This window comes from Heloderma suspectum, chromosome 1 (genome assembly GCF_057233095.1).
Source record: "Heloderma suspectum isolate Gila_16-S chromosome 1, 16-S_ref, whole genome shotgun sequence".
NCBI lineage: Eukaryota > Metazoa > Chordata > Lepidosauria > Squamata > Helodermatidae > Heloderma > Heloderma suspectum.
Window position 1 is genome coordinate 431,475,278 of NC_139458.1, and position 72,089 is coordinate 431,547,366.

Below are 72,089 nucleotides of genomic sequence, written 5' to 3' on the forward strand. Positions count from 1 at the left end.
GCTGCTCACCTACGTGGATTTGGAACACGGACTTGCTTATGATCTCTTACAGCAGCAGCCTTGATTAACAATGTTGAAAAAGAGCTGAATACACATGTAATTAGATAGGGAGCTGGGGGTGGTGGTGAGGAATCTCTCTAAAATTTATTTTTGATACAAGTTATGATTGTACCATGATGATTCAGTGGAAGAAAATATACTCTCAATCCCAAGGTAATAAAGACCGACAAAGGTACTGCAAATGGTTATAACTAAAATAGCTGCCTGCAGATACTTACCAAAGAAGTGGGAAGCTTCTATTGCTTTGGCTTACATTTCCTTCTTATGCTGTTCATCAGTCTTTTAATCACACTATCACTATGCATCCCTCTTTAACTGAACTACTTATACTGATTTGAGGAACCTTTCATCTTTGCCGCCGGTCTGGATGGCTACCTCACACCAGCAGCAAGGGACATGATGCACAGCTGCATTTCTTGAGCAATCATTATAGTTGTTTCTAGCAGATTAAAGTTAAGTACACCAAGATCAATGTCCCTGCTTTATTACCTTCCTGCCTACACCCGATAACGAAGGTAGATCAGTTCCAAACATTTGATCCCACTCTCCCAACTTTCCCTGATACGTCTTCGTTTTATGTCAGGGGTGAATTTCCATTTCTGAAAGATTGGTAGGGGTGGGGCTGGTGGGGCTGGTGTGTGTGCCTGGATTCTTGTAAATATTCTTCACTTAAGCCTCCTCTCACTTTCAGGGCTAGCCCAAGCATTAGGTAAACTGAGGCAATTGCCTCAGGTGGGATATGCTGGGTGGAGCAGCAGTGGCAGCCACCGAGGTGTTTCTCCCAGACTCCCCAGCTTTCCCCCCTCTGTTGGAGAACAAAGTTATGTATGCCTTGGAAGCTGACCTCCCCCCTAGGAGTGTACAAAAGTCACTTACCTGGTCTCGCAGCTTGCTTCGCGGTGGGGGGGAGGCGCTTCGCTGCTCTCCCCAAAGTTCAGGCCAGGGGGGGAGGCTTCCCGCCTCGCCCGGCCGAAATTCAGGCCAGGGGGGAGGCTTCCCGCCTTGCCTGGCCGAAATTCAGGCTGGGGAGAAGCGCCCTGTCTCCCCAGCCATGAACTTCAAAAGAAAAAAAAAACACCCCTGTGATAGGCTACGTAACGATTAACGTAGCCTATCACGGCTAGATCTGCAAAGTCAGCCGTGATAGGCTACGTTAATCGTCACGTAGCCTATCACGGGTGACTTTGAAAAAAAAAAAAAGTGCGTACGCAAATGGCGGCCCCCATAGGGAGCTGCCATTCACGTTCCTTATTTGGTCCCTGTAGTCTACGTAAAGATTTACGTAGACTACGGCGAAAATAAGGGCAACGCTATTTGAATTTCTCCCCGAACAACCTTCGGAGGACCGAATGCATTGGCACTCGGCCCCCCGAAGTTTCGGGGAGAAATTCTCCCCCATCCCTACTCCCCCCTCAAAAAAACCCCTAGCCAGCTGTATCAGTTGTGGTGGAGGACACTACCCTGTTACCAGCATTGAAGTAAGAGTCAATTGCCAGTCCAGCCAGTTTCTGTATATGGGATGGGGGCAGAATCCATCTTGTCCTTTGTTTCAGACAACAATATATCTACAGCTGGCCCTTCTCACCATGAACACATACTGATGTTTCTGAAATCTTTGTGTTATCAGCCTGCTTGGCCAGAGTGTAGGTCCTCTAACCCACCCCCTAATCTTTGGTAGCCATAGCCATGGGGCTTTTAAGAAAGTTATTGTGAAGTTACAGCAGAAAGGCTTCCCATAAGCAAAGGAGGCTACTCCATCAGTTCTTGGTCATGTGCACAAAGCAAGGCCTGATATTGTCTCATCAATTGGAGTAGTATAAAGTTCTGAAGCCTCAAGGTAGGCAGACTGGGAAATTAATTAGATATACAGTGAACCTGTTCTAGAAAGATGTCCCCTTCCTAATGGTCAGCGAACACTCTGGAATTAGGAGTGAGAAGTGAGGTGGACAAGTTTTCTGATGATGCCAAATTATTTAGGGTGGTTAAAACAAAAAGGGATTGTGAAGGGCTCCAAAAGGCTCTCTCCAAACTGGGAGAATGGGCATCAAAATGACAAATGAGGTTCAGTATAAGAGCATGTTAAGTGATGTGCCTTGGGGCAAAAAAAAATCCAACTTCATATACATGTTGATGGGATCTGATTTGTTGATACTGATATATTCCTTATCTAGCATCCATGAAATCAGAGCAATGCAAAGGATTCCGGGCTGTATGGCTGAAGCTTAATGGGAGGCATAAGACAATGGCAAAAGAAAGGAGATTGAGGTGAAGTGCTAGCAAAAATTGGTGTCATTTAATTTAAAAGGTTAAATTCCCAGCTATTTATAGGGCTCTGTGAGATATGTACACGTAAGTCCTTTGCCTTAATGTTCCTCATGCAAGGTGTGCAACAGCAGAAACTCTTTGAACATTAGTCTTCAAGAGACAATGTGTACCAAAGAGAGGAAGTACAGAGCAGTACATTAAACTAAGGATGCATTCAAAAATCAGTGGACTGGGCAATATGTATTGTTGTTACAGGCTGCCTTTACATACAGAAAAAACCCTCAGTCCTCCCGGTGTGGAGACTTTCCGCATTCACAGTGGGCTCCCAAACAGCGACTGCATGATTGCTGATAGGGGACGTTTTTAATTGTCAAGGTTCCATAGAACTCAATGAAACATCACCATCTAGTGGCTGTTTTAATAGCTCAACAATCCAACTTAATCTGATACTTCACTATTTCCAGATCTTTTAAGACTGAATAATCAGGAAATGCTTCTGGATGTGCCCTGGAGGTTGACAACGTCATGAATAGGAGCCACAAACTTCTGTGAGTGAGTGAGCAATCTCAGTAGTAGGATAAAAACCCCGTGTGAAGAAGCCTATAGTTTTTAAGGGATCTATTTGTATTTCTTATGGTCCATGGCTAAAACAAATAGCTTCATTCACATTCTCCTTCATTCACATTTTCTAAATCTTTCCATCTCAAATGTAAAGAAATTTGCACATTTTTGGTGTACTCTTAATGAAAATGAAAGACAAAATTCTCACCCATTCAATAGGTACAACTCTTCCTGGCCTCAAGGGGACCATGTTATTTCTGTCTGCCATGTAGCTGTTGAAGATGACCAGTCTGCCAGAAAAAAAGAGCTGGCAACCCTAATTCAGTGCCACAAACATGGTTGGATACACAGGGATTCAAACCCAAACTTTTAAGAGCTAAGTACTCAAAGTCCACTGTCAGTTTTGGTTTCTCACTCACTCATTAAAAAAAAAAAAAAAGCAAGTCATTTCTGTCCAAATAACATGAGATCCAAGCATCAGAAGGAATGATTCTCCCTGACTCTCAGGGAGTCAGGGTACCAACCTGACTATCTTCTTAGATCTGTAGACACAGATATTTAGGGCAGAATCCTATGCATGTTTAGAAGGAGAAAAGGCCTACAACTCCCAACATTCCCCAGCCAGCTTTGCAAATATACATTATTGTTACTCAGACTACCAAAAGACCTTTGACAAAGTCCCTCACCAAAGACTCCTGAGCAAACCTAATAGTCATGTAATAAGAGGAGAGATCCTCTTATAGATAGGGAACTGATTAAGAACAGAAAGCAGAAAGTAGGAATATATGGAAACTTCTCCCAATGTAGGGATGTAAGCAGTGGGGTTCCACAGAGATCTGTATTGAGACAACTGGTTTTCAACCTGTTTATTCATGATCTGGAATTAAGAGTGAGCAGTGAGGTTGCCAAGTTTTCTGATGACATCAGATTATTTAGGATGGTTAAACCAAAAAGATCTCTCCAAACTGGGAGGATGGGCATCAAAATGGTAGATGCAGTTTAATATAAGACAGTGTAAAGTGACGGACATTGGGGGCAAAACATCCCAGTTTCACTTACATGCTGATGATGATTTGAGCTACTGGTGACTGACTAAGAAATATATGTTTGAGTTGTGGTTGACAGCTTGATGAAAATGTCACCAGTGTATTGCTGCTGTGAAAAAGGCAAACTCCGTGTTAGGCATGATTAGGAAAAGAATCAAAATAAACCTGTCAATATCATATTTCCCTAATACAAATCTATGGTGTGACCACACTTGGAATACTGTGTATAGTTCTGGTCACTAAACATAAGAAAGATGTTTGTACTAGCTGGAAAAACTGCAGAAAAAGAGTAACTAAAATGGTCAAGGGACTGGAGCAACTCCTCTGTGAGGAATAGGGATGTCGGAGAATTTCTCCATGTATCTCCAGGAGGCTGAATGCCAACGCATTCGGTCCCCCGAAATTGGTGGAGAAACGGTCCGCCACCCCCCGCTACTCCCCGGGATGGGACTTACCTTGGTCGAATGTCCCTGGCAGTGGCGGCTCCCGGTGGCGGTTCGGCGGTGGTGCGGCGGCGGCAGCGGCCGGTCTTCCAACCGGCCGCCACTGCAGCCATTTCCAAGTGTAAAAAAACCCAACAACAACAAACATGATAGGCTACGTAAAGATTTACGTAGCCTATCATGGCTAGATTTTCAAAAAACACCGTGATAGGCTACATAAATGTTTGCGTAGCCTATCACGGCTGACTGGAAAAAAGAAAAGCGCGTACACAAATGGTGGCGCCCATGGGCGCCGCCATTTGCGTACGTGCTTCCCCCCCCCCAAAGTCAGCCGTGATAGGCTACGTAAACATTTACGTAGCCTATCACAGCTGACTGCAGGGACGCAAACGGTGGCGGCTACGGCCACCGCCATTTGCGACCCGGCAGGAGAAGAGGATTCGTGGCCGGAGGGATGGGGTGCCTCCCCCCTGGCCAGAATTTTGGCCGGAGGGATGGGGCGCCTCCCCCCCACCCAGAATTTTGGGGGGAGGAACAGAGCGCCTCCCCCCCACCGCGAAGCAAGCTGTGGGACCAGGTAAGGGACTTTCGTCCATCCCTAGAAAGGTTACATCATCTAGGACTATTTAGCTTTGAAAAGATGTGTACAAAATCATGCATAATGTGCAGAAAATGGATAGGGTGACCTTTTTTTCCTCCCTCTCTCATAATGCGAGAACTCAACGGGGTCGTCATCCCATGAGGCCTAGTGGTGGGAGATTCAGGACAGATAAAAGTAAGTACCTCTTCACACAGCTTAAATTTTGAAACTTGCTACCACAAGATGTAGTGATAGACACAGATTTTGATGGTTTCAAGAGGGGTTTTGACAAATCCATGGATGATAAGGCAGAGAATGGCTACTAGTCCTGATGGCTATATGCAATATGATGTATATGCACTATCAGAGGCAGTATGCCTATGTACACTAGTTGCTAGGGAACATGGGCGGGAGGGTGCTGTTGCACTCATGTCCTGCTTGTGGGTTTCCTGTGGACAGCTGGTTGGCCACTGTGTGAACAGAATGCTGGACTAGATGGATCTTTGGTCTGATCCAGCATAGCTCTTCTTACGTTTTTACATCTAACAATACTGATCTGATCAGAATCGCAAATATTCAATGGCCTTAATATAAGTAAAATGTAAATGTAATTATCCATGCATCTTCCAACCTTGGTGATATTTTCACAAATAACTGGGATGTACGAAAGTCACTTACCTTTTTGCAGGGGTGATGCATGGTGGGGGGGAGGCGCTCCGCACCTCCCCCTGAAATCCTAACCCGGCTGGCTCCGCTCCACGGCAGCTCTGCAGAGCCGCAGGCCAGGCGCATTCGCAGGCGTCTGGAGCCTGCGGACGCAAATGGCGGCGGCTATGGCAGCCGCCATTTGTGTTCATGTTTTTGGCCATGATAGACTATGTAAACCTATCACGGCGAAAGACAGGGGTGCAAATGGCAGCCGCTATGCCATTTGTGCCCCTGTTTTTTTACCGTGATAGGCTATGTAAATATTTACGTAGCCTATCACTGCAAAAAACAGGAACGCAAATGGCGGCGGCTACGGCGGCCGCCATTTGCGTTCTATTTTTTTTGCCGTGATAGGATATGTAAATACTTACGTAGCCTTTCACAGCCTCCGCAGGGATGCAAGTTCTGCATCCTATCACAGCCTAAATGGGGAAGAGAATGGCAGCCACAGACGTGGCTGCCATTCACAAAGCAGCGCAAACAGCACCAGGTAAGTGCTCCGTTTCGCGTGCCTTTCGCGGGATGGTGGGGCAAGGGGCTTCGTTCTGCCACGGATTTCGGGGTGCCGAATGCACTGGCATTCGGCTTCACTGAGATCTGTGGTGGAATTCTCTGACATCCCTGCAAATAACATAATGAATGCCCTGGTTTAAGACTTGGAATTGGTCCGCCCATCCCAGTTCATCCTTGGTATTGCTGTTGCCTCCACTGCTGGAAGGACGGCTGCTAGCTTGTTTGGAGTAGGACAAGCTCTGGAGTCCCATGGGTAAGCAACAAGAAACCAGAGCATGGGATGCTGCTGCTCTGTTGCTTCCCCACTGTTTTTCACCCAGTGTTATCTGAGTCTGGTCACTCGGGTTCCCACCTAGCCAAAGGCTGAGATCCACTGCAACCGTTTTTGAAAGTGACATTTCTTTTTCCTACAGCTGCTGAGACTCAGAAGTTCCAATGCACTGCAAATTTAAGCTACAGGGACAGGTCACAAGGACCCAGGGAGAAGTATCTTCGAATGTCTATCTTATTTTTAGAAGGTGCTTATACAAATAGTAGCCAGGTGCTGGGCTCTCCCACATTGGAGGCATTCAAGACGAGGCTGGACAGCCATCTGTCAGGGATGATCTGACTTGGATTCCTGCTTTGAGCTGGCGGTTGGACTCAATGGTCTTGTAGGCCCCTTCCAACCCTACTTTTCTATGATTCTATGATTCTAGCCTCCAACTCTGAACGCTTTTTTCTATGATGTGTGTGTGTGTGTGTGTGTGTGCATATACATAAGGACTAGCCTATTTGCACCACCCTTTGTTAGGAGAAACCTCCCTCAAATGCTCTCTTTCCTCCATGCTCTTACAAGCTCAGTCCAAGCTTTTCTATTTCCCAGAGTGCTAGGGACTCTGATTTATGTATTTATTTTATTTATTACTTTTCTATACAGCCCAATAGGTGAAGATCTGTGGGTGGATTACAACACAATCTTGACTTCTTCACACTCATAAGCCCACTTTGTCACTTGAGGCTCAGGGGGCTTCAGTGGCATGGGCTGATTTTACCTAATGTGGTTGGTGGCTCAGCTAGACCCCTACCTGGAGAGAGATCACCTGGCTTCAATCACCTATGCTCTGGCAACCTCCAAGTTAGATTACCGCAATGCACTCTCCATGGGGCAACCTTTGAATGTTGTTCAGAAGCTGCAGCTTGTGCAAAATAGAGCAGCCAGACGGATAACTGGGACAAGACATTCCGAACATATAAGATCAATTCTGGTCCACTTGCACTGGCTGCCTGTGTGTTTCAGAGCCCAATTTAAGGTGGTGGTTTTGACTTACAAAGGCTTCCATAGCTTGGGACACCAAAGGCCAACAGAGTGCCTCTCGAACGTGAACCTGGACCTTATGCTCATCATCTCAGGCTCTCCTCCATGTGCCTCCTCCAAGGGAGGCTTGGAAGGTGGCAATTGTCATGGCCCCGGGTGTTGCGCCACCACTGGAATCATCTGCAGAGGAGGATCCAGAGCGTTCAGAGCCAGCTGGCCCCTCAGAAAACCCTGAGGTCTTCTGAGGGGTCAAGACCGTCTGGGGTCCTCAGCATGGGGTCTGAGGTCCTTCCTTCAAATCTGCCTCCTGGAGAGGCAGAGATCTCACCTTCTGGGGCAGATGGGGTTGCTGGGCCACCACCTGGCCCCTGAGAACACGGGTGCCTTAAGCTCCATGATAGGATGGTGGCCAGCTGATGGTCGAAAGGTGGAGTACAAATCAAATAAATAAATGAATAGGATAAAAGTGGAAATAGGAACAATAAGGCAAGAGAACTGTCAAATGTCTTTGTGTGTCCTGCATTTATTTCACATTGGTGAATATCATTGGTGGTTGATTCTTCAGTGACAGAATTATGGATTTCATTGGTGCTGGTGCTGGTGCTGCTGCGATTGCTGCTTTCAAAGATGGATGTCAGGAGGTAGTTGCTAGCCAATTGACTAAGGACCTCTGAAATGGAAAACATGGGAACTGAAATAAGTGAGCCCGGCCGATGCGAGGGATGTGTGAACCCACCTGAGCTATGGTTCTCCAGGCACCTGCTGAAACACTGCTCCTGTTTCCCCCACGACCCATGCTCAAGCACCCAGGAGCTCAGTGAGCCACCTGCACTCACCCTGGGCCTGTCCGACAAGCACCTGACATTTTGTTGCTTTTTTCTAAATGGGAAAATGGGAGCTTAAAAAAATGTGCATATTTAAATATGCACAGTTTGGGTCTGGGAAATCTTAATATGTGCAATATTACAGGCATAATGCCTCTAATATTGTGCATATTAAGCTTTTCTGGCCCCAAATGGCACATATTGAAATATGCACATTTTTTAAGCTCCCTTTTTTTGTTAAAAACAAAAGGCAGAAAAAAGGTGGAGGTTTGCCAAATGGGTTGGGGTGAGTCTGGGAGGGGGTGAGCAGGGGCAAGCAAAGGCAGGGTCTTGGTGGGTGCAGTCCAGGGGTTGCAGGCATGGGAGAGGGGGTATGACAGACTTCCAGACCCACTTAGGCAGTGACATCCCTAGCTGATGCTGAGGAGGTGAAGAGAAAGCTCTCAAAATGAGAAGCCCCAGGGCATAGTCTAAAGGCACATGAGGCATAGAATCATAGAATAGTAGGGTTGGGAGGGACCTGCAAGGCCATTGAGTCCAATCCCCTGCTCAATGCAGGAATCCAAGTCAAAGCATCCCTGACAGCCACAGGCAGCCACATGAAGCTAAGGAGGTCTGGGTCTGCTCAGTGCTTGGAGGGGAGACTACCTGGGAACCACATGTAGCCATCTTGAGTTCCACAATGGAAGAAAGGTGGGATATAACTGTAATAAAGTAAGTAAGTAAGTACGTAAGTAAGTAAGTAAGTAAGTAAGTAAGTAAATACTCCTGGAGAAGCTTCTAGTCTAGGGACAGGTAAATATGTCAAGTTTGATTTCACTCAGGTCCTGATTTGTCCACTTTTAAGTTCATTCCATCTCATCTCCATTTTGGATTGAATTTTTTCATACTTCATACTTTTTTCTTCTGTACTTTTTTTCAAAATATACACATTTTTGTGTGCATTTTTATTTCTAACTCGTCTGTTTGTTTGTTTGTTTGTTTATTCTAGTTAAAGTATTTCATACCTGCCTTTCAGGGAAGAAGCCCTCCCACAACAGCTTACCTAGATCACAAACCTGGGGGAAGTATGGATTTTGACATCTAACTGCTTCCCTATTCATGTGTGGGTTTAAGAAGTGAATGGAACAACTTTCTCACTCATCCTTACTGTGAGGATGTCAGTTTCCAAGCTGTAGCAGCTTCCTTCTCCCATCCCTAGCATAGAGTGATCATAGCACATTGTGTGCCATCTTCTAATGCAGAGCTGCAGTAACTCTTCCCTGAACACCATCCCAAGCTTCTTGCATCTCAGTAAAGTCTTTGAGGAAGTTTAGGATGCTGTGCCATTCATTGCAGCCTTTGGCACAGCCTTGCTCTTGTGGATAAACTCTTTGTCTTTCACTAGCTGGAACTCCTACTCCATTAGTTAATATGATTTTTAGTCATCCTACCAGCCCTGTATCAGGCCTGGATGTGTAGTAATGCACTGAGATGTAAACAGACCAGCCTTGTACACTTGACCTTATATCAGGCCAGGCTATTCATCCATCGAATCCAGTACTGTATCCTTTAGCTGGACATCAATAAACAAATGGTCACCGAACATGGCAAGTTCCATCCATAAAGAAATTGGTCTACCACTGAACTATGGGTCCTCCTCCCTAACAGGAGGTTGGAGATTCAAGCATTTCAAAGGGCACAATGTATGGCTAGTGGGCTGAAATCAGCTTGATGTTTCGGGGCTTGTGACTTGGGTGACACCATCTTAGGTGTTATTGCTCTCAAATGGCCAAAAGATTTGGTCCAGAACTGCACAAGTTGTAACCCAGGAAGTCAAACACAGCTCATAGTCTAACCTGCAAAGTGCATGGTTTCATACTCCCAGGCAGGCAGTAAAAATCAGAGCTGTGTTAAAATAGCCTCTCAAAAATTTCCACCCTATTTGTGGGCACAGACATTTTCACCAAATTTCTCCAGGGGGATGAGAAATTCTCCAACAGTTTCTCACAGGTAGGGCTCACCATTGGCAGGAGTTGTAGCACCACTACTTCCTTAGTTAAAAAAACAGAGTTTATGTTCCATTATGGGAAGCTTATAGAATGTATAGTTTATAGCTGAGCTAATTCCCTTCTCCTTCTACCCTTACCTTCCTAAAGCTATACTTGCTACATGTACGTTTTGTTTCTATTGACACCATATCATCTATAGTCCCATATTTAAGATGTCTGTGCATTTGCATGATATTTTTTGTTATGCATATGAACTAGTTAAGCTTTGGGGCTCACCTTTTGCAGCATTGAAGTCCTACTGCACAATCTCCAAGTAATATACCATTTCCAGTACATCTGGATCGGGTGCATGCGCCTCCTTGTAATTTACAATATGCTACTTTATCTCTGGAGAAATGACAATGCAGAAAATGAAATCCAGACCCACAAGGAAAGAAATTAAGTGGTATAGAATGGTAGAATGGCTTCCACAATGGTGGTATAGAAATACAACCGATATGCAAATATGTAATTAATAAGTAAATGACCCAAACCAATGGGACCAAGTCAACATAATTTCCAGCATACTAATGTACAGAAGGTATAAGTGTAGAGAGGCCAAGCAATTAATAACTGGTGATTGGCTCATCGGTATCCCTTACTGATAAGAAAGGAATCCAAAGAACAGGTGTTGGGTTTGTCCGTATTGGATGTATAGTAACATCTCCCTCACAGTAGTGTAACCCTAGAGAAATCAGCTTGTTAATAAAATCAGGTAATAGGAGGGAGCTTCTATGATATTAAACAAAAGAGTGGTGTTTTGAGAGCGCCTACTCACAAGGCAGGATGAACTTAATTCTTGTTTTACAAGCATGCCTATAAGGTGTCATGGGATTCCAGAATGTTTTATATGTATGTTGTTATAAATATTTATCTTGAGAAGAAGCAACATTATTTAGATGTAAGTGGTTTTAAAAATACACATGTATCCTTAAGAATCTAGCTTAATGGGACATAAATACATAAAGTAAAAACAATTTAATACTAAACCAGTTGATGGCCTCATCACAGGGGGATTTGATGGGGAAGAATTCACTAAAGAATGATGGGGAAATTCACTGAAGTTTAAAAAATAGACATGGAATTTGAAGGAATGGGAAAGAAGGAATGCCACGGATAAACCAAGTACCTCCCTGAGTTGTATTGCTTTAAAATGTGGTCTAGTGGGATCCGTATACCTGCTCCTATCTGTGAGGCTGATTTCACTGGTCAGGCATCAGTGACCCATGGATCAACTGAAGTATGCTTTGCTTTCCCAGTAGTGGCATAATTTGCTTCTCACACAGTTACATTGTATGGAGCAGTGAGGGCTACAACATGTCTGCTTGACCCTTGTCTATCCAGGCTAATAAAATCTGCTCAGTTACTAAGAACAGCAGGAGAGTCCCTTTGGAAGGTACCCTTGCTTACAGAGGCCTGCTTGTCAGGCACATGTAAAAAGGGTTTGTGTTGCTCCAAACCGCTGGAACACAAACCCTCTGAAGTTACAATTGGTCCAGACTCTCTTTGCATTCAGGAAGGGGGTCAAAACACATCTTTTTAATTTGGTTTTTAAAAAAATATTTGACATTTTAAGGTTGTTTTTTACATCCTTCCCTTTTTTTTTATTACGTTGTTGTTCTGCTAGCACCATCATCCTAAAACTTTTTCCTACCACACCAAGAGTAATATAATATATATTATATAAATCAGCCAATAAGAAATCCCTTCTTCCCTTCTCTGAATCACTTGAACAAGATATATACTTTTCACATTCACTTGTATATACAGTATAAGTTTCGTAAATCCAACATTACCAATAAACAATTTTCTCTTCTTTATTTATCCATAAATTTTATAAATAACTAAATCAAGTTATTGAAAAACAAAATTGAATATTTGGATATGAAGACTCCCCCTTCTGACATTGGGGCATGGTCTCTGACCTTGGAGGGGGGATCTCTAGTGTCTTATGGCCCTCAGACAATGTCTAGAGCCAAAAGCATTATGCCCTTATAGATTTTAGATACTGCTTTATGTTTACAAAAATTAATAAAGCATGTCCCAAATTTTTAAAAATGTATCCCCTCTTTGTCTCTTTTCAGCCATTCCAATATAATATGTTAATTTTGCCATAATAGCGAAGTCCCACACTTTTTCCAACCCTTCATCCTTAGAATGTGCTGTTTGTCCTCTCCACTTTTTCACTTACAGTATTCAGCTGCAGCCAACATTTTTTTTGTTTGTTCAGTCGTTAAGTTGTGTCCGACTCTCTGTGACCCCCTGGACCACAGCACTCCAGGCCCTCCTGTCCTCCACTCTCTCTCCTGGAGTGTGCTCAGGTTCATATTCATTGCATCACTGATGCTATCTAGCCATCTCATCCTCTGCCGTCCCCTTCTCCTTTTGCCTTCAATCTTTCCCAGCATCAGGGTCTTTTCCAGAGAGTTTTCTCTTTGCATTAGGTGGCCAAAATATTTGAGCTTCAGCTTCAGTATCTGTCCTTCCAATGAGCACTCAGGGTTGATTTCCTTTAGGATTGACCGATTTGACCCCCTTGCAGTCCAGGGGACTCGTAAGAGTCTTCTCCAGCACCACAGTTCGAAAGAATCAATTCTTCGGCACTCAGCCTTCCTTATAGTCCAGCTCTCACAGCCATACATTACTACTGGGAAAAACATAGCTTTGATGAGATGGACCTTTGTCGGCAAGGTGATGTCTCTGCTTCTTACTATGCTGTCTAGGTTTGCCATAGCTTTCCTCCCAAGGAGCAAGGGTCTTTCAATTTCATGGCTACAGTCACCGTCTGGAGTGATCTTGGAGCCCAAGAAAATGAAATTTGTCACTGCTTCCATTTCTTCCCCTTCTATATGCCAGGAAGTGATGGGGCCAGATGCCATGATCTTAGTTTTGTTAATGTTGAGTTTCAAACCAGCTTTTGCACTCTCCACTTTCACCCTCAACAAGAGGCTCTTTAGATCTTCTTCACTTCCTGCCATTAGGGTGGTATCGTCTGTGTACCTGAGGTTGTTGATAATTCTCCTGGCAATCTTAATTCCGACCTGTGATTCATCCAGCCCCGCGTTTCTCATGATGTACTCTGCATATAAGTTAAATAAGCAGGGCGACAATATACAGCCTTGTCGTACTCCTTTCCCAATTTGGAACCAATTGGTTGTTCCATGTCTGGTTCTTACTGTTGCTCCTTGGCCCTCATACAGGTTTCTCAGGAGACAGGTAAGGTGGTCTGGTACTCCCATCTCTTTAAAAATTTGCCACAGTTTGTTGTGATCCACACAATCAAAGGCTTTAGCATAGTCAATGAAGCAGAAATTGATGTTTTTCTGGAATGCTCTTGCTTTCTCCACAATCCAGTGAATGTTGGCGATTTGATCTCTAGTTCCTCTGCCTCTTCGAAACCCAGCTTGTACTTCTGGTAGTTCTCAGTTCACATGCTGCTGAAGCCTAGCTTGTAGGATTTTTAGGGATGGGGGAGAATTTCTCCCTGAAACTTCAGGGGGCCAAGTGCCAACGTATTCGGCCCCCTGAAGTAGTTTCGGGGAGACATTCTCCACACCCCCCCACCCCCTGCCCCCCCCCCGGGATGGGACTTACCTTTCCCGAATGTCCCTCCCGGTGGCGGGTCCCAGCAGCGGTTCAGCAGGTCTTCGTCAGGGGCGGGGGCGGCAGCCGGTCTTTCGACAGCCATTCCAATAAAAGTAAAAAAAAAACAAATGCCCCCGTGATAGGCTACGTGACGATTAACATAGCCTATCACGGCTAGATTTGCAAAGTCAGCCATGATAGGCTACGTAAATCGTCACGTAGCCTATCACGGGGGCATTTTTTAAAAAAAACTTTTTATTTCGCAGCCGGGCGAGGCGCCTCCTCCCCGGCCTGAATTTCGGCCGGGCGAGGCGGGAAGCCTTCCCCCCCGGCCTGAATTTTGGCCAGGCGAGGAGGGAAGCCTCCCCCCCCCCAGCCTGAACTTCGGGGGGAGCAGCGAAGTGCCTCCCCCCCACCGCGAAGCAAGCTTCAAGACCAGGTAAGTGGCTTTCGTGCACCCCTAAGGATTTGGAGCATAACCTTGCTGGCATGTGAAATGAGCGCAATTGTGCGGTAGTTTGAACACTCTTTGGCATTGCCCTTCTTTGGAATTGGAATGTAAACTGACCTTTTCCAGTCTTGTGGCCACTGTTGAGTGTTCCAAATTTGTTGGCATATTGAGTGCAGCACTTTAACAGCATCATCTTTTAGGATTTTAAATAGCTCAGCTGGAATACTGTCATCTCTGCTAGCTTTGTTGTTAGTAATGCTTCCTAAGGCCCACTTGACTTCACTCTCTAGGATGTCTGGCTCAAGTTCAGTGACCACACTATCATGGCTATCAGGGACATTATGATCTTTCCTGTATAGTTCTTCTGTGTATTCTTGCCACCTCTTCTTAATCTCATCTGCTTCTGTTTGGTCCCTGCCTTCTTTGTCCTTTAGCATGCCAATCTTTGCACAAAACATTCCCATGATATCTCTGATTTTCATGAAGAGATCTCTAGTCTTTCCCATTCTGATGTTTTCCTCGATTTCTTTGCATTGTTCATTTAAGAAGGCCTTCTTGTCTCTCCTTGCTATTCTCTGGAACTCTGCATTCAGTTGGATATATCTTCCCCTTTCTCCCTTGCTTTTCACTTCCGTTCTTTCCTCAGCTACTTGTAAAGCCTCATCAGACAACCACTTGGCTTTCTTGCATTTCTTTTTCTTTGGGATGGATTGAGTTGCTGCCTCCTGAACAATGTTACGGACCTCTGTCCATAGTTCCTCAGGCACTCTGTCTATCAGGTCTAATCCCTGAAATCTATTCCTCACCTCCACTGTATATTCATAAGGGATATGATTTAGGTTATACCTGAACGGTTTAGTGGTTTTCCCGACGTTCTTCAATTTAAGCCGAAATTTTGCAAGAAGCAGCTCATGATCTGAGCCACAGTCAGCTCCAGGTCTTGTTTTTACTGACTGTATAGAGCTTCTCCAACTTTGGCTGCAAATTACATAATCAATCTGATTTTGATATTGACCATCTGGTGATGTCCATGTGTAGAGTCGCCTCTTGTGCTGTTGGAAAAGAGTGTTTGCTATGATCAGCGTGTTCTCTTGGCAAAACTCTATTAGCCTTTGTCCGGCTTCATTTTGTACACCAAGGCCATGCTTGCCTGTTATCCTGTTGATTGCTTGACTTCCTACTTTAGCATTCCAATCCCCTATTATGAAAAGGACATCTTTTTTTGGTGTTAGATCTAGAAGGTGTTGTAGGTCTTCATAGAACAGATCAACCTCAGCTTCTTCGGCCTCAGTGGTTGGGACATAGACTTGAATTACTGTGATGTTGAATGGTTTGCCTTGGATTCGTACTGAGATCATTCTGTCGTTTTTGAGATTGTACTCCAGTACTGCTTTTCCCACACTTTTATTGACTATGAGTGCTACTACTCCATTTCTTCTAAGGGATTCTTGCCCACCGTAGTAGATATGATGGTCACCTGAATTAAATTCGCCCATGCCTGTCCATTTTAGTTCACTGATTCCCAAGATGTCGATGTTCAATCTTGCCATCTCATTTTGACCACCTCTAGCTTACCTTGATTCATTGATCTGACATTCCAGATTCCTAAACAATATTGTTCTTTACAGCATCGGATTTTCTTTTCACCACCAGTCACATCCACAGCTGAGTGTCCTTTCGCTTTGGCCTGGCCAGTTCACTCTTTCTGGCGCTACTCAGAAATACCCTCTGCTCTTCCCCAGTAGTATATTGGACACCTTCTGACCTGAGGGGCTCATCTTCCGGCGTCACATCTTTTAGCCTTGTGATACGTTCCATGGGGTTTTCTTGACAAGAATACTGGAGTGGGTTGCCATTTCCTTCTCCAGTGGACCACATTTTGTCAGAACTCTTCGCCATGACCTGTCTGTCTTGGGTGGCCCTGCACGGCATAGCTTATGGCTTCACTGAGTTACGCAAGCCCCTTCGCCACAACAAGGCAGTGATCCATGAAGGGGGCAGCCAACATATAAGATGTTAATTCTTTATGTTGTTGATGAACAGACCAATCCATAACTTTAAGAAGATGAAACAAGGGATCTAATGAAATTTTGTAGTGTAATATTTTCTCCATATTTATATTAATCATAGAATCAATCATACAATCATTCTACAATATTTGTTTTGTCAAAGAGGATTCCCATCATAAATGATTTTTAAAAAATCCTATTTGTTTCTGACATTTCCAACAATTCATTGGATAATTCTTGTTTATTTTATTTATTTTAACTGTTGTTATATACTACCTCATCATCACCTTATACAGATTTTCTTGAATCAACACGTTAGTGAAAAATTATGGCTCTTACTCCAGAGGTTTTCCCATATGTCCATTGGCATATTCTTTCCAATACTTTGTGTCCACATAACCATATAATGTTTAACCTGTTCTGGTTCAGTTTCATTGTTTAAGAGTAATTTAGATTGCAATCCTATTGTGCCCTCAATGATTGGAAGCCCCTAAACTCAGAGGCTTCTGATCATCCAATGAAGGGTGGGAGAAATGGTGGAGGGAATCTTCACCTACCTGTCCTCCCATTTTCATTAGACAGGCTTTTTAGCCTGTCTAGTGATGGCACTTCATAGGTGAAGGGACAGAGTCTGGAAGAGGCTCAGAATAACTCCTATCCTAGTCTTTCCAGTGCCCTCTCCTCCTTGCCCACCAGAATGGCCCCTTTGCCCCTCTCTAAGGTCAATTTTCTGATGTCGGTGGGCAACCAACATGGTTCTTTCTGTACCAGCTGTGAGGGGGCGAGGGAATAGGGCTGGATCTCTGACTCCCCCTTCTGATATTGGGGCACGGTCTCTGACTTTGGAGGGGAGATCTCCAATGTCTTATGGTCCCTCAGACAATGTCTAGGGCCAAAAGGATTATGCCCTTATAGATTTTAGATACTAAACATTATTTATGCTTCGATACCAGTTCTAAAGAAACTCAACATTAAAAAAACAAAGGTCATGGCATCTGGACCCATCACTTCCTGGCATATAGAAGGGAAAGAAATGGAAGCAGTGACAGATTTTACTTTCTTGGGCTCCAAGACCACCGCAGACGGTGACTGTAGCCATGAAATTAAAAGACGCTTGCTCCTTGGGAGGAAAGCTATGGCAAACCTAGACAGCATAGTCAGAAGCAGAGACATCACCTTGCTGACAAAGGTCCGTCTAATCAAAGCTATGGTTTTCCCAGTAGTAACATATGGCCGTGAGAGCTGGACTATAAGGAACACTGAGCACCAAAGAATTGATGCTTTCGAACTGTGGTGCTGGAGAAGACTCTTACGAGTGCCCTGGACTTCAAGGAGGTCAAATCAGTCCATCCTCAAGGAAATCAACCCTGAGTGCTCATTGGAAGGACAGATACTGAAGCTGAAGCTCAAATACTTTGGCCACCTAATGCGAAGAGAAAACTCCCTGGAAAAGACTCTGATGCTGGGAAAGACTGAAGGCAAAAGGAGAAGGGGACGGCAGAGGATGAGATGGCTAGATAGCATCACCGATGCAATGAATATGGACTTGAGCACACTCTGGGAGACAGCGCAGGACAGGAAGGCCTGGAGTGCTATGGTCCATGGGGTCACGAAGAGTCGGACACGACTGAACGACTGAACAACAACAGCAACAACCAATTCTAAAACTCTATGATATCTCTTAGCTGCTGGTTTGATTTAAGATATTTATTTATTATTAAATTTATTAATCACCCATCTGGCTGGTTACCCAGCCACTCTGGGTGATGTACAACATATAATAAAACAGTTTAAAACAATAACATTCTACAATAAAAACATTTTCTAAAATACCCTAACCCACCCCAAATGCCTGCCTGAACAACCACGTTTTTAATGCACAGCGGAAGCTCATTAAAGAGGGGGCATGATGGAGTTACTTAGGGAGGGAGTTCCACAGAGCGGGGGCCACCACAGAAAAGGCCCTCTCCCTCATCCCCACCAGTCTAGCTGTCCTGGCTGATGGGACAGAGAGAAGGCCATCCGAGGCTGATCTTGTTAAGCGGCCTGTCTGGTGTTGCTGGAGGCACTCCTTAAGATAGGCTGGGCCGGAACCATCAGTGATAATTGACTGAATTTGTAAAAAAAATGAAACAACGGGCAGGGGAAAACACCATTTAATTTCCTTTTTATTTCTCAGTCTGGTATTATATTATTATGCTCCAAAAAAAAAAAAAAATCCTTACACCTAAAAAGGTCATTTTCCTTCCAGATTTAAGCTTACCCCTGCTTCTCATTTTTCTAGCGTTGATTTCTAAAGATACATACGAAGGCTTAACCTTTTTTAAAAAATATATTGATCCCATACTTTTAATACAGTTGAAATTAACACCTTTTTTTCAATGATTGTTCTAGATATATTATTTCCCCATAAGTTTCATGCAGAGGAGACTTTATCAGAGCTCTTTCAAATAAGGTGTATGTCATCTGCATAGAGTTCTATTTTTTTCTGTATAATTTCCTATTTTTATTCTGCAAATTTTGGCATTTTCTTTGATTTTTATTGCTAAAGGTTCTAAAGTGGATAGAAGATATTCTAAGGCAGATAATGGGTGTCCCTGCCTAGTGCCTTTAGTGAATTCAAATACTGGCAATAATATCCAATTTGTATGAATTCTTGCTTTATGGTTTAAATAGATACCCTGTACCCATTTATTAAACATTGGTCCAAAATTAAACACGTTCAGAAATATATGCATTCAGAAACACAAAAATATCTATATGCTCTTGTCAAAAGCTATTTTTGCATCTAAAAATAACAATAAAGTTTATTCTCTTAGTACAGATGCAAAATCTACAGTATGTAGGATTTTCCTCTTTTCATCTCCCATTCTTTTAAATACTTTACTATGTCTTCATTTTTTAATGATTTTTTGTTATGTTTTGTAGGGGTGCACGAAAGCCACTTACCTGGTCTCGCAGCATTTCGCAGTGGGGGGGAGGTGCTTTGCTGCTCTTCCCCCCGAAGTTCAGGCTGGGGGGGGGGAGGCTTCCTGCCTTGCCTGGCCGAAATTCAGGCCGGGGAGGAGGTGCCTCGCCTCGCCCGGCCGCGAAATAAAAAGTTAAAAAAAACTTTTTTTACTTTTATTGGAATGGCGGTGGCAGCAACTGGTCGAAAGATCGGCTGCCGCCCCTGCCCCTGACGAAGACCCGACGAACCGCCGCCGGGACCTGTCGCTGGGAGGGACATTCGGGAAAGGTAAGTCCCATCCCAGGGGGGGTGTGGGGGGCGGGGTGAGTGCGGAGAATTTCTCCCCGAAACTTCTTCGGGGGGCCGAACACATTGGCGCTCGGCCCCCCGAAGTTTCGGGGAGAAATTCTCCGCCAACCCTACTGTTTTGTGATTTTGTTTATAATTTGTTTCAGAGTTATTTATGTATTTATTTCTATACCACCCAATAGCCAAAATTCTCTGGGCTTCCACAATGGCAATATAGACATGCAATACATACATATTTACATACATACATACATAAAGACCCAAACCAATGGGATCCAGTCACCATAATTTCCAGCATACTAGCTTATGGAATGTATAGTTTACAGCTGAACTCATTCCTTTCCCCTACTATTACCTTCATGTAACTATGCTTGTTCTACAAATGTCTTGTGTCTAGTGGCAACATATGATTTATAGCCCCTACCTCAGATATGAAGGTATCTGTACAATACTTTTAATTATGTAGGTTTTGGGGCTCACCTTTTGCAGCACTGAACTCCTGTTGCACACAACCCAAGGAATACATCATTTTTGGAACATTTTGTTTGGCTGCATGTGCCTCCTCTAAATTTACAAAATGCTGCTGGATCTCTGGAGAAACAGAAATACACAAAGTGAAATGCATCCCAGCAAGCCAAGAAATTAAAGCTTAAAGGTCACTAGACCAGAGTGGAAGTCTAGTACACAGGTGAAGAGCTGGAAGAGCTGGAGCTTGGAGAATCCCATGAATTAAAATTAAAAACTGAACTGAACTTCTATTTCTTCCAGAAAAATAATGTGATCAGCATATCAAATTTTCTTCATTTATTTTCATTCCATTAAGCTACATTCTTAAGGATGCATTTAGAGGTATAGAATCAAAGTGGTTAGAAGGGGCCTACAAGACCATCGAGTCCAACCTCCTGCTCAGTGCAGGAAGCCAGATTCCCAGGCAGTCTCCCATCCAAGTAATAACCAGGGCTGACCCTGCTTAGCTTCTGAGATCAGACGAGATCGGAGGAGACCTGGGCAGCCCTCCCTTTCTATGATTGAAATCACTTCTGTCTGAATAATGTTATTTCTTATCACGATAAATAAATAAGATACTCCCATACCTATATAGCCCCTAAACTAGGGATGCACAATAAGTTAGGTCTTCAAAACATGTGAACGAGTCCCATTTACAACACCAAACACAAACATGAGCAGGAGATAGGGATGGCGGAGAATTTCCGCCACGGATTTCCAGCCGCAGACAGCCTGGTGCGGACTTAAATGGCATCCAAGCATGGCAAATCATGGTCCAAGGACGCAAATCACGGTCCAAGGATGGCAATGGCAGTGACAGCAGCCCTGCCACGGCCAGCCAGGAGACCAGCCACCGGAGCCGCTGGTGCCTCCGCTGCATCCGACCCAGAAAAGTGCCGTCCTGGGGGGATTCTGAGGGGGGGCAGGGGGGCAGGAGGCCGCTCTGACATGGATTCCGGGGGGCCTGAACTACAGAATCCGGCCTCACTGGAATCCGTGGCGGAATTCTCCGCCATCCCTTGTCATCATTAGGGGTGCACGAAAGCCACTTACCTGGTCTCGCAGCTTGCTTCGCGGTCGGGGGGAGGCGCTTCGCTGCTCCCCCCGAGGTTCAGGCCGGGGGGGGAGGCTTCCCTCCTCGCCCGGCTGAAATTCAGGCCAGGGAGGAGGCACCTCGCCTTGCCCAGCCGCGAAATAAAAAGTTAAAAAAAAACGCCCCCGTGATAGGCTACGTGACGATTTACATAGCCTATCACAGCTAGATCTGCAAAATCAGCCATGATAGGCTACGTTAATCGTCACGTAGCCTATCACGGGGGCATTTTTTTTTTTTTTTTTTACTTTTATTGGAATGGCGGCGGCGGCAGCCGGTCGAAAGACCAGCTGCCGCCTCTGCCCCTGTCGAAGACCTGCCGAACCGCCGCCGGGACCCGCCACCGGGAGGGACATTCGGGAAAGGTAAGTCCCATCCAGGGGGTGCGGGGGGGTGCAGAGAATTTCTCCCCGAAACTACTTCAGGGGGCCGAATACATTGGCACTCGGCCCCCCAAAGTTTCGGGGAGAAATTCTCCCCCATTCCTAGTCATCATACAGGGCGACCAAGGCTGTTTCTGTGCCAAAACCTGGCCTGAACCCCGACTGAAATGGTGTAATGGCAGTAGTGGCATAATTCACTTCTCACAGAGTTATGGTGTCCAGAGAGATGGAGGCTGACACTTCTCTGCTTGATGCTTGCCTGTCCCAACTAATTACATCCCTTCAGTTACTAAGACCAGCAGGCGAGGCCCTTCGGAAGATACTCTCACTTAAAGAACCCTGTTCATCAGGCACATGGGAAAAGGGCTTTCTCTGGTGTTGCTCTGAAATTCTGGAACACTAGGGATGGCAGAGAATTTCTCCACGAATCTCTGGGAGGCCGAATGCCAACACATTCAGCCCCCTGAAATTGGTGGGGAAATTCTCCGCCACCCCCCTCAGGGATGGGACTTACCTCTGTCGAATGTCCCCCTTGGCGGCGCATCCTGGCGGCGTTTCGGCGGCGTTTCAGCAGGGGCAGGGGCGACGGCCAGTCTTCCGACCGGCTGCCGCCGCCACCATTTCCCAGTAAAATAAAACAAAAAACAAAAAAAGTGATAGGCGACGTAACGATTTACGTAGCCTATCACGGCTAGATTTTCAAAGTCAGATTTACGTAGACTACGGCTAAAATAAGGGCAACGCAAATAGCCCTTAAGCGTTGCCCTTATTTTCACTGTAGTCTACGTAAATCTTTATGTAGACTACCCGTGCCCAAATAAGGAACGCAAAAGGCGGCACCCATGGCTGCCGCCATTTGCGTATGTGCTTTTTTTTTTTTTCCAAAGTCACACGTGATAGGCTACATAAAGATTTACGTAGCCTATCACAGCTGACTTTTAAAATCTAGCTGTGATAGGCTACATAAATCATTACGTAGCCTATCACGTGTTTTTTTTTTTACAATTTACTTTTTTATTTCACGGCCGGGGAGACGGGGCGCCTCCCCCCCGGCCTGAATTTCGGCCAGGAGGGGCGGGGCGCCTCCCCCCCACACCGAAAACAGCTGCGGGGCCAGGTAAGGGACTTTCATCCATCCTTGGAACACACTCCCTCTGGAGTTACGACCAGTCCCCATTATCTCTGCATTCAGGAAGACTCGTCTTTTTGATTTCGCGTTTCCAATTGTTGTCATGGTTTTTAATTTTTTGTTTTTGCGTTTTACTATGTATTTATTTGTTTATGATTTTTGTTTTCTGTCTATATATATATGTTGGGGAAAGTACCTCAGTTGCTTCCACAATGGCAGCATTCAAGTGCAATAAATAAATAAGTAAATCAGTAAGCAAGGGCGCAATCCTATCGGGATAGGCGGTTGCCTCCAAACTTGGAGACGACCACCTATGCAATGCAGGGCAGGAGAAGCACAGAGGGGATCATCTCCCCTCTGCTTCAGCTGCCCTGCATTTATGGCTAGACAGCCAATTTCGGCTGTCTACCTGTGGGACCGCAGAGTGCGGGAAGTGGCAGCAGGATGACACATAGGATGTGTCGTGCCGGCATTTCTGACTTCCCCGCCCCAGCACGCCCCCAGGAATGCCCTGTTTCTGCCACTCTGCGCTCCTCTTCTGAGCGTGGAGTGTGGGGCCATTCCATGCTGCCTATGAAGCAACACAGGAAGGGGTGGAGGTCTGTTCTCCGGGAACTGACCTCGGAATGCGGGCTCAGAGGACGGATCCCAGGAACCAACCTATCCTATGGCTGTCTAGGCACTGACTGTCTAGGCCACAGAATTGCACCCTAAGTGATCCAAATCAATTAGATCAAGCTAACGTAATTCCCAGCATACTAGTTTATGGAAGGTGTCTTTTTCAGCTGAACTCATTCCCTTCCCCTATTATTAATTTCCTATAAGTATGCTTGTTATATGCACTTGTTTTGTCTGTTTACAACATATCATTCATAGGACCCTACTTAAGACATGTAAACATCTGTAACATTGTTGTTGTTGTTCTTGTTATGCATATGAACTAGTTAAGCTTTGGGGCTCACCTTTTGCAGCATTGAAGTCCTGTTGCACACTCTCCAAGGGATATGTCAATTTCAGTACATCCTGCTAGGGTACATTCGCCTCCTTGAAATTTACAGTATGCTACTGGATCTCTGGGGAAACAGGGAGTTCAGAAAGTGAAATGCATGCCAAAAAATTTAAACTTATAAGTTATAGGTCACTAGACCACTAGAGACAGCAGGCTCCTTTTGGAATTCCTCAGCTAGGCTCACACATGTACGTTCTTCACTTGATGACTGTAATGTCAAGTGACATCTTTTATATCTGAATGGTCCCTTTCAGTTATTCAATTATCAAAAAAAAAAAATCTGCCTGGTTTACAAACCAGAGTTAAGGCTATCTTATGTTGGTCCAAACTCCAAAAACCCAGGAAATTAGAAGCTAATGCTGATGCCTTAATTGATGTGCACCGTGATCAGTGATGATGCTGTTCAGTGTCACATATTGTGCATTTTTACAATTTACCTTCCATGCACCCACACTTTACCTTGGTTTTTCATTCCCAAATCCAGATGGGGAGGGTGGAGTGCCTGGAACTAGCAAAGATGCCCCTCATTGTCCTGCTGTTGTATTGCCTTATGAAGCATCTGAGCCTTAATCTATTGCTAGAGGAATCCTCCTGTAAGGTGACCCTTGCCAGTTTGTTGTTTACATCACTAGTTTGCAGGGTGGGTTGAACAGTGATGGGGATCCCTTTTAATACAATATTTATATACCGCTCCTAGGGATGGGGGAGAATTTCTCCCCGAAACTTTGGGGGGCCAAGTGCCAACGCATTCGGCCCCCCGAAATCGGCGGTGAAATTCTCCGCCCCCCGCCCCCCCCGGGATGGGACTTACCTTTGATGAATGTCCCTCCTGGTGGCGGGTCCCGGTGGCGGTTTGACGGGTTTTCGTCAGGGGCGGGGGCGGCAGCCGGTCTTTTGACCAGCTGCCGCTGCCGCCATTACAATTGAAGTAAAAAAAACCCAACAACCCCGTGATAGGCTATGTGACGATTAACGTAGCCTATCACAGCTAGATCTCCGAAGTCAGCCGTGATAGGCTACGTTACTCGTTACGTAGCCTATCACGGGTGACTTTGAAAAAAAAAAAGCACGTACGCAAATGGCGGCGCCCTATGGGCGCCACCATTTGCATTCCTTATTTGGTCCCTGTAGTCTACGTAAAGATTTACGTAGACTACGGTGAAAATAAGGGCAATGCAAATAGTGTTGCTCTTATTTTCGCCTTAGTCTACGTAGATCTTTACGTAGACTACAGGGACCAAATAAGGAACGCAAATGGCGGCTCCCTATGGGGGCCGCCATTTGCGTACGCACTTTTTGTTTTTCAAAGTCACCCGTGATAGGCTACGTGACGATTTGCGTAGCCTATCACAGCTGACTTTGGAAATCTAGCCGTGATAGGCTACGTAAATCGTTACGTAGCCTATCACGGGGGTGGTTTTTTGTTTTTGTTTTTACTTTTTTTTTCATGGCCGGGTAGACGGGGCGCTTCTACCTGGCCTGAATTTTGCCGGTGAGGGATGGGGCGCCTCCCCCCCGGCCTGAATTTCGGCTGGGCAAGGCGGGGCACCTCCCCCCCCTCGCCTGAACTTCAGGGGAGAACCGAAGTGCCTCCCCCCCACCGCAAAGCAAGCTTCGAGGACAGGTAAGGGACTTTCGCCCAGCCCTAAGTTCACTCCACATCAGGAGATTTCGGAGCAGTAAATAACAAAGATAAAAGAATAAAACACCAGGTTTAAACTGTTAAAACATTACATAACATTACATAAACTGTTAAAACCGTTTGCGTCCCTGCAGTCAGCCGTGAGAGGATACGTAAATGTTTATGTAGCCTATCACGGCTGACTTTAAAAAAAAGAAGCACGTACGCAAATGGCGGCGCCCATGGGCGCCACCATTTGCGTACGCGCTTTTTTTTTTTTTGAGTCAGCCGTGATAGGCTACGTAAACATTTACGTAGCCTATCATGGTGTTTTTTTAAAATCTAGCCTTGATAGGCTACATAAATCTTTACGTAGCCTACCACGTTTGTTTGTTTGGTTGGTTTTTTTACTTGGAAATGGCGGCGGCGGCAGCCGGTCAGAAGACCAGCCTCTGCAGCCACTGCCACCGCCGAACCAGCGCTGAACCGCCACTGGAGCTGCCGCCGCCAGGGACATTCGAACAAGGTAAGTCCCATCCTGGGGGGGGGCGGGGGGCAGACCGTTTCTCCACCAATTTCGGGATTTCTCCACCAATTTCAAGATTTGTGGAGAAATTCTCTGACATCCCTAGGAGTCCTAGATGCTTGTTTGTTATAGAATGGGTTGGGGTAGTCTAGATGAAAAAGTATTCATTCTGTACTGTACCACATTCAGATTTCAGCGTGCATGCATGCTGCATGACCTATCAGTGGTTACTTTGGATCTTGAGATACTTGGTGAGGATAAAACAGTTTTGGTGGTACGGTGTTGCAGTTAAAAAGAAGTGACAAGTGGAAGGGTTCAGTCCCCTATTCCAGCACACTCCTTGTTTGCTTCAAATTACATTCTCCCAACATCACTTCACACCAGAAAATATGTGTGGGTTCATGTCTGTGAGACTGATTGTCTAACTTCATATTCCATCTAAGCCCCTGTGAACACCTTTTAGAAGAGAAAAGGTACTAGTCTACAAATGTAATTTATTATAAATATTTAAGCAACCCATACCTGCTCGAAATAAACATATTCCCCACCCCATGCTGCCAAGATGCACATTTTCTTACTGCCTTTTAAAAATCTATGAAATTAGTATACATATATTTTTCAAAACATGCTTTGACATTTTGTACCATACAAGCAGCAGCATCAGTCACAACGATGCTAGAAAATACAGCTACAAGCACCACACCCCAAACATTATTTTTATTATGTATGTATTTACTTAAAACATTTGTATCCCGCCCTATATCATTAAGATCTCAGGGTGGTGTACAGATAAAATCAATTTAAACAGTATAAAACAAATGATTTAAACAGCTAAGAACAAACGAGCCAATACCAATTAAAACCTAAAACAGTAAAACAGTTAAAACGGTGTGCTACCTTAGGGAATGCATTTAGCCCTCAAAGGCTTTAGTAAAAAGCCATGTTTTTACTTGGCACCAAAATGAGACCAATGTCTGCACCAATCGGGCCTCCAAGGGCAGGGCATTCTACAACTGGGGTGCCACAGCAGAGAAGGCCCTCTCCCATGTCCCACCATAGTGTATGTCTCATACTGGTGGGTTGCATAGGAGGGCCCATCCAACAGATCTCAGTCCTCAGGCAGGCATAGACAGGGATCATTAGCAGCATTACTACTCTCATCCTGGCTGTATCAACAGAAACCCCCATGTCTCACTGTCAACTCACCCAGGAAGGTCATGGGATCAGCTTACAAAATAAAGGTGTTAGCCAACTCACTGGAGGATTCCTCTAGCAATACAGTAAAGATCACATACTTCAAAAGGCAATACAGGACCAGGACAATGTGAAGCATTTTTTCTGGTCACAGGAACTCTATCATTCCCATAAGATCTGGACACTACCCAAAAAGAAAGAAGCTGCACTAGAACCTCTGCCCATGGTGACCCCTACCCATGAGAAACTGTTCAGAATGTCTCCTCCCACTAGAGATATTTGGTGAAACTTCCCCCTCAATTTGTGTGCCCACAAATAGGGTGGAGAATTTCAAGAGGCCATTTGCATACAGCTCTATTTATTACTATAGAGCACGGTATCCTCCTGGATAAGCTGTCTAAGTTTGGTATGGGAGGCATTGCTTGGTGGTGGTTCTGCTCCTTCTTGGATCAGCATTTTCAGAAGGTGGTGCTGTGAAATTACTGCTCAATCACTTGACAAGTTTGGGGATTCCACAGGGTTTTGTTCTTTCTCCCATGCAGTTAAACATCTACATGAAATCACAGAGATCATGTGGAATTTTGGTCTCAGGTGTCACCAGTATGTGGATGACACCCAGATTTTTCTGTCATTGTCATCAGGAACAGGTAAGGTGTGATTGCCCTCAACCAGTGCATGGTGAGGTAATGGAGAGAGTCCAGAAGAGATGGAGGTATGGTTGATGAATGGTGTTCAGCTTATTCTATATGGGGTTGCACTCCCCCTAAAAGATCAAGTTCACAGTTTGAGGTGCTTATTGATCCAGCAGTGTCATTACATGTGCAAGTGACCTCTGCACCTCAAAGCTCCTTTTATTGCTTTTGGCTTAAATGCCAGGTACAAGCTTACCTGGATAGAGATAGCTTGGGAACAATTGCGTACCATGATCTGGTAAACTTCCTTTTGGACTACTCCAATGCAATACATAGGTCTGCCTTTACAATAGGTTCAGAAAGTGCTGTTGGTCCAAAAGTAAGGGCCCGCTTACAAGAAGGTCTTTGTGCCCTTGTTTGGGGAAAAGCAACAGGTTGAACGGAAACACAAGCTTAGGATTTTGCTAAGGTTTTCAGGGAACATGCTCTCCTGATCGAGTTTCTGTTTGGTGTTGTGAACAGGACATGTTCACATGATTTGCAGACATACATTCTCATACATCCCTAGTTTAGAGTAGGGGTGGACGAAAGTCACTTACCTTTCGTCGAAGCTTGTTCGCGGTGGGGGGGAGGCGGTTCTAATCTTTACGTAGACTACAGCGACCAAATAAGGAACGGGAATGGCGGCTCCCTATGGGGGCTGCCATTATCCGTACGCGCTTTTTTTTTTTTAAAGTCACCCATGATAGGCTACGTGACGATTTACGTAGCCTATCACGGCTGACTTTGCAAATCTAGCCGTGATAGGCTACGTTAATCGTCACGTAGCCTATCACGGGGGTGTTTTTTTTTTCTTTTATTGGAATGGTGGTGGCGGCAGCCGGTCGAAAGACCGGCTGCCGCTCCCGCCCCGCACGAACACCCGCCGAACCGTCGGCTGGACCCGCCGCCAGGAGGGACATTCGGAGAAGGTAAGTCCCGTCCCGGGGGGGGTGGGGTGCGGGTGTGTGTGGAGGATTTCTCCCCGAAACTTGTTTGGGGGGCCGAACATGTTGGCGCTCGGCCCCCCGAAGTTTCGGGGAGAAATTCTCCACCATCCCTAGTTTAGAGTAGGGATGGTGCAGGCGCCCGATTCAGTCCAAGAATCCGGCAGAACTGCCCCTGTCCATGCACCCGTGCCCTGCTCACCAAGCCCCTGCCCCTACTTGCCCCCTGCCTGTGTTCAGAGAATGCCCTGCACTCACCTTGGCAGCCTCATTGAGCTTTGTGGTTGCCATTTTTTGAGAAATAAAATGGTGATCGCAAACATGTGCCTATTTGTGCACATGTGAAAATGTGCATTTTTGTGAGTGCACATATCCATGTATGAGAAAATGAGAAAATGTGAATTTTGTGAATGTGTATATTTGCATATGCACAAAAATGCAATTTTTTTTTAAATGTGCATTTTTGTACACACACAAATCATAGAATCATAGAATAGTAGGGTTGGAAGGGGCCTATAAGACCATCGAGTCCAACACCCAAAATGTGAGCTTTCAATAAAGTGTGCATTTTGCACATGAGAATATGCACATTTGCAGAAATGCGCATTTTCGTGCATACAAAAACGCACGCATTTCTGCTATCACCATTTTATTTTCCGAAAAAATGGCAACTGCAGAGCTTGATGAGGCCGCCAGGATGAGTGTGGGATGCTCACTGAGCATGGTGGGGCTCAAATGCATTCCAGGGACTGGCAAGCAGGGGCAAGGGCTGGGCAGGCATCCGGAGAACCCAGACGGGGGTGAGTTTGCACATCCCTAGTTTAGAGACTATGGGGGTATGGGGAGTGTCTTACTGCACCTGAGATCCCACACCAAGAAATAAAGGTTAAACTGCAGTTTCCAGGGTCAACTTCTTCCTCCATTTCTTTTCCACCTCTTTCTCACACTCTCCTTCTCTGCAGGGATGGCTCTCCCATGAGGTGGAATGAACCCCTTGCCTCAAGCAGCAGAGCAGGAGCAGCAGCATATGTATTTATTTATTACATTTACATCCAGCCTTTTTTCCTCCAAGGAACTCAAGGTGGTGTACATAATCCTCCTCCTCCATTTTGTCCTCACACCAACAACCCTGTGAGGTGGGTTGGACTGAGAGTCTGTGGCTGGCCCAAAGTCACCCAGTGAGCTTCCATGGCCGAGTGGGGACTAGAACCCGGATCTTCCGGCTCCCAGTCCAGCACTCTAGCCACTACACCACGCTGGCTCTCCATTGCGCATTCACCCTGCCCCCAACCATCACGGCCTTGCTCCAGTGAGGCGACACTATAGCAGGTGCCCTAGAAAGACCCACTGGCTGCCAGTCCCACTATGGCAAATGCCGCTCTGAGAGGGTTGTCTGCAGGGCTTTCCAGAGCAGCTGCCTATCCTTTCTTTCATCCTGAGGACCCCATCAGAGCTAGACAAGGGATGCAGATGGTCTCTCCAGAGCAGCCCTTCACTTTCTGGAGTGCTTTGAGGAGATACTCAGAATGAAACAGGATGGGTGGCTGCACTCAGCCACTGATCTCTCTTTTGCTTTGAGAATCCTCTCAGCCTGAGCCAGAGGGTGGGTGGGCCATGTTGGAAAGAGAAGTGCATCTCTCCAGATAGCCAGCCAGGCCCAAATGCTTGGCTTGGAGGGGGTCCTTCCTCAGAGCCAGGGAGTGTGACATGGCAAAACTTTCATATTTGTTACCCAACTGCCCAATTAGGAAATACAATACTTAGATTCCTCCCAGAGAATTCTGGATGAAAATATGGTATTCCAAAGCCCAATGCAACTTTACTTGGCCTTTGCAAGCGTTATTAAGGGCACAATCCTATGGAAGTAGTTGCCAGCCTCCAAACATGGAGGCTGATGATTATCCAATGCAGGGTAGCCAGAGACCAGAAGCAATTCTCCGGCTACCCTGCATTTTTGGTGAGACAGGCCATTTCACTTGTTTAGCCAGGGAGCTTGGGGGGTGGGGTGGGGAGGCTATTTGGAACATAGGAGCTGCACAATGTGGCTTCTGTGGTCTCCTCCCTTCCCCATCCCAAGGACTGCTCCCCCATTTTCGAGAGTGGAGATATATCTGGCACAGAGAGAACCATGAGCAGGGGGTGGGGGCATGGAGCACAGTATCTGTGAACCGTGGTCGGAGTCCTGGCTCTGACCTCAGTTCCCAGAAACCAAAAAAGTCCTATGGCCCTCTGGTCAGTTTCTAGTGGCCATAGGATTGTGCCCTAAATTTGCCTTGTCTTTCAGGCTTCCTAGATGAGAGACAGAGGTGCCAAAGAATTAGTAATTGGTGATTGGCTCATTGGCTTCTTTACTGATAAGAAAGGAATCCAAACAACAGGTGATGGTTTTGCACTTAGGGCATCAGGAGTTCAGTGCCCATATGAGATTTAGAGTAACATCTCACTCACAGTGGCACAAATATAACCATAAAAACAATTAGCTTGATAATAAAACCAAGGAAGGAAGCATCCCAGGTCCTAAATACAAGAGATGTGTTTAGAGAACACATATTCACAAGACAGGATTGTCGTGTTATTTACTCAACTGGGACTTTATCAACCTCCATCTTTCTCTTCCAAGTCCAGATCTAAAACCCAGGGTAGCATCTCCAAGTGGTTAAGGGCACAATCCTAGGGCCACTAGACAGTGGCTAGACAGTCATAGGATTGTTACTCTGGAACACACTTTGTCTGGAGTTACAAGTGGTCCCCACTCTCGCTGCATTCAGGAATGGGGTCGAGACACATCTTTTTAATCTTGCTTTTTCAATTGATGTTATGGTTTATTAGGTTGCATTAGGGATGGACGAAAGGGACTTACCTTGTCCCACAGCTTGCTTCGCGGTGGGGGGGAGGCACTTCGGTTCTCCCCCCGAAGTTCAGGCGAGGGGGGGAGGCGCCCCGCCTCGCCCGGCCGAAATTCAGGCCAGGGAGGAGCGCCCCGTCTCCCCGGCCACGAAAAAAAGTAAAAAAACAAACAAAAACACACACCCGTGATAGGCTACATAACGATTTGCGTAGCCTATCACAGCTAGATTTCCAAAGTCAGCCGTGATAGGCTACGTAAATAATCACGTAGCCTATCACAGGTGACTTTGGGGGAAAAAAAAGCGTGCACGCAAATGGCACCGCCCCATGGGTGCCGCCATTTGCGTTCCTTATTTTGGCACGTCTAGTCTACGTAAAGATTTACGCAGACTACGGTGAAAATAAGGGCAATGCAAATAGTGTTCCCTTATTTTCGTAGTAGTCTACGTAAATCTTTACGTAGACTACCCCTGTCCAAATAAGGAACGCAAATGGCGGCACCCATGGGGAGCCGCCATTTGCGTGCACGCTTTTTTTCCCCTCAAAGTCACCCGTGATAGGCTATGTGACGATTTACGTAGCCTATCACGGCTGACTTTGGAAATGTAGCCGTGATAGGCTACGTAAATCATCACGTAGCCTATCACGGGTGTGGTGTTTTTTTTTTTTTTACTGTACTTTTTTATTTTGTAATGGCGGCAGCGGCAGCCAGTCGGGAAACCGGCCGCTGCCCTCGCCCCCGCTGAAACGCCGCTGGGACCCGCCGCTGAGAGGGACATTCGCCGAAGGTAAGTCCCATCCCGGGGGGGCGGGGGGCCGGCGGAGAATTTCCCCAACACTTTTGGGGGGCCGAATGTGTCGGCACTCGGCCTCCTGAAGATTCGTGGAGAAATTCTCCGTCATCCCTAGGTTGCATTGCATTTAACATTTTAAGGAGTTTGTATTTCTATGCTTGCTATATGCTTTGTCTACTGGCAACATATCATATATAGGCCACCACTTAATATATGCATGAATCTGCATGATGTTTTTCATCATACATATTAATCATTTAGGCTATGGGGCTCACCTTTTGCAGCATGGAAGTCCTACTGCACACTCCCCAAGGAATACATCGTGTTCAGCACATCTCGGTCGGGTGCATTTGCCTCCTTGAAATTCACAATGTGCTACGGGATCTCTGGAGAAACAGAAAATTCAGAAAGTGAAATGCATACTCATAAGACAGAAGAAAGTTAAAGAAGTATTTATTGTGTCACAAGCACACCTGTAACTTGCCATGGGATTCTGGAATGCTTTTATATATATGTCGTTTAAATCATTTTTCTTGATTAGAAGTAATATGATTTAGGCATAAGTGATTTAAGGAATGGAGACATATACTTAAGTCTGCAGCTGAATGGTACATAAATAAATGAAGGAAGAAACAATCTAAGCATATTTTATAGTCTCCAAAAAGTAAATAAAGAAGACTTTGAATATGCAACTACCAATGTGTTGCCTATAAACCATCTTGGTAAATTGAAACTAGAAACTGTTATTGCTATCCATAAATCCTCAGGTTAAGATGATGTTGAATGTATCATGTGTTTGAATCATGTGGAATGTGGAAGCATGTGGAAGTATTTATTCATAACTTCGGTACAAATCAGGCCAAGTTGCAAATTCCCTCCACCCCGAAATTGCTGTTTACGCAACTTGCAGCTGCGATCCACATAATTTGCACAAATTACAGCTGGAATTTGTGCAAATTACGCACAATTTGCATTATTTGCAGCCACAAAGTGCATGAATGGAAATTTTAGAAGGGGGGGGGGAACCTGAGAAATTTCCCAGATTCTGGGAAAAAGTCCATGGCTCGGCTCGTAAATGCAAGCTGAACTCAGGGCCCTGGGGAAATCTGTCGAGCCCCCAGAGGGCCAGATTTCCCTGTGATGGCCATCCCTATGTATAAGCTTTGGTACTGTTATGCTAAGGATTTTCTAGTAAAAGATACAAAGGACAAATTTTGTCCATGAGAGTGATTCCATGGCGGGGGGGGGACCACCCTATATCTAGGGTGATTCATTTATTCTCACTCTGATAGCAGCTGTTGTTGTGAGGAAACTGAATATATTAAGTAAACTAGGGATGGTGCAGGTGCCTGATCGGGTCCAGGAGTCTGGTGGACTCCCCTCCCCACCTGTGCCCCCAAACTGTGCCCGCTGAGCTCCTGACTGCAGTCAAGTCCCCTGTTCCCCCCGCACTTGCTGAGTGGGCACACTCACCCTGGACCCACCCATGACCTCCATTTTGTGAAAGAAAATGGTGATCGCATATATGCGTATATCTAGTCTTATACAAAATGGTGCCATGAATGAGCCATATATGCAAGAGATCACAGGCATAAATTGACCATTTATGCCTGTAATCTTGTGCATATCAGCCATTCATGGTGCCATTTTGCATAAGACTAGATGTGTGCATATTCACGATCAACATTTTCTCTTGCAAAATGGAGCTCGCACTGCTTGCGGATAGGTCCCGGGTGGGTGGGGCTGTTGGCCAAATGGAGGGAAGCTCGAGTGTGGGGCCAGGGGCAAACTGGGGAGCATCTGTCCATCCCTAAAGTAAACTGGTAGCATGGAGTTGCCTACATACTGAGAACATATTTTGGGAGAACCTCTGAACTAGGGTCTATTTCACAGTAGGTGGGGTTTTCCAGGAGATTGTGTGCACCACCAGATTGTCATTATGAGCCAGGCATTGGCAATGGGATTGGGGTGGGGGATGATGCAATGGCAATGTGGGGCAATTTATGCATGTATTCAAATGTATAAATTGACATTTATATTAAAACAATGAGACCGTTGGGAAATTTGAAAAAAACAACAACAGTACTGGCCCATTTAAAATGGTACATATGTTCAGCCTAGCTCTATGTGGGTTGCCTTTGAAGACAGTTTGGAAGTTGCCACTCATGCAAAATGCCAGATTGATAACTAGGACTAGAAGGTCCACACATACAAGATGAACCCTGGCCCGCTTGCACTGGCTGCCTATATGCTTCCAAGCGCAATTCAAGGTGCTGGTTTTAAGCTATAAAGCCCTACATGGCTTGGGAGGGCAATACCTGATGGCACAACTCTCCCAGAATGAACTTATGCATACTCTACATACAGCATCTAAGGTCCTCCTCTGAGTGTCTCCTCCAAGGGAAGCTCAGAAGGCAGCAACAAGGGAGAGAGCCTTCTCATTAGTGGCCCCCCATTTGTGGAACAAGCTCCCTGATGAGGTCTGCCAGGCGCCAACATTGTTATCTTTTTGGTGCCAGGTTAAGATCTATCTCCTTCTTTGTATAGTCCCAATCATTCTGTTTCTCCTTCCTTGGAAATGTCTATTTCCCTCTTCTTTTATTCCCTTGAAGCGATATCTGTGCCTCTTGAATCACAATCATCACACAGCATGTCATTACATTCTCTCCCGAAGTTTAAGACAAATACAGGCAGGAGGTTTTGTGCAGCGTGGCTTTAAAGCTGGGTTTTATTAAAAGGGGAAATGGAATTTGAGGATGTTCATATCCATCATCTACCCCTGGTTTCCAAAAGTGAAGTTGTTGTTGTTGCTTTATGTTCTCCTAACCCACTACCGAGAACAACTTGGTAGCCAAGTTAGGTAATCATACAAATAACCTTTGTGTTGTTCAAATGTTAAGTCATTCAAAAGTTGTATTATGCAAGCTGATAGAAAAAGTCACCAATAACAATGTGAAAAGCTAAGTGAGTAGTCCAGTAGTCTTCTGGAACCCGAAACCCTGATAAAGCATACCCATTTCTCCTCCCCCTCTTTGCAGACTTCATTGCTACTCTCTACAGAGCATTCAACAGTGTTCTGAAGAAGACGAAATAATTATAGAACAGGTTTCCTCCCCAACTTCGAACCCTCCAGATGTGCTGGACTTCAAATCCCATAATTCTTAGCTAGCAATGGCCATAATGACTAGGAATTGTGGGAGTTGGTTCAACACATCTGGAGGGAGCCAAGTTGGTGAAGATTATTCTAGAACATGGGAACCCCTTTTCTAACAAGTCATGTAAACTTGTTAACAGTAGGGATGTACGAAAGTAACTTACCTGGTCTCGCAGCTTGCTTCGCGGTGGGGGGGAGGCGCTTCGCTGCTCCCCCTGAAGTTCAGGCCGGGGGGGGAGGCTTCCCGCCTCGCCCGGCCAAAATTCAGGCCGGGGGGGAGGCTTCCCGCCTCGCCCGGCCGAAATTCAGGCCGGGGAGAAGCGCCCCGTCTCCCCGGCCGCGAACTTCAAAAGAAAAATAAAAGCTATTTGCGTTGCCCTTATTTTCGCCGTAGTCTACGTAAATCTTTACGTAGACTACAGGGATCAAATAAGGAACGTGAATGGCAGCTCCCTATGGGGGCCGCCATTAGCCGTACACGCTTTTTTTTTTTAAAGTCACCCGTGATAGGCTACGTGACGATTAACGTAGCCTATCACGGCTGACTTTGCAAATCTAGCCATGATAGGCTACGTTAATCGTTACGTAGCCTATCACAGGGGCGTTTGTTTTTTTTTACTTTTCTTGTAATGGCGGCGGCAGCAGCCGGTCAAAAGACCAGCTGCCGCCCCCGCCCCTGACGAAGACCTGCTGAACCGCCGCCGGGACACGCCGCCGGGAGGGACATTCGTGAAAGGTAAGTCCCATCCGGGGGGGTGGGGGGGTGGAGAATTTCTCCCCAAACAACCTTCAGAGGACCGAATGTGTTGGCACTCGGCCCCCCGAAGTTTCGGGGAGAAATTCTCCCCCATCCCTAGTTAACAGTAAGGCAGGGCAGTGATGCAAGATACTATCCAATATGTCTTTCTTAACAGGAATTGCTGCACTGTGTTTGTCTATCTTGCTCTCCCCTCTTATTATTTTGTAGGTCTTGCAGTCTAAATCATATTTTATTGATCAATATGTAAAGCGTGAAGTTAATCCACTTCTGTGTTGGTCCAGTCAAATCCCAGGATGTTCTGCTAGGGATGTTGGAGAAATCTGCAATGGAACTGATTGAGTACAGCTTTTCATGAATCTGCCCATGGATTCCACAGTGGAGCCCAGCTTTTCCCCTGTCAGGTGCATTCCATGGACTTGCGCACTGATTTTCTAACCTTTGGGAATTTTGCACAAATTCCATTACAGACAAATAGGCAAAATAAAAAACCCAGCCAAAAATGTGCATTTCCCCCATAGGCTAAAGTGAGAAAATGCACACTTTGGGGAATTTGTGCATTTGTGGAAATGCGAAATTGTGCATTTGTGCAGATGTGAATTTGTGCAAATTTGGAAATAAAAAACCCTCTGATTCTGTTGATGGGCAGATGGTGGAACGACAGGTGCCTGACAATCTGTGAAACACAGAACAGATTTTAGACCATCTGTACATCCCTACGTTCTGCCACTCTGCATAGGCTTATAAATGACATGGAATGTCAATAAGCAACAAAACATGCATGCACACACACAGGGAAGAGGCACAGCTGCATTGTAATGGCACACACTATGCACACACCACTCTATCTCATGCCACTCTGCAGTCCAACTGTTTCCTTTAAAAAGGCCTGCTGTGTAGTGAAGGATATGGGTAATTCAATGCAGAAGGCTTTGGGGGAAGCAGTTTCTGCCCCAGTCCCTTAGGCCTCACCCAAGACTCCACCCACATTAGGTGTCCAAGTATGCCACAGGCACAAGTGCACAATTTATCTAATAACCTGCTCCAGCACAATTTCTTGGGTCCCACCTGGAGAAATTTTCTGCATGCCTGTCTGGTATCTACCCACCTACTTTCCTGCAAACATGACATTAGCTCCCTCTCCGTTGTGCTTCCTCTGGCAAGCAAAGACATGTTTTAATTCATTTGGCTTTGAAGATGATTTGTTTCCTGAAGTAGATTTTAACTGGTGGGTGCTGTTTAATATGATTGTTTTAACTGCTTTTAATTAATTATTTTTTTATTTTTTATGTTATAATTATAATTCTGTATTTTAACTGCATTTAACTACTGTTATCTGCTTTGAACACTATTTTTAGTAGAAAGGCATGGCATACATTTGATAAATAATTAATTACATTATTATTATCACTTATCTGTGAAAAGCCAACAGTGGCATGTACATCAGTGTATGCACATATTTAATTTTTGATTTCACGTACAGAATTCTGTCCACCCAATGTCACCTGAAGTATTTACCTTTTACAACAGGGAACACCCTCCTCACACAATCCATAGAAAATATAATCTTCACCACAATAAGCTCTTGTGCAATGAGCACCAAAGTCTGTACACGTACTCTTCAATATATATTTTCTTGTGAGACCTGAACAAGAAAAAAGTATCAATGCACAGGGTGTTTGCCTTGAATCCACCTGTTTTTACTTGAAGTGAAACTTGCAGGCAAGTTTCAAGTTTTCTGGTGTGGCAAAACATCCCAGAGATTTTGAACACAGCAAAACATGTTTTAATTAGAGCAGTGCAGTATTTCAGAGTGTGTTTGAACAGCTTGACCAGGGAGCCACATAAAATGTGAATATGATAGGGGTGTCAAAGAATTTCTCGCTGAAACTTCGGGGGGCCGAGTGCCAACGTATTTGGCCCCCCGAAGTAGTTTCGGGGAGAAATTCTCCACCCCCCCGCCCCCGCCCCCCCCCCGGGATGGGACTTACCTTTCCCGAATGTCGCTCCCGGTGGCGGGTCGCAGCGGCGGTTCGGCAGGGCTTCGACAGGGGCGGGGTGGCAGCCGGTCTTTCGACCGGCTGCCGCCGCTGCCATTCCAAGAAAAGTAAAAAAAAAAAAACGCCCCCGTGATAGGCTACGTGATGATTAACGTAGCCTATCACGGCTAGATTTGTAAAGTCAGCCATGATAGGCTACGTAAATCATTACATAGCCTGTCACGGGTGACTTAAAAAAAAAAAAGCGCGTACGGCTAATGGCGGCCCCCACAGGGAGCCGCCATTCACGTTCCTTATTTTGTCGCTGTAGTCTACGTAAAGATTACGTAGACTACAGCGACCAAATAAGGAACGCGAATGGCGGCTTCCTATGGGGGCCGCCATTTGCGTACGCGCTTTTTTTTTTTAAGTCACCCGTGATAGGCTACGTGACGATTAACGTAGCCTATCACGGCTGACTTTGCAGATCTAGCCATCATAGGCTATGTAAATCGTCACGTAGCCTATCACCGGGGCATTTTTTTTTTTTTTACTTTTTATTTCGCGGCAGGGCAAGGCGAGGCGCCTCCTGAATTTTGGCCAGGCGAGGCGAGGCACCTCCCCCCCCGGCCTGAATTTCGGGGGGAGAAGCGAAGTGCCTCCCCCCCACCGCGAAGCAAGCTGCGAGACGAGGTAAGTGACTTTCGAGCACTCCTAGAATATGAGACTGTTGGTTTAGCTCAGCCTTTCCCAGACTGGTGTCTTCAAGATGTTTTGGCCCATAACTCCCAGCATGCCCAGCCTGCTGTGAAAAGTGGCCAGAAGTCTATTCTCTACTTTTCATCAGTATTCCTTTTAAATTGTCTCTTGAAATAGATCATACCTGGACCTATCAGGAGTGCCAAGAAGAGAACTGTAGAAAGAAGGCCAAAGAATTTCATGGCAAAAGTTGACTGATATCTCAATGTCACTGAAAGAGAGAGAAGATACCAAGAAAGCAACTCAGAACTTAAGAAAGACTCCAGTTCTTGACAGATTCAGTCCTGTGTATACTTACTTGGGAGTAAATCTGATTGAACTCTATGGGACCTTTGTCTGAGTAGACGTATCTAGATTGTGTTATTACTATATTAAAACAAGAGCTGTAGATATACCATCCTGAGCCCCCGAAATTGCTGCTTTGCCCAACTTGTTGAGGAACACATTTCATCCTCCCAACCCAAGGGCTTTCATTTCATGGGATTGGGGCCCAAAATGGTTTGCACCATTTTCGGGTGGAGAGGCACTCTGTGAAGGGAGGATACTGGCAGTAGCCAAAGCCAGCAACGTCCAAGCTGTTCAAAGGAAGGAAAACTGGAGAGTGCGTTGCAGCCGCATAACACCGTAAGCTTCACCTCATCATTAAAATGACTTGGAAGGTTTCAGAAACGTACACCCTGAAAATCACCAAAGGTAGGGATATGTGACACTGGGAATTCCATTCTGTTTATGCCCAATGGAACTTCACAGTGTTTCCATTCCAATTAGTGGTGAGCACTGTAGCAGATATTCTTTTTCAATTCTGGAAATGTTTTACGCTTTTTTGTTCAGGTCCCATGATATGCGCAAGTGGTGATTTGTGCAAATTAGATCTCTCTTTTTTCTGGGTCTTTCAGTTTGCTCAAACTGGGCTTTTTTATTGTTTTTATCGGCAGTCTTGTGCACAAGCACATTATTGCACTTCTGCCTGTCCATCATGTAGCCCCACAGAGGCGTATTCCCTTCTTGTAAATATCTTGGTCAGTTTCATCCTCTCCACATACTACTTCATTTAGCCCAGCAGAGCTATATTCTGTACTTATCAAAGAACTGGTCAATTTCACCCTCCACTTTGGTGATTCCCAAACCTGGGGGGGGGGGGGCGAGTTCCAAAGGGGAGGATGAAATTGACAAGTTGTTTGATAAGTATGGACTATGGCTATGCTGAAGAGAAAACTCACTGGAAAAGACCCTGATGCTGGGAAAGATTGAAAGCAAAAGGAGGAGGGGATGACAGAGGATGAGATGGCTAGATAGCAACACCGATGCAATGAATATGAACTTGAGCACACTCCAGGAGACAGCGGAGGACAGGAAGACCTGGCGTGCTACGGCCCATGGGGTCATGAAGAATCGGACATGACTTAACAACTGAACAACAACAAATGGCTATGCTGGGTTAAATGAAATAGTGCACGGACAGGGTGAAACTGTCAACAATATTTGCAAGAGGGGAATATGCTTCTGAGGGGTTACATGGTGGAGAGGTAGACTTATGATGGTGTGCACATGCACAAGATGGCTGATTTAAAAAAAAAACAAGTTAAAAATATGAACCCATTTGTTGTTCAGTCATTAAGTCATGTCCGACTCTTCGTATTTAAAGACCCCCCCTTTTATGGGGGGTGGGGGATGGAATGAAATCTGCCAGGGCCAAACCAGTAAAATCCATTGTGATTTCACCCCTCCAAACAGAATTCTCATATATCCCTACCCAAAGCAGGCACCCCTTTTCTCATCCATATAGCACCCATAGCAGCAGAATTAGTCAACAAATTCCAGATTGGAAATTAAAAGCCAGCTTCCTAGAACTTAGTGAGAGCATGCTGGGCTTCCTTTGGAACGAAGTTCGACAATGAGGGAAGCACCACTGAAAGGGCTCTTGTTTTGTAACCGTCCGTCTCAGTAGCTGGATATGGTTAAAGCGGTTATAGGACTGCAGCTTGAAATTCTTTTCTAAATTCTACTTAGAAAATAGAGGGATGTGTTTATTGTAGAACTGTGCTGAAAATTTTGATTCTTCCCATTTCATGTGCCGTGCAGGGTGAAGCAAACACTCTAGTGAAAGAAACTGGGGAGGTGAGAATTTTGAGTAACTTTCTTCTTGGGAAAGTGGACAGGATTTCCACTTACCTTTTTCAGCGTATGTAGTAGCTGAGAATCTTCTATTATTATTTTTTAACTTTACAAAACCCCCACCTCCCCTGCACTTGCAGCTGCCTAGGGTGCTTAGAGGGAACCTTCTGCAGACCAACAGCTGTTTCTGAACTCCCAGGAGACCATGTCACCTCACCCTCTCCTATAGGCATGCAGGAAGGGCTCTGGAGCTGCAGAAGAACAAACAAGAACAAATGAGAACATAGAGCTTTAGAAAAATTATCTTCTTCCTTGCAGCAGCATAGAGCAAGCAAGATAACTTTTTTTCTACAGCTCCAAAAGTCCCATTTGTTTTTGTTTGCAACAGCTTGGGACTCTTTGAAAAGATTCTGCAGCCTGGGAATTTTCCCTGAATGTCTGTAGGAGAGGGAGAGGCCATGTGGTCTCGTGGAAGTTCAGGAAGTGCTGCTGGGCTGGAGAAATCTCTCTGTAAAGAGACTCGTCCTAGGGGGCATTTTTCAAGAAAAAAAAATGGAGAAGATTCTTCAGCCCCCTCCCAAACCTAAAAAGGTATGTGTCCCCCTCCCCAAGGAGAAAATTCTGAAATTCCCCCCTCCCTGCAAAAAGAGGCAGAAAAAATAATAATGGAGGGAGAGAAAAAAAAATCCCCAAAAGAGGGGGCAGGATTCGGCACAGCACTAGTTTATTGCTTCATACTATGGACATAAACATCACCAATTTCTCATTGTTTGATTTAAGCTTGTCACTTCACTTTAGCAAATGGATCTAGTTCTTGCTATAATTTCCAGAGGGGTAGCTGCATTAGTCTGTTGCCTGCAGCAAAACCAACAGTCATGTGTGGCATCTTAAAGACTTAACACATCTCATTCTGGATTCTTCCTTTACTCTTTATACTTGAACTTCACAGGGAGAATCCAGTGGAATTAATATCCAGAAGCTCAGTTCTTTCAGCTGCGGTTTGAATCAAGATTTATTTATTTTTTATCATGCTACAGTGGTTAGTTCACTTATCAAGGCCATGATGTTGATCAACACTATTTGTGAATGGTCACAGTAATTATTTTACATATATCTTAACATGGTTGGTATTGTCTGCATTCATTCCTGTCTGTTCTGACTGGTAAAATCATCACCATCATCAGCATCAGCATCTTTTACTTACACACCATGTATAAGTACATGGGTATGTATGTGTATGCATGCATGCACACGCACACACGCACGCATGCGTGCGCGCACACATACACACACACACACCAGTTCAGGCTCTGGCACATGGAAATGTGCGCCATAATAAATTTGTTAGCCTTGAAGATGTCACAAGTCCCTGTTGTGCTTGATATCGGGTTATGAAATTGTGCCCCCCCCTTTTCTAACTAAAGAAAAAGAATTCCAACTGACAGAAACCTTAACATGTCACAAATGTAATGGACAAGAAAAAAACATTGTAACTGCTAAATATTTATTCATTTCATTTCTATTCCACCCAATAGCCAAAGCTCTCTGGGTGGTTCACAAAAATCGAAACCACAAAGCACAGCATAAACAATATAAAATATGAACGCTTAAAAACCACAATATGACAGTAAAACCAGAATAAAACCTAGTAGCAATGCAGAGATCTAAAATGCGTATATAAAACACCAGAGCTAAAGGACTAGGATGCTAAAATACTAAAATATTGGGAGAAAATAAAGGTCTTCACCTGGCACCGGAAGGAGTACAAGATAGGTGCCACGAGACCCTCTGTAAGGAGCACATTCCACAGCCAGGGTGCCACAGCAGAAAAGGCTGTCTTCCTGGTAGCCCCCCACCTCACTTTCTTTGGCAGGGGCTTATGGAGAAGGACCCCTGAAAATGGTCTTAGGGTTCAGGCAGGCACATATGGGAGGAAGTGAACCTTGCCCCCAAACCATTCAGGGCTTTGAATGTTAATACCAGCACTTTGAATTGGGGCCAGAAATGGACTGGCAGCCAATGCAGCTGGAAACATACTCGTGTAATGTGATCTCGTTGGCCAGTCCCTGTTAATAAATCTTGCTGCCCTATTTTGGACTAGCTTTCCAGAGCATTTTCAAAGGCAGCCCCATATATAACACATTGCAGTAACCCAGATGAGAGGTCATAAGAGCATGGATCACTGTAGCTAGGCTACCTCTGTCCAGATAAGGGATCCATTGGTATATCAACCCCTAAGCTGATAAAAAAAATGCTCCATGACACTGAGTTCACCTGTGCCTCAAGTGACAGTTCTGGATCCAAGAGCACCCCCAGACTATGAACCTGATCCTTTAGGGGGAGTGCAACCCCCTCCAGAAAAGGTTGAACATCATATAGCCAAGCAGACAAACCACCCACTAACAATACCTCCATCTCATCTGGATTGAGTTTCAATGTATTGGTCCTCATCCAGTCCATTACTGTGTCCAGGCACTGATTCAAAGCAGCCACTGCCTCACTTGGGGTTGATGAAAAGGAGAGGTAGAGCTGGGTATCATCCACATATTGATGGCACCTCAGCCCACACCTCCGGATAACCTCCCCCAGTGGTTTCATGTAGATGTTAAACAGCATGGGGGATAAAACAGAGCCCTGTGGAACCCCATGGCACAATTGCCATGGCACAGAGCAATAATCCCCCAGCACCACCTTCTGGAATCGGCCATCCAATTAGGAGCTGAACCACTGCAGTGCAGTGCCTCCAACTCCCAACCCAGTCAAGCTATCCAGAAGGATACCATGGATGATGGTATCGAAAGCCACTGAGACATCCAGGAAAGCTGCTGAGAGGTCCAGGAAAATCAATAGAATCGCACTCCCCCTGTCCCTCTTCTGGCAAAAGTCATCCCAAAGGGTGACCAAGGCAGTTTCTGTTCCAAAACTAGGGATGTTGGAGAATTCCACCATGGACTCCAGTGAGGCCAGATTCTTTAGAATCTGCCCCCCCCCCAGAGTCTGTGGCAGAATGGACTACCCCCCCGCCACCCCCTGAAATCCCTGCAGGAGTGGACCTACCTGGCAGCGGTGGTGGCTCCAGGGGTGGCTCCAGCGGCGGCTTCAAGTTGTCTTCTGGCCACAGCCGGGCCACTACGCCAACCACCATTTGCATCCCTGCCAAGCCATGACAGGCTACGTAAGTATCTATGTAGCCTACACAGCAAAAGACAGGGACGCAAATGCCGTAGTGGTTGCCATTTGTGTCCCTGCCTTTTGCCGTGATAGGCTACGTAGATACCTACATAGCCTATCATGGCTTGGCAGGGATGTAAATGGAGGCTCCATGGAGTCGCCGCAGAGCGGAGCCAGCCAAGGAGGATTCTGGGAGGAGGGGCAGAGTGCCCCCCCACGGATTCCCCTGAACGGAGCCAGGTAAGGGATTCATACATCCGTATCCAAAACTAGGCTTGAAGCCCAACCGGTTACATTCAAGAGTGCCTGGAGCTGTCCCGCAACCACCCGCTCAAGCACCTTGCCCAGGAAGAGCTGTTGGCCACCGGCCTATAGTTGTTAACGTCCTCTGGATCCAGGTTAGGCTTTCCAGGAGTGGCCTGATTACTGCCTCTTTTAAAGAGGCCGGCACTGCTCCCTATCTCAAGGAGGAATTTTCAACCTCTTGGACTCAGTCGGACATCCCCTCCTTATTTGATGTAATAAGCCATGAAGGGTAAGGGTCCAGCATGCAGGTGGTCGACCGGACTTGGCCAAGCACCTTGTCTGCATATAGAGTCACAAATCCTAGAAAAGAGGAAGGCCAGAAGAGACTAAGGCTACTTACCTCCTTATCAAGTAACCAGGAAAATCTGTCTTCTGGTTTCAACTCAGTTCTTATAATGAGTTTTGTGTGTACATGCATGTTGTTGTACTTTTGATCACAAAGATATTGTGTGCTCCTGCAAAGATACCAATCTTTCTGGAACATTTTGTCCACCTCAGCCTTCGGAATGGTCCAAATGTGCTTAAGTAATTTTATGACTGTCATATCTCATAAAACCCTAGGATCAACTTGCACATGTGGGAGTTATTACTGATGTCACTAATACCAAATGGGTGCATCTTGGGAACCTTCCTGCTTATGCTAGGCTGACCAAGAAAAGGAGAGAATGCATCATTATAATTATAGCTCAGGTCAGGTGTCTACAGGATGCCAATGTATGCAATCTATGCAAAAAAGAAAGAAAGAAACCCACATGCAATTACAACTGCACAATTGTAATTAGGCTCCTAAAAGAATATTTTCACATATGTGATCTTTAATGAGACAAACATGTATAAAATATTTTGTAGGGGGACTTCCATATTTGTTTTCTTACCATTTGAGATATTGTTATTGTTTCAGTTCTTACTGTTGCTGTAATTTAACTTTCTTAGATTCCTTTCTCAAAAAAAGTCTCAAAATATCTTATAATACAATTAAAATATACACATTTTATCATGGTTATGACAATTATCAAATCCCCCAAGGGAACTGAAACAACAGTGATAGGGATGTGCAAACCCACCAGGTTCTCGGGGTGCCTGCCCAGCCCCGGCTTCTGCTCGCCGGTCCTAAGACCACCCTTGAGCCCCTCCTGTGCTCAGTGAGCAGCCCACATTCTTCCCGGCAACATCATCAAGCTCCATGATCACCATTTTTTGAAAGATAAAATGGCGACCAGAAAAACGTGCTTATTTGCATATGTGCAAAAATGTGTATTTTTGTGAATGCATGGAAATTTGCATTTTTGCAAATGTACATATTTGTACATGCACAAAAATGTGCATTTTTACACGTACACATAATAACATATGCATACACAAATATGTGTGTTTGCAAATATGCGTATATTTGCGCATGTGTGAATATGTGCATTTGTGGAAATACGCCTTTCCGCACATACACAAATATGCGCATTTTTGCGAACACCATTTAATTTTTTTAAAAATGGCGACTGCAAAGCTTGACAAGGTTGCCAGGGTGAGTGTGGGCTGCTCACTGAGTGCAGGCAGGGAGTGAATAGGGGGCAGGAGCTCTGTGAGTGGGGCTCGGGGGCTGCAGTCGGGGGGGTTCCGCCAGCTTCCAGGATGGAATCAGGTGCCCACACCATCCCTAAACTGTGACAGCCATAAGAAATGTGATTGATGCATTAAACAGACCATTATATGTCATCAAATGCCTGGAAATAGAGGGAAGTCTTATTAACATGGCCCTGAAAAGATGAAAATGTTGGTGCCAGACAGGCCTTGCTTGGGAGAGTGTTCCATAATCTGAGGGTCACCTTTAAAAGGTTCTGTCTGTGTCATAATGCAAAACTCTGAATTTCCCTCAGAAGTAGGGATGGGTGAACAAGGGATGTTCAACAGTCACCATGATTCTACAAACATGAGCTTGCTGCTTGTAGGGATGTACGAATTGTGTACCTTCCGTGCCGCTTGACTTCCGTAGTTTGCGGCCAGTGCTCCATACCATCATTTGCAAGCCCCCGGAATTCTCCTCTTTTTTTTCTGCTCCGAAAATTACAAAGATAAATCCATACCGACAGCCGTAATTCTGCATAACTTCCGTAAGAAAGGCTATTTTTCATAGATACTTACGTATTTTTCCCCCTGCCCTGAGACATGCAGTAATTACTTTCAGCCAAAACACTTCCTCCTCCTTGGGGCTTCCCAAAACAAGGCTGCCCCAGGTGTGCCTGTGTGATGTACTCTTGGTTTAAAGCAATGCTGTTTGAAAGAAAGAAAGGAAGAAAGAAAGAAAGAAAGAAAGAAAGAAAGAACCTTTTAAAATGACCATGCCAGTCTGGAGCCCTGCATGAGTATTATTCCCCCTGCTAGGCTTTGTATTTCCACATCCAGCCTTGTTGGTGACATGGTGAGGCTAAAATGGAGAGGAGAACCAACTCTGTGCATGTCTAGTGTAGCCAGTGTACTGTAGTGGTGAGAGTGATGGACTGGGAGCCGGGAGATCCGGGTTCTAGTCCCCACTTGGCCATGGAAGCTCACTGGGTGACTTTGGGCCAGTCACAGACTCTCAGCCCAACCTACCTCACAGGGTTGTTGTTGTGAGGATACAATGGTGAGGAGGAGGATAATGTAAGCCGCCTTGAGTTCCTTGCGAGAGGGAGAAAGGTGGGGTATAAATGCAATAAATAAATAAATAAATAAATAAATTTGAGCAATTTTCCAAAATTATATCAAATTCTCCATAGACTAAAGTGTGGGTGATTTAAAAAGTGCACATTTTGAGACATTGCACATTTTGAGAAAGTTGTGCATTTTGAGAAAGTTGCGCATTTTTCAAGGTCATATTTTGTGGACATGAAGGCAAGTTCAGGAATTTGCTAACATTTTCAGAGAAAATGTGCTCTTATTTGTGTTCACATTCAGTTCCTACTCAGAAGATGTTGCTTGGATGTTCTTGGTTTGCACAGTGTTCAGCTGCTCTTTGCAAGTAGGGATGTCGGAAATCTCCCCATCCGGGTTTTCTAGACTCCTGCCCAGCCCCTGCGCTGGCTCACTCGTTCCCAGACTGTGCTCGAGCCCCTCCCACTCTCTGCAAGCAGCCCGCACTCACCCCAGTGGCCTCATCGAGCTCTGCAATCACCATTTCTAAAAAAAAAATAAAATGATGATTGCAAAAATGTGCATGTTTTTGCATTTACAAAAATGTACATTTTTGCAAATGCGCATACGCTCAAGTATGAAGTGTGCATTTTTGTGAAGCCATACATCAGTCTGTGTAGAAAAATGTGCATTTTTCATAAAATACCAATTTCTGCACATATGCAAATATGTGCATTAGCATAGTGTGCATTTTCGCATGTGCACAATTTTGCGCACTGTTGCGATTGCCATTTTATTTCTCAGAAAATGGTGACTGCAAAACTCAATAAGGCTGCCAGGGTGAGTGCAGGCCATTTGCCGAGAGGGGGCAGGGCCAGGGGGCGAGCAGGGGCAGGGGCTTGGCGAGCAGAGCTTGAGGGTGCAGGCAGGAACAGGTCCTGCACAATACTAGACACTTAATAATCATTTAAGTGACAAAGAGAGCCAGTGTGGTGTAGTGGCAAGAGTGTTGGACTAGGAGCTGGGAGATCTGGGTTCTAGTCCCCACTCAGCCATGGAAGCTCACTGGGTGACTTTGGGCCAGTCACACACTCTCAGCCTAACCCACCTCACGGGGTTGTTGTTGTGAGGATAAAAAGGAGAGGAGGAGGAGAATGTAAGCCGCCTTGAGTTCCTTCCAAGAGGAAAAAAGGCGGGGTATAAATGCAATCAATCATTCAATCCATCAATCAAAGCCAACTCAAACATATGTGCTCAACCAACTCTGAGCAGGTCCGCCAGATTCCTGGACTGAATCAGGCACCCGTGCCATTCCTATTCGCAAGTCAGTAATTGGAGAACAGGCAGTGTTGTTTGCACTGAAGGGCCTCAGAATATTCACCAATGTATCTTGTCTGCTATTTTCTTCCTTTACCAATACTGTAACTTCCTTTCGTGAACAAACCAAGTAACTTATCATATTGTTATACTAAGCCTCACCATAGCCCAGCAGTATAATGTACGTGGGGAAGTACCCCAGCCTGTAACCAACCAAGGGAGCAAAGATTTCCTGCTTAGCTCTGGTAACAGATGACTAGCTATCCCTACACTGCCAGAGAATGAATGCACAGTTTATGAATTCATGAAATGTATTAATGGATTGCTTCTCTGTTCAAGGCAATAGACAAATTATATTAAGCGGCAACAATGATAAAACACAACAAATAAAACAGTAATGTATCAAAACTAGGAATGTGCAAATCAGCAAAACTCCAAATTCCATCCAGACGCTCATTCTGACTCAAGTCTGTATCAGATTGAGAGCTTTGGTGTTTCTTCCCCTTTATGCATGAAAATCTGTGCATATTTTCCCAAATGTGTGCATCAGTTATGCACATCTTTGAAATGCATGCATTCTTTTCCCATTGATTAAAGTATATATGTGCACATTTTTCAAATTTACGCATGTTGTTGAACACTTTTTGGGGGTCCATGAATCACATTGCAAGCTTGGAAATGCACAGACTTTGACTGCATATCTCATCCAAGTCCATGATCGATGTGGAAGGTGCAAACTGGGTAAATCCTGATCAAAAACAAAGTGAAATGAATTTATCATGCATCCCTAACGAAAACAGACACTTAAAAACAGAAGCAAAGATCTTCCTTAGAAGAAAACATAGAATAAACATTAAAAGTGATTAAAAGATTGTTGAAACAGTACTTTCTTTACTGCCCATATGAAACATTGTATAGGGGCCACATGAACCGTACTTTAGGCATCATGTGAGGTGTGTGCAGCCCTTTCTTTAGGTTTTGTATATGGTGAACAGCAACACTCACCAGATGTCTTCAAACTCAGCAACTATTTATAATAACTTACAGAAACAATCTTCTTTGACTTGTAATAGGAGCACCAAGAACTTAACTGAACAATTATTCTTGGTTACTTGTACAATCATGTAGATCCAGTATTGTCCTGTAGGTTCAGAACTGATCTGGCATCACAGGAGGTTATGCAGGCCCAAATGCTCCTAATGACTTCTGCCCAACAGTGGAAGCATCCTCTTTTATTCCTCTCACATGGCTTTTGAGGACTTGCCTCCTAACAAGGCAGTACACATCACCAGGAATTACTCACAGTTCTTCCCCACATAATAGCTGGCAAACTCAGCCATACTATGGTCATTCCTCCATGCTTCCTCATGAAACTCTATCTCTTTGTGGGGCAAATCCACATTCCTTTCCCCATTATTAGACGTGGGAGGGGGGTGTTAATACTTTCCCACTACATTTGCACAGTCTGTTCCGCTGATGGAATGCGCTGATATAACCTCATTTCCTACACAATACTAGCCACTTAATAATCATTTAAGTGACAAAGCTAACTCAAGAATACACTCTCACAAAAAGGTAGAAATAATAGTATAGCTTAATCCATCACAGACATGCTTGCACACTTAATGTCACAGCATGGATGCTTGAGGAATTTGATCTTTGTAAATTCTGGTATGAACTGACTTAATCTGCACCACCTACACTAATGAGTTGTTCAGAAGTTATTTATTTATTTATTTGTTTGACTTTATATCCCACCTTTTTTTCCTCTTGCAAGGAACCCAAGTTGGCTTACATTATTTTCCTCTTCTCCAGTTTATCCCTAGAACAACAACCTTGTGAGGTAGGTTGGGCTGAGAGTCTGTGACTGGGCCAAAGTCACCCAGTGAGCTTTCATGGTCAGCTGGGGACTAGAACCCAGATCTCCTGGTTCCCAGTCCAACACTCTCACTGCTACACCACACTGGAAAAAGTGATGTACCCCTTTTGCTTTTGCTTAAAGTTCTGACGTTCCAATGTACAGGTAAAAAATCCATCAGCAAAAAATGGATTTGAAAACCTAAAGAACAGCCACAGAAGTTAATATCCACCTCTTGTTCAACATTTCTTTTCTTTTTTTCATTTGTGGCATTATGTACATTTGGTATCCAGTTAGTTAACCAAAGCCATTTCTCTGTAGCATTGGAGAGGGTTTTTTTTTTTTTCTTGTTTGGGAAATAAAAGCTTACTTTAGACCTGGATGCTGGTGGGTGGCACTGTAAAGGCTACTGGAAAGGGAATCCAAAAAGGAAAAGGAAGGGAGGAGAGAAGTGCAACCCAAAGTGACTGGCAGGACAGGAGATCTGAGCTTGGGCATATGATAGTGCCTCTTCCACAGTTCTTTCTCACATCACTTGCAGTGAGAAAGTTCCATAAGGGTGTACAGATTCCACACCGTCTGTTCCAATGGGAAATCTGTGCGGGGGGGAGGCGATCCTTTCCTCCCCCCCCCCGGAATCCTCCAGAGCAGTTCCACTCTGCTCGGATTCCATGGGGGGGGGGAACTGGCTTGGGGGTGCTTACCTTCCCTCCTGCCAGCCAGAGCCATTCACGTCCTCCCTGTCCCTGCCAATTGCCAAGTCTTTAAAAAAAAAAAGGTGATTGGGAGGATGTGCCCATGGACTTATATGTAAATAGAGTCATGAATCTTGTGTATAAGTCTATGTGTCCATAGGCTCGGTCTTTTCCGTACATTAGGGATGTACAAATGTTCTGCCACGGATCTCGGGGAGGCCGAATGCCAGTGCATTCAGCTCTCCGAAATCGGTGGTGGGACGGCCCGCCCCCCTGCCCCCCCGGGACGGGACTTACCTTGGGCGGATCTTCCTGGCGGCGGCGACTCTGGCAGCGGCTCCGGCGGTGGTTTGGTGGCGGTTCGGCGGTGGCGGCTGCGGCGGCCGGTCATCCGACCGGCTGCTGCCACCACCATTTCCAGTTTAAAAACAAACAAACAAACAAACAAACAAACAAACAAAGTGATAGGCTACGTAAAGATTTACGTAGCCTATCATGGCTAGATTTTTAAAAAAACACCGTGATAGGCTACATAAATGTTTATGTAGCATGTCACGGCTGACTTAAAAAAACCCACAAACACACTCGTACGTAAATGGCGGCGGCCATGGCCGTCGCCATTTGCGTTTCTTATTTTAGCACGTCTTAGTCTACGTAAATATTTACGTAGACTAAGACGGCAAAAATAAGGGGAACGCAAATAGCGTAGCGTCTACCTATCACATTTGTTTGTTTTGTTTTGTTTTTTAATTGGAAATGGCGGTGGCGGCAGCCGGTCGGAAGACCGGCCGCTGCCGCTGTTGCCGCTGCACCGCTGCTCCACCGCCGCCGGAGCCACCACTGCCAGGGACATTCGAACAAGGTAAGTCCCATCCAGGGGGGGGGCGGGGGGCAGACCGTTTCTCCACCAATTTTGGGGGGCCGAATGCGCTGGCATTTGGCCTCCCCGAGATTCGTGGAGAAATTCTCTGACATCCCTAGTTCCGTCCCTCCGCCCGGAATCCTTGCCAGGGGGGAGGCACTCCGTTCCTCCCCCCCCTGGAATCCTGGCAAGCTGGCTGTGCTCCGCAGCAATTCTGCAGAGCCGCCGGTCGGCTCTTCCAGCACCCGGACATCCGGCCGCTGGCTAGCAGGGATGCGAAGACATCCGGCCACTGGCTAGCAGGGATGCCGTTTGTGTCCCTACAGTCAGCCGTGATAGGCTACGTAAATGTTTACATAGCCTATCATGGCTGACTTAAAAAAAAACAAAAAATAACATGCGTACGCAAAAACGTGCGTGTGTTCCTTATTTTGGCATGTCTTAGTCTATGTAAACATTTACGAAGACTAAGACGGCGAAAATTAGGGATGGACGAAAGTCCCTTACCTGTCCTCGAAGCTTGCTTTGTGGTGGGGGGGAGACGCTTCGCTTCTCCCCCTGAAGTTCATGTGAGGGGGGGGAGGCGCCCCACCTCGCCTGGCCGAAATTCAGGCCGGGCGGGAGGCGCCCCATCCCTCGCCGGCAAAATTCAGGCCGGGTAGAAGCGCCCCGTCTACCAGGCTGCGAAAAAAACAAAAACAAAACACCCCCGTGATAGGCTACGTAACGATTTACGTAGCCTATCACGGCTAGATTTCCAAAGTCAGCCATGATAGGCTACGTAAATCGTCACGTAGCCTATCACGGGTGACTTTGAAAAAAAAAAAAAGCGCGTACGCAAATGGCAGCCCCCATAGGGAGCCGCCATTTGCATTCCTTATTTGGTCCCTGTAGTCTACATAAAGATTTACATAGACTACGGCGAAAATAAGGGCAACGCAATAGCCACCATCTGCCCAATTTTGTGGGATCGGTTTCAGCTGCTGTGGCCTGATGATGTAGACAAGGTACTTGCAGCAATGTGACCGACCATGTGCCCTCTCGCTCTCTGCCCCTCCTGGCTAATAAAAGCTAGCTGGGTATGACTGGATATGACTGGGTGGGTTCAGGGAGTGGTGTGTGTCACATCTTGGCTGTGTCACATCATGTTTGGGCCAAAATCTGTTGTTCTAGTTGTTCTTCTTGTTATCGTTAGATCACGTTTACCACTGTGCCCCAGCCTCATCAATGCTGCTGTCATTAAAAGAAGAAGAATTAACCTTCCTTTAGACCTATCAGACATCTCTGATGCCACCATCGGCCCGATTTTGTGGGATCAGTTCCAGTTGTTGTGGCCTGATGATGTGGACGAGGTGCTTGCAGGAATGCAACCAACCACGTGCCTTTTCAACCCCTGCCCCTCCTGGCTAATATAAGCTAGCCGAGGGGGTATGACTGGGTGGGTCCAGGGAGTGGAAAATGCTTCCCTGCAGGAAAGGGGTGGTTCCTGCTGTCCGTAAGGATGTAGCAGTGAGACCACTTCTGAAGAAGCTGACTCTGGACCTAATGGTACTAGACAACTACGGCCCAGAAAATACCCCTTTCCTAGGTTAGATATTTGAGAGGGTTGTGGTGGAGCAGCTGTGGGCACTCTTGAAGGATACTGATTATCTAAACCCATTCCAGTCTGGGTTTCAGTTTGGTTATGGGACTCAATCAGCCTTGGTTACCCTGATGGATGACCTTTATCGAGAGCGGAACAGGGAGAGTGCAACCCTGTTAATTCTGCTCGAACTCTTTCATTGGCTTTTGATACCATCAACCATGGTATCCTCCTGCATTGACTCTGTGGGATGGGCATTGGAGGCACTGTGTTGCAGTGGTCCTGGTCCTACCTGAGGGGCCAATTTCAGACAGTAACATTGGGTGACCATTCCTCAGCCCCTTGGCAACTGAACTATGGGGTTCCTCAGGATACCATCTTGTCCCCAATGTTATTTCACATCTATATGAAGCCTCTGGGAGCGGTCATTAGGGGATTTGGAGCCAAGTGCCATCAGTATGCTGATGACATGCAGCTCTACCGCCCTGTGACATCTGAATCAGGAGAGGCTGTGCAAGTCCTGAATCAGTATCTGAACTCAGTAATGGGCTGGATGAGAGCCAATAAACTGAAGCTGAATCCTGGCAAGATGAAAGGCCTGTGGCTGAGTGGTTCCCGAGATAGGCTCATTCCCTGTTCTGGATGGGGTTGCACTCCTTCTGAAAGATCAGGTCCATAGTTTGGGGGTACTACTTGATCCATCACTGTTGCTGGAGGTCCAAGTGGCCATGGTGGCTTGGAGTACCTTTAACCAGCTTCAGCTGGTTTGCCAACTACAGCATGTCCTGGACAGGGATAGCTTGACCACAGTGATACAGGCATTAGTAACCTCAAGACTGGATCACTGCAATGCACTCTGTGTGGGGCTGCCCTTAAGGCTGCTCTGAAAAAGGCTGCTCTGGAAGCTGTTGTCATGTTTGCAGCATGTGACACCTTTGCTGAGGAACTCTACTGGCTGCCTATTCACTACCGGGCCAGGTTTAAGGTTTTAGTACTAGTGTACAAAGCCCTAAACAGCTTGGGACCAGGATACCTGAGAAAGCACCTTCTCCCTTACTGACCTGCCCAGTCACTGAGGTCATCGGAGGGCACCTATGGCCCAATTGGAGTCCATCAGGAGAAAAGCCTTCACTGTGGTGGCCCCCTTTCTTTGGAATTCCCTGCCCCTGGAGGTCAAGCAGGCACCAACACTGTGTTGTTTCTAGGGATGGCAGAGAATTTCTCCCCGAATCTTCGGGGGGCCGAGCGCCAACGCATTCGGCCCCCCGAAATCGGCGGTGAAATTCTCTCCCCCCCGCCCCCCCAGGACGGGACTTACCTTTGGCGAATGTCCCTCCCGGCGGCGGGTCCCGGAGGCAGTTCGGCGGCGGTTCATCGCGGGCTGGGGTGGCGGCCGGTCTCCCGACTGGCTGCCGCCGCCACCATTGCAAAAAAAAAAAACTAAAGTAAAAAAACACACACACACCCATGCATAGGCTACGTAACGATTTACGTAGCCTATCACGGCTAGATTTCCAAATTCAGCCGTGATAGGCTACGTAAATCGTCACGTAGCCTATCACGGGGTCTTTTGTTTTTTTACTTTTTGTTTTGCAGCCGGGGAGATGGGGTGCTTCTCCCTGGCCTGAATTTCGGCCGGGTGAGGCGGGAAGCCTCCCCCCCAGCCTGAATTTCGGCCGGGCGAGGCGGGAAGCCTCCCTCCCTTCGCCTGAACTTCGGTGGGGAAAGCGAAGCGCCTCCCCCCCACTGCGAAGGCAAGCTGCGAAAAGGTAAGTGACTTTCGTACATCCCTAGTTGTTTCCAGTGCCTCCTGAAAATAGCACTGTTCCAGGAGGCATTCCTTAACTGACCAGCCATGGTTTTTATTGGCATTCTGTGTTTTGCTTGTTTTTTTAAAGCACAATCTTAATATGGTGTTTTAATCTATTTATTCTTTTACCATTTTACTTTTTTATGTTCACTGCTCCGAAATCTGTTTTAGATATGGAATGGTGTACAGATATTGTAAATAAATAAATAAAATAAACACAAAGCTCCAGAGATGGTCCTGGAAGTTGCAGGAATTCCAGATGAACATTGAGCATGTCCTGGGGAATAAGAATGTTATCACAGATGCTCTTTCCCCAGAGTAAAGACAGTTTAGTTGTCTTCTGTTTAGGGATGTATGGATTCTGTAAAATCCATTCCATGTGTATTTCGTGGATTGTCAGGCACCTTTTGTTCCATCATCCACCCATTGACAGAATCAGGGAGGTGGGGCTACTTTTGAATTTGCACAAATTTTTGCATGCGAAAATGCAAGCATTCCCACCAAGTGTGCAATTTCATGCTTTAGCCTACAGGGGAAATGCACATTTTTGGCCAGATCTTTTATCATGAATTTTGTGCAAAATTTGGGGAAATTAGAAAACTGGTCCACAAGTCCATGGAAGACACCTGACAAGGGAAAACCTGCCCCACTAACGAATTCGCAGATCAGATTCAGGAAAATCTGAACTTATTTGGTTCTGTTGCAGATTTCTCTGACATCCCTACTTCTGTTAAGTTGGACATTTCACAATTTTCCTTAGTTAAGAGAAAAAAATGTTCCACTTTAAAAGAACGGGAGGGGGGGAAGTGTGAAGGTTTAAGGCCTACAGAGGCAAGGAAAAAGGTCAGGCCTAGAGGCCTGGAGTTTTTTTTTATTGGGAGGGGGTAACCCTGAGAAGAGTAGTTTCATTTCCCTGGTTAAGTTTCATTTCTCCAGGTTTGAAGCAGTACTTTCAGTTTTGAGGGAGGAGGGTATAAAAAGAGAGTCAAAAAGACCAGAGCAGTAACAGCAGAGTGGGAAGAAGCAGCCTGAAGAGAGAGCATGAAGAAGCAGCCTGGAGAAGTCTAAGTACCACTAGGGTAAAGGAACTTGTGTTTTGCAACATTTAGAGAGCCTGTGTAGTGTAGTGGTGAGAGTGACGGACTGGGAGCCGGGAGATCCGGGTTCTAGTCCCCACTTGGCCATGGAAGCTCACTGGGTGACTTTGGGCCAGTCACAGACTCTCAGCCCAACCTACCTCACAGGGTTGTTGTTGTGAGGATAAAACGGAGAGGAGGAGGATAATGTAAGCCGCCTTGAGTTCCTTGCGAGAGGGAGAAAGGCGGGGTATAAATGCAATAAATAAATAAAATAATTTATTTCCTCGTAATACCTTTTGTATCACTCAGCTCTGTTGTGTAAATACCTTTAGTTGTGATTGGCTTGATTTAATTTACCAGTAAACTGTTGTGGTTAAAACCTCAGGTGTCTGGAGTGTCAGTCATCCCATGTCTACAGCCTAAACCCCATGTTACTGGGAAGGGGAAGTTTAAAAGAAGGAAGGTGGGATTCTTAAGGAGACAATAGATCCTTAAGGGGTTGCTGCTTACATTTAAATGGAATCTATTGCATATGTTCCAAAGCAAAAAAACACACGACAAAAAACAAAACTTGGCTGACTCTGCCCAGGTTCTCAAGCAGGGAACAGGTCCCCCCAACTCCATTACTAGTCAATCACCCAAGGACCCTCAGTTCCATCTAAACTTCTGGAAGAGAATTCAGAGGGCACACTGTGATGACAGAGTGTGTAGCTCCAGCCCTTTACATTTGTGGTAACTCTCAGCTTGGTGGCAGGGTGGGGGAGGTGCTCTGGCCTGGGTCTACACATGTAGCCAAGTGAGGAAGGCATGAGCTTTTAGACATCTGTGGTGGGCTGTACTATGTCAGGTTGCAAGTGGGAGGGGGAATCACTAGGGGTGTATGAACCCCACTTACCTGGGTCCGCTGGGGGGTCCAAAGAGGGGGAGGCAATCTTGTCCTCCCCCCGGAATCCTCCCTGGCCGGCTTCGCTCCGCAGCGAGGCCGTGGAGCTGCTGGCCAAGGCCGGCTGCTGCCGGATTTTCGGCTGCGGCCAGTCTGCGTCCGCAAATGGCGTCTGGCGTAGCAGATGCCATTTGTGTCCCTGCTCTTTACCATGATAGGCTACGTAAATCTTTACGTAGCCTATCACGTTAAAGAGCAGGGATGCAAATGGCATAGCGGATGCCATTTGCATCCGCAGTCTGGCCATACGGCCATGGTAGCCATATCGCTGGGTCTTCGGAGCCGGCGGCAGGGAGGATCCGCCAGTGAGGACTTTGCACTGGAAGACAAGGTAGGAGATCCAATCCTCCAAGGACTTCGGGGGGGCTGGATTCAATAGAATCCAGCCTCATTGGGGTCCGTGGAGGATTTCTCCAACATCCCTAGGAATCATGTGTTTTAATGTTATCTTGTACAGATAAATTTCAGCAGGCACAATCTGGTTGAGAAATTCTGTGGTACTGGCATTTGTAACTACAGTGGCCATAACAGCAACTGCCACAGTACCGTTTATTGCCTTCGGAAAAGCAAGTCCTGGGTTAGATCATCATGGGGCTAGAGAAAGAGTTGCAAGTCGGGATGTGAGCTTTGGCTGATGATGCAAGAGCAGGGGTTCAGAACCTCAGCCCCAGGGTCCCAATCTGGTTCTTCAGGGTGCCCCAGATGCCTCTTCCCCTGGCCCCCACCACTGACTGTTCAGTGGTTTCCCAATTTTCGCACAGGTTTTTACCCATTCAAAATGATGGAAATGCCTCTCCAAAGGCTTTGTTAGTGGCAGTAAAGCTTTAAGCTAAAATATGCCAGTATGGCCTGCTCCTTTTGCCTCTGGATCCACCCACTTTACTTTCAGCCCCCCACTGGAAGGTGGCTCCCGAAAGCTTCTCTAAGATGGTCTTTCTTCCTTCATCTGAAAGAGTCTCTGAACCCCTGCTCAAGAGGCCCATGAATTGAGACAGAGGGAGCCTCTGCAGATATGACTCAGATGGAGGGAGTCCAGCCCAGGAATCCCTCAGATGCCAAGCCAGCCTGAGGTCCAGTCAGAGAGTGTCCATCTTGCTTGCCACTCAAAGAAAGAGGACAAGATAGCTGACTCTCTCTGAGTCCTCAAGCTAGGAACAGACCCCCCCCCACACACACACAGCTCCATTAAGTCACCAATTGCTCAAGGGCCCTCAACAGAGGACACAACCTGGGGCCATCAAGAAAATTAAATCTAGATTGATTATGCTTAATTCCAAATGTACATACTAGACCATACTCGACCACTGAGGAAGTATTTGTGCCGAGACACAGTTGGTTTTGGTTCCGCTTGGTACTGGTTACTTCTGGTATTGTAGGACATTACAGCACTGTATTGTAGGACATTACAGCACTGAGGTTCAGAACCTCAGGCCCAGGGTCCCAATCTTGTTCTCTTTACAACTCTCTGGTTCTATTGCTGAGCTGATATGGAGGTGTTTTTAAAGCAATGTGTTTCAAAGCCCCATACACCCCATCTTCTGGCATCTTTGCAGTTGTGCCATTAAAAGGGATCAAACTGTTTGCGCATTGCATATACCATCCCCTTCGGAGTGAGGTTCTTGTGTGAGACCTCTCCTTGAGCAATATTTTGAATGATTGCAAGGGGCCAAATGTTGCTATAGAGGCTGGATCCATCCCTAAGTCAGCCATCACCATTCTGAATGACCTCTAGCCCTTTCTCTGCATCTTCACTCTATACTTCTATCTTATGTATGTACGTATGTATGTATGTATGTATGTATTTATTTGTTGGTCGCCTTTCAGAACAGGAGCCCTCCCAAGGTGATGTACAACAGTAAAACATATAACAAAAACCAACACGGGAATACATGTGAATGTTTTAAATGTTAATGTATGCCTGCCCTTACCTGAAGAAAGCAAGAACTTCCCTGAAAGGACAGCAAGGAAAAGCCAGCCCATCTGCATGGTTGAAGGTTGACCAGGATCTCAAGCTGGACAGCAAGAGAAGAAAATCGAGCCAAAGGACTCTGAAGGTTCTGTGTCTTTCAAAAGACTGAATGAACACCTATTTACCTACCTCTTGAATATACTGACACGTAAGCACTGCGCATTAGCGATCTTTATGCAATATGTCAGGTGACAGAAACTCTTGGCATGTTATTCCTCACGAAGTCACAGTGTGCCAGAGAGAGGAAGTTCACATTATTTTATGATGTATTTTGCAGTTTTAATTGTTGAGAAGTGCCCAGGGAGCTTCGGCTGTTGGGGGCTACACACGGGCTGTGGTATACTAACACATCCACCATGTCCGTTACTGATTGTGATGCAATGTGTCAGGTGGAAGAAACTCTTGGCACGTTATTCCTCAAGAAGACACAGGGCTTTAATAACAAATAAAATAAAAGCTGTCTTTTACTGAGTCAGACGCTTGGTCCATCTATCCCAGTATTGTACTGAATTGAGTACAGTCAATTCACTACATGTGTGGAGTAGAAAGGGTGGGGGGGATTTATGTAAAACTTAGAGGGATCTCCGTTGAGCTGAAAGCTACCTGCAAATATACTTAACTCTCACTGCCCCCACCAGCAAGGGGGAAAATGCCCACCTGGCAAGGGTGGTGTTTTGCTTTGCATAGTTGCCCATACCTGCCTGGCCCTGTATGGGGGTTTTCTCTCCCACTGCTGCCAGCACCTATGGGGAAACTGCTCCTTCACTGGGCAATCCCCCCTACAGGGCTTCTTAGTTTTAGCAAATGGTTATATTTCCAAGAACTCTCTGCCACTATAATTCAGAGTTCTACAATTTGAGCCTTTTCTGCTGCCACCAGTTCTCTGAGAATACTTCATAACCTCTTAATAGCTTAGTATAAGTGGTTTAGGCATGAGATGGGCACGAGCGCTCGAGACCAGATGAACTATTAAACAAGTTCATTTACTAAAGCAGTATCTTACACATTAGGGAGTACTAATATTTACTTAGGGATTTTCAAAATACTGCTTAGTGACAATTGTTAAAGACTCCTGAGAGATCGTCCCTACTGTAATCCTGTTAATGATTTCGTATTCATCAGGCCAAATTCCCTAAACCTCCACTCCAGCCAACATGCACAACCAGTAGGGACAGCAGAGAATTCTGCCATGGATCTCGGTGAGGCCGAATGCCATTGCATTCGGCCCCCCGAAATCTGTGGTGGAACGGCCTGCCACCCCCCTGCCCCCCTGCAGATCCCCCCCCCGGGATGAGACTTACCTGGGGTGGATCTTCTGGGCGGCTCCGGCGGCTCCGGCAGCGGCGGCTCCAGTGGCTGGTATTCCGACTGGCTGCCACCGCCGCCATTTGCAGACTTGTGGTGATTTTTCTTTCTTTCCCCAAGACGTGATAGGCTACGTAAAGATTTACGTTGCCTATCATGGCTGAGTAAAAAAAAAATGAGTACGTAAGCAGTCCTTATTTTTGGTGTCTTATTCTACGTAAATATTTATGTCGACTAAGACGGAGAAAATAAGGGGAATGCAAATAGCGTAGCGGGCACTATTTGCATCCCTTTTTGATTTGCCGTTTTAGCCTACGTAAATATTTACATAGGCTAAAACAGCGAGTCAAAAAGGGACGGAAATAGTGCCCGCTACGCTATTTGCGTTCCCCTTTATTTTCACCATCATAGTCTACTTAAATATTTATGTAGACTAAGACGGCCAAAAATAAGGAATGCAAATGGCGGCGGCCATATGTGCCGCCATTTGTGTACGCGGTTTTTGTTTTGTTTTTTTATGCCATAGCCGCCGTTTGCGTCCCTGTAGTCAGCCATGATAGGCTACATAAATCTTTACGTAGCCTATCACGTCTGACTTTAAAAAAAACCCACACACATGCACGTACGCAAATGGCGGCGGCTACAGCCGCCGCCATTTGTGTTCCTTATTTTGGCCCGTCTTAGTCTACGTAAATATTTACGTAGACTAAGACGGCAAAAATAAGGGGAACGCAAATAGCGTAGCGGGAGCTATTTACGTTCCCCTTATTTTCGCCGTCTTAGTCTACGTCAATATTTATGTAGACTATGGCAGGCCAAAATAAAGAACGCAAATGGCGACGGCTATAGCCGCCGCCATTTGCATATGTACGTTTTTTTTTTAAAGTCAGATGTGATAGGCTACATAAAGATTTACGAAGCCTATCACATTTTTTTTTAACCTAGCTGTGATAGGCTACGTAAATATTTACGTAGCCTACCACGTCTTTTTTATTTTTTTTTTACATGGGAAATGGTGGCGGCGGCAGCCAGTCGGAAGACCGGCCGCCGTAGCCACTGAACCGCCGCTGGAGCTGCCACCAGAGCCGCGGCCACCCGGAAGATCCGCCCGAGGTAAGTCTCGTCCCAGGGGGATCCGTGGGGGGGCAGGCCATTCCACCACAGATTTCGGGGGGCCAAATGTGCTGGCATTCGGCCTCCCAGAGATCCGTGGTGGAATTCTCTGACATCCCTAGAAAACGTCCAGAAAATGACCAGCCTGTCCTGTGCCACCGCCGCTGTAGCAAGGATGAGCGAAGGAGGAGAGGTGCTGCCTTCTCCCCCTTTCCTTGCTGAGGGAGCCGGCGCCTGAGCCAGGCAAGAGCTCAGGTCTGCGAGCTGGTGTCCGGGGAGGCCGAACCAGCAACTTCTTGCCAGGCTTTGAGCCCCAACGGGACATCCCTAGTTTAAGACTATGGATGATGGTTAAACAGCACAGGATTATCCCTGCTCTTGTCAGGGACCGAGATGTTATTTACACACGACATTGGCCTCAAGCAGAACTCAGAGGCGACCGCCTATGCAATGGAGGGCAGGAAAACGCAGAGGGGATCATCCCCTCTGCACTTCAGCCACCCTGCATTCGCAGGTAGTCAGCCAATTTTGGAGGTCGGAACGGGGGTGGGGCAGATGCCGGATGATGCAAAGGAAGCATCAGAATGGCACTTCTGCCCTCCCCGCCCTGGCACACCCCCAGGAATGCCCTGTTTTTGCCACTCTGCACTCCTCTTCCTAGCGTGGAGCACGGGGCCATTCCGCGCTGCTATGAGGCAGCGTGGCGGGGGGGAGGTCGGTTCTCAAGGAACCGACCTTGGAGCGAGGGCTCCAAGGTCAGTTCCCAGGAACCAACCTATCCCATGGCCATGTAGCCGCTGACTAGCGGCTATAGGATTGTGCCCTAAAAGACTGAAAGATAATGCCCATGAAAGTGAATGGGACACAGAATGAGCAGAATGCGGAAACAGCAAAAAAAAAAAGAAAAAGAAAAATGGAACAGAGACCAGGCCACTGGAGAATGAGGACATCAGCAATCCAGTCTCTAGCTAAGGTTTCAGATGTCAATAATAAAGAGTTAGAAAAAGGCCTTTATGTCATTAGACATCACCTCATATCTGCAGTTAGGGTTCCTTTATATGACTTGCAGGCATTGAGTGATGCTCTGGCTATTTCTGCTATACATACACATCTTGTGGAAACTGTAATAGTGTTGAATGAGGACAGAGTTCCTTCTGAACTCATAGGTGCGTATCACTTGCTACAGTAGTCAGATGAGTACATGAACATCATTCCGCATTCTGTTCAAGCCACAGTTTTTAATGTCCATAAATATAAGGACCAGTCTTCACCTAAGGAACTGCAAAGTACTGCTGGTCGATTGCAGGTGTGGTTTCTATTAACTATGCGCACTCTGGAAAGAGTCTTTGAGATAGGGGTGTACGGAACATACTCACCAGTCCGCTGGGGGAGTCCGCAAGGGGGGGTAGGAAATCCCTCCCTCCCCCCAGAATCCTCCCCAGCTGGCTCCGCTCCACCTTGAGTCTGCGGAGCCGCCAGCAAGGGCCGCCCGCAGCCGGACTTCTGTCCAGTGCCGGGCTGCGACTGCAAATGGCGTCCGGTATAGGGAATGTCATTTGAGTCCCTGCCTTTTGCTGTGATTGGCTATGTAAATATTTAAGTAGCCTATCATGGCAAAGAGCAGGGATGCAAATAGCGTCCGCTACGCTGGATGCCATTTTGTTCCGCAGCCCAGCAGCGGATAGCTGCGGAATGAAGACGACAACCCAGACCAGCTGCTGGCAGGTAGGGTCCGTCCTGGGGGGGTTCCAGGGGGTTGCGGGGGGGTACTCCATTTCGCCACGGACTCCGGGAGTCCGTGGCGGATTTCTCCGCCTTCCCTACCTTGAGTAGGGATGTGCGAAAGTCACTTACCGTTTCGCAGATCTGCTTCGCGGTGGGGGGGAGGCGCTCCATCCCTCCCCCTGGAATCCTGCCCAGCCGGCTCTGCTCCGCGCGGATTCTGCGGAGCCGCCAGCTGGCTCCGCCGGCTGGCTCCGTCAGCTGGCTCCGCCGGCTGGCTCCGTCAGCTGGCTCTGCCGGCAGCCGGACATCCGGCCGCTGGGCAGCAGGGACGCAAATGGCGGCGGCCATAGCCACCGCCGTTTGTGTCCCTGTACTTAACCGTGATAGGCTACGTAAATATTTATGTAGCCTATCAAGGCAAAGTAAAAAAAAACTCGTACGCAAATGGCGGTGGCTATGGTGGCCGCCATTTGTGTTCGCTATTTTTCGCCGTTCTAGCCTACGTAAATATTTACATAGCTAAACATAGCTTACGTAGCTAGAACAGCTAAAAATAGCGAACGCAAATGGCGGCTGCTGTAGTTACCACCATTTGCGTATGCTGTGCCCAGCCGTGGCTGGCCAGGAGACCAGTCGCCCCTGCCCCTGCCGCCTCCGCCACCCCTGCTTCCCCTGCCACCCCCATCGCCGCACCTTCTGCTACCGCCGCTGCCCCCACCGCTGCCGCACCTGCCCCCCCATGCCCCTGCCACCACCACCGCCATCGCCGCCCCTGCCGCCTCTGCCGCCGCACCTTCCACACCTTCCGATTTTAATCCTTTGCCCTATGCCTGCAATTTCCATTACAATTGGATGGTTTGTGGCAACACAAATTGCATGTGTGGGCATCCTGTTCCAGATTGGGGCTACAACCAGGGGGCAAATAATTATTTGCCTCTAAATCCTCCCCCCCCCCCGCTGCCCCCATGCTAGAGTGTTAGTCTGGGTATCAACATGTGTTCTGACCTTTTGAGTCACATTGCATAGTTAAAGGAATAGACATCGGAGTACTGTAGAACATAGATTCTCTTGGAAAATATCGGCGTGCTCACAGCACTGTACCTTAAGAATGAAACTTAGCATGGGACATGGATGACATTACTTTGCCAGCAGTTGCTGTCATAAGCTTTATGAGAGCCAGGGCCTGCAGGAGAAGCTGCCACCATTGGGAAGAGTCGTGCCTGCTGCTGCTGCCGGGCTGCTGCTGCCGCGGCCACCAACACCAGGCCTTCCCTGCGGACTTATAGAATCATAGAATAGTAGGGCTGGAAGGTGCCCACAAGGCCATCGAGTCCAACCCCCTGCTCAATGCAGGAATCCAAGTCAGAGCATCCCTGACAGATGGCTGTCCAGCCTCGTCTTAAAGGCCTCCAGTGTGGGAGAGCCCACCACCTCCCCAGGTAATTGGTTCCATTGTCGTATTGCTCTTACAGTCAGGAAGTTTTTCCTGATGTTCAGCTGGAATCTGGCTTCCTGTAACTTGAGCCCATTATTCCGTGTCCTGCACTCGGGGACGATCAAGAAGAGATCCTGGCCTTCTTCTCTGTGACAACCTTTCAAGTACTTGAAGAGTGCTATCATATCTCCCCTCAGTCTTCTCTTCTCAAGGCTAAACATGCCCAGTTCTTTCAGTCTCTCTTCATAGGGCTTTGTTGCCAGTCCCCTGATCATCTTTGTTCCCCTCCTTTGAACCCTTTCCAGTTTGTCTGCATCCTTCTTAAAGTGTGGTGCCCAGAACTGGACACAGTACTCCAGATGAGGCCTAACCAGTGCTGAGTAGAGTGGAACTAGTACTTCCTGGGATTTGGAAGCGATGCTTCTATGAATGCAGCCCAAAAGAGCATTTGCCTTTTTTGCAGCCACATCACATTGTTGGCTCATACTCAGCTTGTGATCGACAACAATTCCAAGATCCTTTTCACTGTAGTGTGGTTGAGCCACGTATCCCCCATCTTGTAACTGTGCATTTGGTTTCTTTTTCCTAGGTGCAGAACTTGGCATTTGTCCCTATTAAATGTCATTCTGTTGTTTTCTGCCCAGCACTCCAGTCTATCCAGATCACTTTGAATTTTGTTTCTGTCTTCCAAAGTATTAGCTATCCCTCCCAATTTTGTGTCATCTGCAAATTTGATCAGCATTCCCTGCACCTCCTCCTCCAAGTCATTAATAAAAATGTTGAAGAGCACTGGGCCCAGGACTGAGCCCTGCGGTACCCCACTCGTTACCTCTCCCCAGTTTGAGAAGGTCCCATTGATAAGCACTCTTGGAGTCCAATTCTGTAGCCAACTGTGGATCCACCGGATCGTTGTTTCATCTAGCCCACTTTGAGCTAGTTTGCTCATCAGGATATCATGGGGCACTTTGTCGAAAGCTTTGCTGAAGTCGAGGTATATGATGTCTACAGCATTCCCACGGTCTACAAGGGAGGTGACTTGATCAAAAAATGAGATCAGATTTGTCTGGCAGGACTTGTTTTTGACAAATCCATGTTGGCTTCAAGTAATCACGGCATTGTTGTCAAGGTGCTTCCAGATGGATTGCTTTATGATCTGCTCCAGAATTTTCCCAGGGATTGATGTCAGACTGACTGGTCTGTAGTTCCCAGGTTCCTCCTTTTTACCCTTTTTGAAGATAGGGACAACGTTAGCCCTCCTCCAGTCATCTGGCACTTCCCCCATCCTCCATGATTTCTCAAAGAGAATAGACAGCGGTTCTGAGAGTTCTTCTGCCAGTTCCTTTATAACTCTAGGATGCAGTTCATCTGGCCCTGGAGATTTGAACTCATTCAAAGTAATGAGGTGTTCCTTGACCATATGCCTGTCGATCTCAAGCTGCAATCTTGCCCCTTCAGCCTGTATTTCACCTTTGCCAGGGGGGTCATAGACCTTCTTTTGGGAGAAGACTGAGCCAAAGTAGGAATTGAGCACCTCTGCCTTTTCTTTGTCATCTGTTATCGTTTTGCCATCCTTATTTAATAGCTGAACCACCATTTCTTTCCTCTGCCTTTTACTATGCACGTAGCTGAAGAAAGCCTGTTTGTTGTTTTTAGCATCCCTCGCTAACCTCAGCTCGTTCTCAGCTTTAGCCTTCCTGACGCCATCCCTGCAATTCTGTGCTATCCTCCTGTACTCTTCCTTTGTTGCTTGGCCTTCTTTCCACTTCCTATATGTGTCCTTTTTTGTTTTCAGGTCATCCCTAAGCTTTTGGTGAAGCCACATTGGCTTCTTCTGTTGTCTTCCACCTTTTCTTCTTGTTGGAATTGCTTGTGATTGTGCCTTGAGAATTTCCTTTTTTAAAAGCTCCCACCCATCTTGGACTCCTTTTCTCGCTAGCATCGCTTGCCATGGGACCTTCCTGATTTATGAAAATCAGCTTTCCTAAAATCCAGGGTTTTGACTTCTGCCTGGCAGACCGCCAGTCCCTGCAGGACCAGGCCCCCAGGTACAGAGCCAGCTGTGCTGCTTCCACCTGCCCCTCCCTGGAGGGGCTACATAAGCTGGCTGGCTGAGGTGGCTTGGGAGAGCCAGGGCCTGCAGGAGAACCTACCACCACCACCACCACCACCACCACCACCACCACCACCACCGGGGAAGAGGCCCGCCGCCGCCGCCGCCACCACCACCACCACCACCAGGCCTTCCCTGTGGACTCCTGCCTGGCATTATTTTTAAGGGTATTTTTAACTGTTTTTTTTTTGTTTTTGTTTTGTTTTTTTAATTTCTGGGGGATTTTGTTGTGTTTTTAGGGGTGGGTAGCCTGCCTGATAGGTGGGAGTGAGGGGGCATGTGTCCACCAGATGGAGGCAGTGGGGGGACTGTTGGGGGCTAGAACATACCAAGACTGGGTGGCAGGGACTAGCAGAGTGCTAGGGGCAGGCCATGCCAGGTAAGGGGAACAAGGGAGAGATGTGTAGTATCTGTCCCCTGCTCCGGGCCTGTCCAGAGCCAAAGGATGGCTGGGGGAGGCGTGACCCCATCTTCTGGCCTTCGTTTGCTGCTCTGCAATGCCAGGTCTGTTACCCAGAAAACCTCCCTCATCCATGACATGATCCTGGATGAGGGTGCAGACCTGGCATGTATCACGGAGACCTGGCTGGCTGAGACTATTCCTCCAACCCTTGCAGCCATGTGTCCAGCCGGATTTTCGTATGCACAGCAGCTGAGGGCTGGGGAGCGGGGAGAGGGAGTGGCTGTTATCTACCAAGGGTCCTTGGTCTTCACCAGACCCCCTCTCTGGGAGACCGAGGTTGCTGAGTGCATGTACTGGAGGTTGGACCCAAAGGGCAGTCTGGGGATTCTGCTCGTGTACCGTCCACCCCGCTGCACGACTGACTCACTGGCTGAGAAGCTTGAAGTAGGGATGTACGAAAGTCACTTACCTGGTCTCGCAGCTTGCTTCGGGGTGGGGGGGAGGCGCTTCGCTTCTCCCCCCAAAGTTCAGGCCGGGGGGGGGAGGCTTCCCGCCTCGCCCGGCTGAAATTCAGGCCGGGGAGAAGCGCCCCATCTCCCCGGCCGCGAACTTCAACAGAAAAGTAAAACAAAAAAAAAACGCCCTGTGATAGGCTACATGACGATTAACGTAGCCTATCATGGCTAGATCTGCAAAGTCAGCCATGATAGGCTACGTTAATCATCACGTAGCCTATCACGGGTGACTTAAAAAAAAAAAAAGCGCGTACGCAAATGGCCCCCATAGGGAGCCGCCATTCGCGTTCCTTATTTGGTCACCGTAGTCTACGTAATCTTTACGTAGACTACAGCGACCAAATAAGGAACACGAATGGCGGCTCCCTATGGGGGCCGCCATTAGCCGTACACACTTTTTTTTTTTTAAAGTCACCCGTGATAGGCTATGTGATGATTTACGTAGCCTATCATGGCTGACTGCAAATCTAGCCGTGTGATAGTCTACGTGACGATTAACGTAGCCTATCACGGGGGCTTTTTTTTTTTTTTACTTTTCTTGGAATGGTGGCGGTGGCAGCTGGTCGAAAGACCGGCTGCTGCCCCTGTCGAAGCCCTGCCGAACCGCTGCTGCGACCCGCCACCGGGAGCAACATTCAGGAAAGGTAAGTCCCATCCTGGGGGGGGCGCGGGGGCGGGGGGGTGCGGAGAATTTCTCCCCGAAACTACTTCGGGGGGCCGAATACGTTGGCACTTGGCCCCCCAAAGTTTCAGCGAGAAATTCTCTGACACCCCTAGCTTGAAGTGGTCTCTGATGTGTGTGTACAGTCACCTAACTTATTGGTGTTGGGGGACTTCAACGTACATTCGGAGGCCATCCTCACAGGAGCAACTCAGGACTTCATGGAGATCATGGCTTCCTGGGAGCTGCACCATATTCTAACTGGGCCAACCCAGGTAGCTGGTCATACGCTAGACCTTGTGTTTGTTTCTGGAGAAGCAGGTAGTGATCTGGAAGTCGGGGGTATATCCACCACCCCCTTGTCATGGTCAGATCACTATCTGCTGACGTTGGACTTCTTGGTTCCACTACCTCTCTGCAGGGGTGGAGGACCCATTAAAATGGTCCGCCCCAGGCATCTTATTCACGGCTGAATGCAGGGACACAAATGGTGGTAGCTACGGCCACCGCCATTTGCATCCCTCCTAGCCAGTGGCCGGATGTCCGGCTGCTGGCAGAGCCAGCTGGCAGCTCCACGGAATCCCCGCGGAGCGGATCCAGCCAGCCAGGATTCCAGGGGGAGGGACGCAGCGCCTCCCCCACCCAGCGGAACCTGGCGGAGCCAGGTAAGCGGGGTTTCGTACATCCCTAGAAGGCAGCAAAAAAGGAATATTATGCTGCCTCTATCGCATCTGCAGAGTGCTGTCCCAGGAGGCTGTTCCAACTGGTTCGGAACATGGTCGGTCTTGTGGCTCCTGAACCACTGGAGCATTCTAAGCCCTCCTGTGAGGCCTTGGCAAGGCACTTTGCAGATAAAATTGATCAGATTAGGAGTGTTACTCCGCACGCTGTGGATACAGTTAGTGAGCAAGAGGCGGCCTGGGGCAAACCAGTTTTGTGGGATTGGTTCCAGCTTCTTCCTCCTGATGAAGTGGACAAGGTGCTTTCACCTGTAAGGCCGACCACCTGCTTACTTGATCCTTGCCCATCTTGGCTCATTATGGGCTGCAGAGAGAGACTGGGTGAGAGGATCAGGGCAGTGGTGAGTGCCTCCCTTGAGGAGGGAGTGATGCCATCAGCCTTCAAGGAGGCAGTGATAAGACTACTCTTAAAGAAGCCCTCCTTGGATCCTCAAGTTCTGAACAACTTTCGCCCAGTCTCAAATCTGCCATTTTTGGGCAAGGTGATTGAGCGGGTGGTGGTGATGTAGTTGAAGGCACACTTGGAAGAAACCGATTATCTAGACCCATTTCAGTCAGGCTTCAGGCCTGGGCATGGGACAGAAACGGCCTTGGTTGCCTTGGTAGATGATATGAGGAAGGCTCTGGATAGGGGTGAATGCTCCTTCCTTGTTCTCCTTGACCTCTCAGTGGCTTTTGATACCCTTACCACGGTATCCTCCTGGACCACCTGGAGGGTTTGGGCATTGGAGACACCGTATTGTGGTGGTTTCAGTCCTTCCTCTCTGGCAGGTACCAGAGGGTAGCACTGGGAGACGACGTTTCGGACCCGTGGCCACTCACTTGTGGGATACCACAGGGTTCCATCCTCTCCCCGATGCTATTTAACATCTATGTGAAGCCACTGGGGGCTATCATCAGGAGGTTTGGGGTGTGATGTCATCAATATGTGGATGACACGTAGATCTACCTCTCGTTCAGATCTTCACCAAGGTTGGCTGTAGAATCCCTGTCCAAATGTCTGGAGACGGTGAGTGGCTGGATGGGGAGGAATAGGCTGAAGCTGAACCCTGACAAGACCGAGGTACTTTTGGTGGGAGAGAAGAGGAGGCTGGGGGATGTTGACCTGGTGTTGAATGGGGTACGGCTACCCTTGAAAGACCAGGTCCACAGCCTGGGGGTCATTTTGGACTCCCAGCTGTCCATGGAGGCTCAGGTGTCAGCTGTGAGCCGGACAGCGCTGTATCAACTCCATCTGATACGGAGGCTGCGCCCCTTCCTTCCTGACCATCTGCTCCCATCGGTAGTACATGCCCTGGTCTCCTCTCGTTTAGCCTACTGTAATGCGCTCTACATGGGGTTACCCTTGACGACAGTTCGGAAGCTGCAGCTGGTACAGAACGCGGCAGCTCACCTGGTTAAAGGCAGCCGCCGGCAAGATCACATCACTCCAGTACTGAAGGAGTTGCACTGGTTGCCAGTTGTTTTCCGGGCCAAATTCAAGGTGTTGGTTTTGACCATTAAAACCCTATATGGTTCCAGCCCAGCCTATCTTAAGAAGCGCCTCCAGCAACACCAGACAGGCCACTTAACAAGATCAGCCTCGGATGGCCTTCTCTCTGTCCCATCAGCTAGACTGGTGGTGATGAGGGAGAGGGCCTTTTCTGTGGTGGCCCCCACTCATTGGAACTCCCTCCCACGGGAACTCTGCCATGTCTTTAATGAGCTTCCGCCATGCATTAAAATCATGGTTGTTCAGGCAGGCATTTGGGGTGGGTTAGGGTATTTTAGAAAATGTATTTATTGTAGAATTTTATTGTTTTAAACTGTTGTATTATATGCTGTCCATTGCCCAGAGTGGCTGGGTGATCAGCCAGATGGGCGATTAATAAATTTAATAATAATAAATAAATAAATAAATAAGCTTTAATGGAAGGAAAACCTTATTAGCATTTGAATTGCTGCTAGGGATGTACGAATCCCTTACGTTGCCATCCGCTGGGGCTCGGCCGGGGGGGAGGCGATCCGTTCCTCCGCTCCGGAATCCTCGCCACCCAGCTCTGCTCTGTGGCAATTCCGCAGAGCTGCTGGCCAACTCCAAAAGGCAAGTGATACGGCCGCCATGCCGTATCGCTGGCTGAAGGGGACCTGACGTATTGCGGCCACAAATGGCGTCCAGGACACCATTTGCAGCCATAAAGGCCTTAGTTTAAGGTAAATGCAGCCACCATTTGCATCCATGCTTTTCATTAACGCTATAGGCTATACAAATATTTACAGTGCTTCACACTGGAGGCATTCAAGACAAGGCTGGACGGGGATCTGTTGGGAATGCTTTACCTTGGAGGGGGTTGGACTCGATGGTCTTCTAGGCCCCTTCCAATCCTACTATTCTATGATTCTAAGCCTGAATAATGAACTTAAATGGCATTCACAAACATTTTAAAGAAATATATGACACAACATGCCACAGATAGGAATATAAAGAACCAATATGTCAATTTTCAGCACATTTGAACTTGTTGTACCTGTGACAATTTTGATTGGATTGCAGATCTCATATGGTAGATCATGAATGCCAAGTTTCAAGTTCTTAGCCCAACAGGTATCATTTTGATAAGCAAGGGAAGTCTGTGGTTTAGAATAGTGGATTTTTAAAAAAAATATTTTTGCAACTCCCTTTAAGAAAAGGGGAACTCCTGTACCCCTGTAGGAGATTTATTCCAAGGCAGGAAAAGCTGGATAAATAGGAATGATTTAAAGGACACTTAGATTGTTGCCCAATTAATAC

The 72,089-nt window shown here is 46.6% G+C and overlaps 1 protein-coding gene across 3 annotated transcripts; it reads right to left on the reverse strand.

Moving 5' to 3' along the window:
- Positions 1-7,036: 7,036 nt before the first annotated feature.
- Positions 7,037-59,419, reverse strand: LOC146360306 (uncharacterized). Of its 3 annotated transcripts, XM_084829349.1 has the most exons (9): positions 59,272-59,419; positions 46,730-46,858; positions 39,126-39,212; positions 37,782-37,908; positions 32,628-32,738; positions 23,706-23,816; positions 20,112-20,222; positions 10,565-10,675; positions 7,037-8,143 (listed from the first exon to the last, which is right to left on the reverse strand). In XM_084829349.1, the coding sequence occupies exons 3-9, from the start codon at positions 39,181-39,183 to the stop codon at positions 8,134-8,136; spliced, it is 639 nt and encodes a 212-aa protein (XP_084685475.1). In that variant the 5' UTR covers positions 39,184-39,212; positions 46,730-46,858; positions 59,272-59,419; the 3' UTR covers positions 7,037-8,133. The 3 variants fall into 3 exon arrangements, with proteins under 3 accessions (XP_084685475.1, XP_084685474.1, XP_084685476.1); XM_084829348.1 differs by lacking the exon at positions 46,730-46,858 and having other exon boundaries at positions 7,967-8,143; XM_084829350.1 differs by lacking the exons at positions 39,126-39,212; positions 46,730-46,858 and having other exon boundaries at positions 7,967-8,143.
- Between the last annotated feature and the right edge of the window lie 12,670 nt (positions 59,420-72,089).

Excerpts from the sequence above, each read along its gene's own strand:
- LOC146360306 (XM_084829348.1), bottom strand. The coding sequence starts at position 59,329 with ATGCAGATGGGCTGGCTTTTCCTTGCTGTCCTTTCAGGGAAGTTCTTG. Across the intron at positions 39,213-59,271 it reads GAAGTTCTTGCTTTCTTCAG|TGACATTGAGATATCAGTCA; the intron begins GTAAGGGCAGGC and ends TCTCTCTTTCAG. Across the intron at positions 20,223-23,705 it reads GGACTTCAATGCTGCAAAAG|AGATCCAGCAGCATTTTGTA; the intron begins GTGAGCCCCAAA and ends CTGTTTCTCCAG.